This window comes from Hyperolius riggenbachi, chromosome 6 (assembly GCF_040937935.1).
Source record: "Hyperolius riggenbachi isolate aHypRig1 chromosome 6, aHypRig1.pri, whole genome shotgun sequence".
Lineage (NCBI taxonomy): Eukaryota > Metazoa > Chordata > Amphibia > Anura > Hyperoliidae > Hyperolius > Hyperolius riggenbachi.
In genome coordinates, this window is record NC_090651.1 from 307,218,237 (window position 1) to 307,290,325 (window position 72,089).

The 72,089-nt window shown below is 43.4% G+C and overlaps 1 protein-coding gene across 2 annotated transcripts; it reads right to left on the reverse strand.

Moving 5' to 3' along the window:
- Positions 1 to 22,214: 22,214 nt before the first annotated feature.
- On the reverse strand, positions 22,215 to 52,047 carry LOC137521676 (branched-chain-amino-acid aminotransferase, cytosolic-like). 2 transcript variants are annotated; one of them, XR_011022176.1, is made up of 10 exons: positions 49,265 to 49,459; positions 44,595 to 44,705; positions 42,247 to 42,366; positions 41,991 to 42,154; positions 38,113 to 38,255; positions 33,943 to 34,028; positions 32,167 to 32,307; positions 29,797 to 29,871; positions 24,631 to 25,233; positions 22,215 to 23,011 (listed from the first exon to the last, which is right to left on the reverse strand). XR_011022176.1 is itself a non-coding variant. In XM_068241278.1 (10 exons), exons 2-10 carry the CDS (start codon positions 49,373 to 49,375, stop codon positions 25,195 to 25,197), a joined length of 990 nt encoding a protein of 329 aa, XP_068097379.1. In that variant the 5' UTR covers positions 49,376 to 49,465; positions 51,970 to 52,047; the 3' UTR covers positions 25,100 to 25,194. The 2 variants fall into 2 exon arrangements, 1 of the variants encoding a protein (XP_068097379.1); XM_068241278.1 differs by lacking the exon at positions 22,215 to 23,011 and adding an exon at positions 51,970 to 52,047 and having other exon boundaries at positions 25,100 to 25,233; positions 49,265 to 49,465.
- Between the last annotated feature and the right edge of the window lie 20,042 nt (positions 52,048 to 72,089).

Here is a 72,089-nt window from a genome sequence, read left to right on the forward strand (position 1 = left end):
CAACCTGATTGCATTTTGTGGGGGTATCTGCCGCCGACCTGATTGCATTTTGTGGGGGTATCTGCAGCCAACCTGATTGCATTTTGTGGGGTTGAGACTACCAAACTAAGACCGGTTAGTTGAGTTTCAGATAACCGGGACTCTCTTGTATGACACTTCTAAAAAAATAAAGGGAACACAAAAATAAGACATCCTAGACATTAATGAAATATTCTTATTAAATATTTTATTCTTTACATAGTTGAATGTGCTGACAACAAAATCACTCAAAAATTATCAATGGAAATCAAATGTATCTATCCATGAAGGTCTGGATTTGTAACACTCAAAATTAAAAAGTGGAAAAAAACACTACAAGCTGATCCAACTTTGATGTAATGACCTAAAAACAAGACAAAATGAGGCTTGTGCATGCATTTTGTGTGCGATTTTCCCACGCATAACAGTTAATTTACAAAAGACGGAGTCAAACTTTGAAAAAGAAAAAAGGAGGATGAAATGCAATGCCATTACATAGGCAAACTCGGGGGGGGGGGGGGGGGGGGGGGGGGGGGTAGGGGTGAATACAGCTGCCCAGAATCCCCCCCCTCAGACCAGGGCCGGTGCAGTGTCTGGGGACAGGCACAAGATGAGACACCAGGATATCCTGCAGCTATCCTGCAGCTCACAGCACTGTCCCTTTCTTCCCCTGCTACAGTTGGCTTTGGATGGAGAAGCAGTGTGTGTACAGAGCATGGAGCAGCAGTGTGTGTACAGAGCATGGAGCAGCTCTGGGGAACTTAACAGATTCAGGTATGAGCACAGCCCTGAGCCCTGTTGTGTGAATGCTTCACTTTCCCTTTCATTACCAATGTCGGCTGTCCTCATTATTATCTGTATCCAAACTGCTCCTGATCGAAACCGTTATCAAACAGGACCATATTATTATACTGTATTGTGCGTGGCTGAGGCAGACCTTTCAGGAATCCCATTGGAAGTATTGTCTCGCACTCACTAATGGATCAAACCCATAGTCTTTAAGGGGAGTGCAACAGCTAAAAAGAGGGATGACGCCCTCTATGCAGTATTCAACAAGGAGGAAAGCTGGCACATCCAAAATCAATCTTTATTAGTTTCATGTAAAAATATGGCCAACGTTTTGGAGCCGCGTAGGGCCCCTTTGTTAAGGCAATATTTGCTCTGAGGCAAATATCTGTTTGTTGCTGCAAAAAATTCTACATAGGAATTCGGGAGTCTGGCTCCTCTAAAACACTCCCTATCAGCGTATCTGTCTGCGGGTAGCAGCTGCTACACATCGCTGACAGCGAGTGTTTTAGAGGAGCCAGACTCCCGAATTCCTATGTAGAATTTTTTTGCAGCAACAAACAGATCTTTGCCTCAGAGCAAATATTGCCTTTCAGGAATCCCCCCTTGAAAATCCTGGATTTGCCCCTGCATTAAAACACAGTAGTATGTGGCCCCTTAGAACAGTGTTTCTCAACATTTTATTGGTATGTACCCCTTTTAAAACCCTGTACTCTCTAAGTACTCCCTAGCATAGTAAACATTTTTACACAAGTACCCCTTGACAAATATACCATAGATTTAATCGTAGTACATGATAATTGGTTCTAAACAATTTCCAAGCACTACTTACTATTGCTGCTAAAACACTAATTTGTTGTTGGTTAATATTTATAATTTTCTAAAACTCTACAGGCTCAGCCACACTATAAGCGCTTTTCCGAGCGCTTTGTGATTGATTAGCGCTTTCCGAGCACTTTTTAAAAATCGCTCCCATTCACTTTCATTAAAATCGTGGTAAAAATCGCAGCAATCACATACTCGAAAAATTGCAGCAATTTTTACAGTGATTTTAATGAAAGTGAATGGGAGCGATCACAAGTGCTCAGAAAAGCGCTTATAGTGTGGCTGAGCCCTAACGTCTCATACACACTACATGAGCTTTTCTAAGCGCTTTGTGATTTAATAAGCTTTTGTTAATGTTAGCTTATGTGTGTGTTCACACTGGAGCGATGTGATTTTGTAAAAATCCCCCATAGGATTGCATTGTCAAGAGCTTTTAAAATCTCTAACGCTTGTAGTGTAAACTAGCCTTAAGGGCTGATTTACACTACAAGAGCTGTTTAAACGCTAGAGATTTTAAATGCCCTTGCTAATGCAATGCTATGGGGGATTTTTACAAAATCACATCGCTCTAGTGTGAACACACCCATAGAATATTAGCAAGAACTTTTAAAAATCACAAAGCGCTTAGAAAAGCTCTTGCAGTGTGTACGAGCCCTAAATGTGCTGTTATTTGTTAAAGGGACACTTAAAGAGGAACTCCAGTGAAAATAATGTAGTAAAAAAAAGTGCTTCATTTTTACCATAATCATGTATAAATGATTTAGTCAGTGTTCGCTCATTGTAAAATCTTTCCTCTCCCCGATTTACATTCTAACATTTATTACATGGTGACATTTTTACTGTGGGCAGGTTATGTAGCTGCTCCTAGCTGTTTTGGCTGTTAGAGACAGCTGTAAACAGCTATTTCCTGTCTGTGAACCTTGTTACATTGTAACAAACTGCCAAAAGTACAGCGGTCCCAGAGCTTCTTGTGGGAGGGGTTTCAGCACAAAATCAGTGATACAGCGCCCCCTGATGGTCTGTTTGTGAAAAGCATTATATTTCTCATGTAAAAGGGGATATCAGCTACTGATTGGGATAAAGTTCAATTCTAGGTTGGAGTTTCTTTAAGTCAGGAATAAAAAATCAGTTTTACTTGGTTAGGGCTTCTACCAGCCCCCTCCAGCCGTCCCGTGCCCTCGCAGTCACTCACGGAGCCTCCAGTCCCCCGCTGCCAGTTAGTTTAGTTTTCGCTGACAGGAACTGACAGGGAGTCTGTGGGCTTTCTGCGCCTGAACAGGCATGGCCACGCGTATCTTTCTTCATGTTCCCGTCCTCAATAGCATCCTGCACAGGCGCAGGATGCTATTGCAGACGGGAACGCAAAGAAAAATACGCATATCTAGGCCTGTCCTGGCTTAAGTGTCCCTTTAAGTATATCAGGCCCGAGTACCCCCTGGAACCATCAGAAGTGCCCCCTGGGGTACGGATACTACATGTTGAGAACCTAGGCCTTAGGAAACTGTCTGCTTACCCTTAAAGGTACTTCAAGCACCTCTCATGGGAATGCCTGCAAGACTCCGACCAGTACTGCAAAGTACTTAAAGATGCATACCTTTCTGTAGCTTGTGCTCTCCTCTTTCATTTGATGCCTGAATCGCCACTCTACACCAAATAGTTTTTGTTCGATTTCAATGTAAAAATCACGACTGCCATCTTCGCTATGTTATAACTTCCGGGTCACCCCTGTCTTCTCTGTTAGAGAAGTGCATCGCTGAATGAAGAAGGAAGAGGAATTGACACGCATGGCCATTGCAGCAAGAGGCTCCTCCAGAGGGGTCACAGCACGACTTTGTTGGAAGTCGTCTGTCTTAAAGGCATGCCCACGAGAGGTACTCGGAGTCCCTTTAACATACCTCCTGTCCAGTGCTGTGCTTAACCCAAACTACCTCCCTCATCTTGTACTTAACATCCCTAGCAGTATGATTATTTCCAGATTTTAGTGTCTGAAAGGGTGCAATTTTTTCACATGCTATTAGACCCTAAAAATCATAACGCTAAACAGATCTGCGGCAGCCTTGCATATCTCCAATGGATCCAGCTTAGGGTTACCATTCTGAGCTGCGGATTTATGGGCCGAGCCTGACTCGGGGTTACCACTGAGGAGGTTAACCTCATCTTGTTCACTCACCATCCTAAGCTTAGCTCTAACCCCAATACCTACTCTCTCTCCACCTAATGACCCTGTCAGGAATATAGCAGCTAGTTATGAGGCTGATAATGTTAAGGATAATAACAGAACATATTTCTGTCCTTTTTCTGCCTACTGGGTAAAACCTCAGATGTGTATTGTGCTTGGGAGTAATTGGTCACCTGGCCAGAGTAAACTGAAGGATAATGTGAGTCTGCATGTAAATGTACATTACCTCTGCCCTCATTGTCCAGCAGGGGGAAACTGTGTCTACTGCTAATTAGCTGCCAATTGAGGAAGAATAGGCTGGTCGGCATGGCTTTTGAACTCGGAAGTCAGCCATTGTCCCATTATACAAAGCAAGCCTACCAGAGTCTTGGGGGCAGGGGAAGCTGACACCTGAAGGTTTGAAATTTACATGACACCCGGCTGGAAGGGTTTGTGAAATCTCTGCAGACTTTAAAAACTGAAACAGGAAAGCTTTGATGCTAGGAAATAATGTTGAGGAAGCCTTAATCAAGTTTTCACCTGGAATTGAAAAGCCTCACTTCACAATCTTTTGATGTATAGACTTTTACCTGGGGAAATTGGATGTTAAGGAAGTCTTTTGTCGGGTGTGTGCAAAAATGCACTCTTACATGGAAGTTAGATCTCTGGAAATTGAATTATGTCTGAGATTTAATTAAATCTAGTTCCTCCCCTCCCCAAGGAAGTTGCAGCCTCCAGGCGTATCTCACAGTATAAACCAGGAGCTAGGATAGCCACAACTCGTAGCTCTCTGGAGATAGCAAGGAGGCTAAGGGCTGCCCCACTACTGGTCGAAGCGGCGTTCTCCAGCCAATGACGTTCAAACAACACGGTAACGTTTATTTTTCCCTTTTATTTCGGCAACCTGACTTGTGTGTATTTTTGTAACTTTAATTTTGTAAACTCTTAATTTTGTAACTTTTTATTTTGTTTTTTTGTAGTTTTTTTGTAATCTTTTGTATATACTCTGTTCTGCATTGTTCCACTTTTTTCCTGGAATATTAAATTATTATTTAATTAGCTTGACTTCTGCTGTACTAAACTAACACTCATAGCCTAGAGGAGACTGCAGTGTAGCTGTGTATAAGTCCATGCCTAATTGTATGCTTGACACTACCATATGAAATTGTAATTGCATTGTGTGTATGGGGCACTTCTGCGCTCGACAGCAGAGTGGGAGTGGCTAACAGTATCATTCGGAACGACTGTTAGTGGTCTTGCTGTACGACAGTGTAACTTGCATTACAAGTCAGTGCCTGATTGTGCTGTGTTACTGTACAACTGTACTGCGTGTGTGGGTGCGTGGCATTCAAGTATTCGGCCTAAGCGCAAAGCTGACCCAAATACGAAAACGCAGATTGCGTGTTGAGCACTCAACAGCTGAGTTGACGTGTCTAGAATTCGCTAGTGGTGGCAGTAAGAAGCTTTTTAGGGGTCACAGCCTTGTTTGTAGCTCTAATAAGGCTGCTCCCCGCTTGATCTGGTCAAACCCGCAGTCAGGAACCGTATACGCAGGCGTGCCGCGGGCCGGTTCTTGACAGACCCTGTGCTTGAGCCTAGTCTGCTCATCCTTTGCCCAATCCCAACACCTTGTGCTAAGTGCCTTGTCATTTGCCCATCCTCCTGGCTACACACCAATACCTAACTCTACCTCACTACACATGTTCCCAACAGGCACATATTTTGCTGGTTGTCTAATCAGCCAGCTGAGACTTAGGCCACATACACACATCAGACTATAGTCTTTGGAAAATGAAAGATCACAGACCAATCTTACCACCCTTCATGTAGTATGAGAGCCATACCTTCACAGTCTTTTCTATGGAGCTGAACTCCCCATCAGATAGAAATCTTTGCAAGATGCTGGACACACAGATGCTGTACAGACACAAAAGATCTGTAGCTGCAAAAGATCTGTTCCTGCCAAAAATCCATTCCTGCAAATTGCAATGATAGTCTATGAGATCTGCAGATCATCATACACACATGATTTAACTGACATTCATCTGCAGATCAAGCAATCATCTGCAGATCTGAAAATCCATCCTGGTAGATCTGATCTGCAGATGAATGTCAGTTAAATCATGTGTGTATGATGATCTGCAGATCTCATAGACTATCATTGCAATTTGCAGGAATGGATTTTTGGCAGGAACAGATCTTTTGCAGATACTGATCTTTTGTGTCTGTACAGCACCTGTGTGTGCAGCATCTTGCAAAGATTTTATTCTGATGTGGAGTTCAGCTCCATAGAAAAGACTGTGTAGAGTATAGCTCTCATACTACATGAAGGGTGGTAAGATTGGTCTGTGATCTTTCATTTTCCAAAGACTATAGTCTGATGTGTGTATGCACCTTTAGCTACCACATCAGATCAAAAGACAAATTATTCTGTAGTGGGGTTATTGAAAACAAAATTTCAGTTTTGAAAAAAAATTTCCCCCAAAGTGCCAGTGCCCTAGAGTCTGGACCTTAACATGTATGTATATTGTGATCAATGCACAAAATGTTACATTTAAAGCGGTATAAAACCCTGATATAATATTCAATAAAAACATGTTTCCCTACTTTTTATATGCCATACGGTTATCATATTTGCATTTGCGCATAAGTATTATTCATTTAGAAATTACAAGTTCCCAAAAGTAAAGTTTTTTTGCTTTGAGAGCTGCCTTTGCATTTTATTAATAACTGGTTTTATTCATGTTGTATTGAAGGCAGAAATGCTTTTAGTGTCTCTCTGTGTCCAGGAGCTTCTGCACAGTGAGAGAATGTGTCACATTCCTCACTTGATACAATTAAGTAAACACAAGATAACATTATCTGCACTTCGGATGCATCCAGATTTCTTTGCACTGAACTTTCAAGCTCTGTGTTTAACTAATTGAATGCTGTTCTAGGAAAAAAAAATGGTGGTAGTATATAATATGCTGTAAATAATTTTTTAGAGCAAAGAAGAAATGCAGGGTTATATTCCGCTTTAAAAGAGGAACTGTGACCAAGGATTGAACTTCATCCCAATCAGTAGCCGATACCCCCTTTCCCATTAGAAATCTTTACCAACAAACGGATCATTAGGGAGCTCTATATGGGTGATACTGAAGTAAATTCACAAAACTTCTTATAAATGACTTATTTTTCACCTAATTAATAAAAATAACATTTCAGCACATTTACAAGCTAAATAATTATTTAATGTAAGTTTTTCCAGATGAACTTATTTCAATATTACTTTTTTATCTTAAATTATATATTTTTTGCTCTTTGGGAGCATAAAATGTAACGTACATAGGGTGTAAACAGGTGAAAAAGTTTTGTGAATCATCTCCATTGTGGTAAAACCTCTCCCAGTGTGATGTCATGACCTAGGTCGTGACAGTTTCCTGTCTGTGAACCTTGTTGCATTGTGGGAAATAACAGCTGTTTCCAACTGCCAAGCAACCAGTATCTCCCTCTGTGCATATGTATATCTAGGAAAAAAAACAACCTTTAGCCTATCGCATCGTTAGTGGGTGTGGTCATAGATAACGGCAGTTGGTTCTGTCTAGTTTTTTTCATGTCTGCAAGTAGCAAAGATGATTATGTGCAGGCTGATTGTGGATCAAATAAAATGTACAAATTACGTGGCAAATACTAATAATTTCTTGGTCTCTTATTTTTTACCTTCTCACTTTGCAATGTATCGATTTATTTTTTCCCCCTTTTCGTTCCTCTTGATGAGGCATTAAGGTCAGTGAAAATGCTGCAGTAAATCATAATGTACTGTTAGGGAAAGCAGGCTGTCTGATAAAGTCACTGAACGGTCATTCAGCAGCAGCTGCCAGTGTCACGGGCTCGCTGTCCGTCAGGATTTCCATTAATCAGCAGAGCAGTACTTGGTTCTGGTGATATAATAACTGGTTTCAACATGTCCTAACTTGATTTTCAGTTCACATAGTCTAAAGAGCTCAGTGTACTGATCTGCTGTCCCCTCAGCTTTGGCTGTTATAATTTCAAGGGAAATGACATAATCAAGGTTAGTTAAGAAGATGAGTTCAAAGCGCAGGGATATGCCATTAAAGAGGACCTGTACTATAAACCCTGCCATTGTTGCTTTTTCTAACAAAAATAAAATAAAATGCTACTTACCTGTTTGTAATAGTTTGCTTCAGGCCCTGTTCACAGTGCTCAGTTGCTTTGCAGAATAGTTCTGCATGTCACCTCACTGCTCATACAATGGTATGGGCCTGTTCACAGTACTGTGTTGTAACAGGTCATGTCATTCTAACTCACAGCATGCAGGCTTTGTATTGATTTCCATGGCCAGTCTCCATTGCAGTTCACAGTCGTCACTGCACATTATAACGCGTGCATTATGAAACTGACCACTGTGAATCCAGCAAACTGGCATAAATTAAATGTAATGCTTTCTGCACCTACAGATTTTCACTGTTCCTCATATCTATTTTCTGCTGTTTTGCTTGCATGGGGGCTGCCATTTTGCCAGTGATGTCGGCACTATGCACAGAGCAGGGAGAATTCACATTTTAGGCCTGCTTTGCAGTCACTTTAGTATGTCAATTGAAACAGCCCCACTCCAGGCAATCAGTGGAAGGGATTGTTCTTACCTGGGTGTAACATCCTGGATTATGTGATGTCAAATCACTTTTAGACCTCGTTCACATTGCGTACCCGGTGCTTGGGTGGGCGTTGTGCTTTTGTGAGCATTTTTTTTAATTCACTCCCTGGTGCAAGTCAGGAAGTGAACTCTTTGGCCCGGAAAATAATAAATACAATGTATTTATTCTCAAAATGTGAAGGAAATCGCTGCACTAAGCTATTTTGTGAGTGTTTGGTGTCGTTTTTCCTGTACCTTCCATTGAGGCAAAATCACCTCCAAAATGGTACATGCAGCGCTTTTCTGAGTGGATCGAAAACGAACCGCTCAGATGTGAACTCTCAGAGAATCATTGCACAAGCGTTTTCAGGGCGATTTTAAAAATCGACAGCGCTTAAAAAAAAAAAAATTCACAAAGCGCTTCTAGTGTGAACTAGCCGTGAGGCCTGGAACCCACCACAAATCACAAATCGCTAGAGTTTTTAATAAGCAATTTCATAAGCGTTTTCCGACGCTTTTGGGAGCGATTTTAAAAAGTGTAAGCTTTTTGCCAGCGATTTGCGATTTTAATTCTGATTGGTCCTTTTAATGTATCATAATTTTAGTTAGTTTGCAATCGCACTCAAATCGCTATGTGTAGCGATTCATGAGCGATTTGCCAGCGCTTCAGTACGTTACATTGAAGCGCAAACGCTTTCAAAATGCTGCATGTCCTGCGATTGCGATTTTGCTAATCGCAATCGCTACTATGGAATTTGTTACATTTATTTACATTGGCAGAGCGTTTAGGGAAAGCGCTAGAGATTCAAGGCACTCCCTAAACGCTCAGAAAAAAAAAATTGCTCTAGTGGGTTCCAGCCCTGAAGGTATTTGTCTAGAGTCCAGACAATTTCCACTTTTCCACTGCTATATGCTGTAGTCTTCTCATGTTTACATCAAAACATTTGTAAGGGCCTGTACACACTGCTGCGCTTGCGTTGCGTTTTTAAAAACGCATGCGTTTTTAAAAATGCAAGGTCTTTTGAAAAAGAATGAAAATCGTGATGACTTGTACACACTGGTGCGATGCGTTTTTAAAAAAACGCAAACGCAGTGCCTGCTGCGCTTTTTTAAGCGCAGCGCATGAAAAACGCATTAAAAACGCTTGCGTTTTTGCCTGCGTTTTTCAGAAGTCAGTATCCCAGAAGACTCTGCAATGTCCTGATTCCTGTTGAAATGTAAACTAGAAAAAAAACAAAGGATTCTTTAGCAATTACAAGAAAAACGCAAACGCACAAAAAACGCAGGCAAAAGCGCATGCGTTTTTAAAACTACAGGCACTTTAAAAACGCATGCGCTTGCGTTTTTGCCTGCGTTTTTCAGTGTGTACAGGCCCTAAAGCGATTTTCTCCCATGGGAGCCAAAGTGCATAAGCTCGTCTCAGATCAATCCATGGTGAAGGGTACAGGGGAAAGTGTCATGTGATCATAAATGCAGACTTTTTCTTTTTTTATATTGGCAGATTTTTATTTCCTTTGCAAAGTTTTGAAAATAAAACTACAAAATACAATGCCTTATATTTGTTATGATCATAAGGGTCCTCGAAGGCACATTACATTTTCAAAATAAAACAATTAAAAGTGTAACAAGTATAAAATCAAATTGTGAAACAGTCTCCCGATCTGACCCCCTTAGACTTTTATCTTTGGGGTCATCTGAAGGCAATTGTCTATCCTGTGAAGATACAAGATGTGCAGCATCTGAAACTACAGATACTGGAAGCCTTCGCTAGCATTTCTGCTGCGGTGTTGCGATCAGTGTGAAGAGTGGGAGAAGAGGGTTGCATTGACAATCCAACACAATGGGCAGCACATTGAACACATTTTATAAGTGGTCAGAAACTTGTAAATAACTCATGAAAGAATAAAGCTACGTTAAAACCAAACACCATTATTTTTCTTGTGAAATTCCCAATAAGTTTGATGTGTCACATGACCCTCTTCCTATTGAAAAAACAAAAGTTGTATTCAAAATGGCCTACTTTAATATGGCCAACATGGTCACCATCTATCTTGAAAAGTCCCCCCCCCCCCCCCCCTCACATATACTAATGTTCCACAAACAGGAAGTTAATATCACCAACCATTCCCATTTTATTAAGGTGTATCCATATAAATGGTGAACCCTGTAGTTTACTATAGCAGAAGTTTACTATATCAAAAATTGTCATACTCAATCACATTAAGTATACTATAGTACAGTATCTTAATTCAGTGAATAATTGGAAGTCATTTTATTTTTTTTTTAAAGAAAAATATAACCTCCATTGGAGATATACACACACATAATATGCAAGCGTGCACATAACTACACCCGTGTACTGACAGTATATTTAACTGGGACTTTTATTTATATATATATATATATATATATATATATATATATATATATATATATATATATATATATATATTTTTTTTTTTTTATTGATTTAGCATGATAAACATTCGAAGTTCACATAATATAACTTCAGGAATATCAATAATAGATAATCACACTGAACCTTGCGTAGATTACATCAAAGATTCATTGGTTACAGGAGCAGAATTATAGACATCATATATTATGATTTAATCCTAGTAAATACGATGATGATGTCATTCCTATTGTTCAGGTATATTTTACTAGAATCAAGTTTGCCCCTCTCATAGCTCCTTTTTAAAGGGTTCAGATGTATCTTTCTGCACATTTCTTTATTTGAATACAAAATCCTATACAACTCTTATAAAACATAACTAATGCTGGTTGCTACCCCACCCTCTTTTCTCTTTCCTTCATTCTTAATACATTGCTATAGAGCCCCCTTTTTTGCAGTAAGTGATGATTACATTTCAACAGGGCCGGGCCGAGGCATAGGCTGGAGAGGCTCCAGCCTCAGGGCGCATTGTAGGAGGGGGCGCACAATTCATTCAGCTGTCATTCCTAATTGTGTATGAAGCAAAAAGAAATAAGAAAAGGGGATACATAGCAGTGACTGCAAGCCAGATAACTAGAGATTAAGGTGTTGGGGAGGTTGTGGGCCCTGTGGCCCTCTTAGTCTAATAGCAATCAGTGTGTGACAGCTGGGGTGGGAGGGATAGGGGGGCGCACTTTGCTGTCTCAGCCTTGGGTGCTGGAGGACCTTGTCCCTGCTCAGCATTTCAAGCAACCCCCGATAACCTATTTTGCCTTTTAAGTACCACGTAGTATCTTTGAAATATGGTACCTAGTGAAAGTTTTCTCAATATACCTTTGCCATGGGTTGAAAAATGTTGGTATAGTTTAGAGTTTCATCCTCTCTAAAGAAAGATGTTCTAGTTGAAGTATATGATTTAGTAACTATTACATCCTGTATCAATGGTGGTGAAGAGTCTAAGCATTTTTTCATAACCGCCTTTTTGGCTGCCAAAAGTAGCAGGTGTTCCCAATTTGTGATTATTGGGGTCTCCCCACCCTCTAATTGACCATGACTATGAAACAGAAAAAATACTGGGTTGACAAATCTCTGAACATCAGTAATTTTTTTTTTTGCAAAGTCTAGCGTTTCCAGCCAGAAATTTTGAATGGCTTCACAGTACCATAACAGCTGATTCAAATTCGGATCAAGGCTTGCACATTTGGGACATTTCATTCCTCCTTCCAAGTCTTGACGGTTATATGGTCTCTTGATGGGGATATAAGCTCTAAGTAGTGATTTAAAAGGGAACTGAAGTAAGAGGTATACGGAGGCTGCCATATTTATTTCCTTTTAATCGATACCATTTGCCTGGCAGCCCTGCTGGTCTATTTCTCTGCAGTAGTATCTGAATAACACCAGATACAAGCATGCAGCTAGTCTTGTCAGATCTGACTTTAAAGTCTGAAACACCTGATCTGCTGCATGCTTGTTCAGGGGCTAGGGCTAATAGTATTAGAGGCAGATGATCAGCAGGGCTGCCAGGCAACTGGTATTGATTAAAAGGAAATAAATATGGCAGCCTCCGTATACCTCTTACTTCAGTTCCCCTTTAAGTAATAATTTCCTCCATTCTTCACTTATTGCCTTTCTGACATCTCCCCAACCTTTCTTAATAAACTCTATGAAGTCATCTATAGGAATTTCTAATAGAACTGCCCATTTGTATATTTGGGAAAAATATTCTTTTCGTTTAGGTTGTGTGTCTCTCAAGGACATGTAAATCCCGGATAAAGATGGTTTAAATGTTATTCCAGACAGCAGACCGTCAAAACCTGGGTGAGATTATGCCTTACCCGACCCCCCGTCATTCTCATCACCAAACTTTTTACTTGACCATAATAAAAACTCATGGTTGGGGAGAACCTCTTTAGTATTTAAGACAACATCCCATGGTAGTAAATTCCCTTCCACATCCAGAAAGTCACCCAATTTGTTTATCCCCATTTCCTCCCACTGTCCGTAGGCTCCATGCATGTCCCCTGGTCCGTAAGTGGGGTTCCCAATAAAAGGCCAAAGAGGAGAAATGCAGGCCGAAAGACCATATCGTTTTCTAACCTCCCTCCATGGTGTCTCTTATAAGGGTATTGTTTTATATTTATTGGTAGTTGTCTCCAGGGCGTGTTGAGACCTCCCTGAAGAGTATAGGGGGCCACACTTTCTCTGTCCAACTTTGTGGAGGTATAAAAATGTGTGCTCCCCATCCAATCTCTGATATGTCGAAATAGAGCAGAGAGGTTGTAACTTGTAATATCTGGGCAGTTTAGACCCAGTTGAGGAATGGTAGCCTTTATTTTTGTAAGGGCAATTCTGGGCTTCTTGGATTTCCAAATAAATTTAGTGAATGCTGATTCCAATGACTTTAAATCTTTATGCTTCAGCAGCAAGGGGAGTGTTTTAGTGAATAGAGAAGTCTTGCTACACTAAACATTTTAATGAGTTGTACTCCTGCTAAGTTGCTCCCATTTCATTAGTTCTTTAAGGATCTTCAAATTATAGAGTTGTTCGATTTGTCTAGGCAGTTTTATGCCCAAGTAGGTGATAAAGGAATTCTTATAGTTTATTTGAATTGTCGTTAAGTTTGGGAAGGGTCTACTAGCCATTCTCTGTGAGAGAAATAAAAGCTTACTCTTGTGAATTCATAACAAATCCTAAGGATTCTCCAAACAGTTTAATATGTTCTATTATTTTACATATGCCCCTTTCTGGTTCTGCTACAAAAAGCAGAATATCAACTGCAAATAATGCTGAAGTCGGTACTGCCCTATTGCCATCCCTTCAAATATCTTGTTCTGTATAAGGGAGCGCGACAGGGGCTCCAGAGCCAAATTACATAAAAGTGGTGATAATGGACACCCGTGTCGCACTCCTCTCTCCAACTTAATTGGGAGACTGTTCACTCCTGCTAAGGAGATACATGTCTGAGGGTGAACATGCATGAGGCCCACAAAAGACAGGAAGCTTCCCGCAAATCCAAACTTCTCCATGACCCTCTCCATCCATGACCATTCAATGCTGTCAAAGGCCTTCTCAGCGTCAAGCGCCAGAAAGGCCCCCCGACAGATCTCTTGTTTTCAACCTACTGCTCTCCAACACCGCCAAGGCCTTTCTTAGGGCTGGTTCACACTACAAGAGCTTTTCTAAGAGCTTTGTGATTTTAAAAGCACATGCTAATGTTATCCTATGTGAGTGTTCACACTTGAGCGATGTGATTTTTAAAAAAAAAAACACTATAGCAATGCATTAGCAAGAGCTTTTAAAATCTCTAGCGTTTAAAAACCTCTTGTAGTGTGAATCAGCCCTAATATTTATCACTGCACTTCTTTCTCTGATAAACCCTACTTGAGAATCACTCACCAGTTTTGGGAGGAAATTTGAGTCTGTCGGACAATATCTTTGAAAATAACTTAAAGTCTAGATTTAATAATGAGATTGGCCTATATAAGGCTGGGTCTAGCAGATTATCTCCTGGTTTCGGTAATAATTTGATAAACGCCTCATTTGTCATAGGTTGGAATTCTTTTTTGTTAAACACGATGTTGAATAAGGTAGACCGCGAGTCCTTCACCTCGGTTATTAAAATTTTATAAAATTCTGAGGTCAGGCCATCTGGAGCTTTTCCCAAAGTAAGAGCCTTAATGGCACCCATAACCTCAGCTGATGTAATATCAGAATTTAACCGTTCCAAATCTTCTTCCGATATTTTAGGGAGATTTACCCTGCTAAGGAAGGACTTTTGGGTCTCAGTGTCAGGGGCTTTAGACATATATAACTTTTTGTAGTAATTGTAAAGGATATTGGCAATTTTTTCCCTCTCTTGTACTATGGTTCCTTCAGGAGTTTTCAGTTGTGGGATGAGGATTGGAAAATTTTTAGCTCTGGTCAGATTTGCTAATAATTTTCCTGATTTATTTCCCCTAAAAACATTAGCCGCAACAAACGCCCTATAGGTTTTATCATATCTTTCTAGACAAATGTCACAACCTTTTTTTTCCCACGGAGGCATTTTTCTTTGTTTGCTCTAGAGGGGTCTGCCTTAAATAAGACATATGAATTTCTGGCTTTAATACTCGCTGCCATATAATTCTCTAATGTTTTCTTTTTATAGGAAGAGGAGTATGCTATTATCTGGCCTCTTAATACTGCTTTCGCAGTTTCCCAATAGAGTATTGGTTGTTTCAGGTGTTGTTGATTATTAGTGATAATCCCTCCACCAGCATACCAGGTCTGCATGAAATCGTTCATTTGCATAGAGGTAAGATGGGAATTGCCATGTTCTAGAAGAGTTTTTCAGGTTAAAATTTAGTTTGACTGTTACAGGGGCATGGTCAGATAGTACCATTGCCTTGATGGATGCTTCCTGTATGGCTGTAATAGCATTATGAGAGAGTAACACTAAGTCTATGCGTGAGTGGGAATTATGGATTTGGGAAAAGTGGGTGAAATCTCTTTCTAATGGATGTAGATGACGCCAACCATCTATTAACGATGTCCTTGTTAGAAAAGAATGTAAGGTCTGGTCTTGAGGGCTGGTTCGGGATGACGCCTGACGGGGAGACTGTTTGTCCTCATTTGGAGCCGGTATGGCATTAAAGTCACCCACTACTATGCATTTTATATGTTCTGTTGTTCTGGAAATATCTAATGCTAATTTGTCATAAAATTCTCCATTATTGGCATTTGGTGCGTAGATGCCCCCTAAAAAGATAATATTTGTCTCTATTTGTATTTCTGCTATTATCCATCTACCTTCGTTTTTATCACACTCATATGATATAAGTTTCCCTTGAAAAGATCTGCTAATTAACAGTTTAACGCCTGCTTTTCGGCCTTGAGATGGTGCTCCCACCACTTCACTAACTCACATTTTAGATAACAGATTGTTCATGTGCTTTCAGGTGTGTTTCCTGTATTATTGCTAAATCTGTTTTCATCTTTCCCAGATGTCTTAAATGTTTGAGAACCCCACAAAAAAGGTCTCCAATCTTAACATTCCATGTTGTAATTTTCACTTTATAAACATACTTAAATTGCTTTATATCAGTTTGATAATAACTGTAGAATAATGGCCATCTGCTGTCCCAGCTGCAAGCAGAGTGGCCTGATTTTAAGGGAGGAGCTAGATGTGGTATCTTTATAGGGATCCCATTTTCTGGGGGACAACTGACACTGCAGTGAGGGTCCCATGGCTTCTGGGGGCCCTGGGCCCTCCCAAAGTGCTGGAAGGGCCGCATGTGCTGGCTGCGGGCCTGTGGCTCACTAACCAGCACATTGCATTCCAGCAGTGAGAGAAGAGCGACATCAGCGCTTGAACGTGGGAAGCAGATGAATGAGCCCGCTACAGCTGACTTTCTATACTGGGGCATCACCTATATCTGGCTACAGGCTACCTATACTGGGCCACCACCTTTACCTGGCTACCTATACTGAGGGCATCATCTGTACCTGGCTACCTATACTGAGGGCATCATCTGTACCTGGCTATCTATACTGGGGCACCACCTATACTTGGCTACTTATACTGGGGCGCCTATAGCTTGCTCCCTATACTGTGGGCACCTGTACATGTCTAACCTATACTGGTGCACCACCTATACCAGGCTATACTGAGGGCAACTATACCAGGCTACCTATACTGGGGTTGGAACCACCTATACCTAGCTACCTATACTGGGGCCAGAGCAGGGACAAGGTCCTCCAGCACCCAAGGCTGAGACAGAAAAGTGCGCCCCTCCATCCCTGCCACCCCAGCCGTCACACACCGATTGCTATTAGACTAAGAGGGCCACAGGGCCCACAACCTCCCCAACACCTTAATATCTAGTTATCTGGCTTGCAGTCACTGCTATGTATCCCCTTTTCTTATTTCTTTCTGCTTCATACACAATTAGGAATAACAGCTGAATGAATTGTGAGCCCCCTCCTACACTGCGCCCTGAGGCTGGAGCCTCTCCAGCCTATGCCTCGGCCCTGACTGGGGCACCACCTATATCTGGCTACCTATACTGGGGCACCACCTATACCTGGCTACTTATACTGAGGCACCATCTTTACTTGGCTACTTATACTGGGGCGCCTATAGCTTGCTACCTATACTGGTGCACCACCCATACCAGGCTACCTATACTGGGGGCAACTATACCAGGCTACCTATACTGGGGCACCACCTATAGTTGAATACCTATACTGGAGCACCTGCATCTTGCTGGCCTATACTGGGACACCAGCTGTACCAGGCTACCTATACTGGGGGCATCTACACCAGGCTACCTATAGCTGGCTACTTATACTGGGGGAACCTATATACCTGGCTACCTATACTGCGGGCACCTATGCCTGGATACCTATTACTGGGGGCACCTATACCTGGCTAGGGCAGGGGTACGAGCTGAGACAGAAGGGTACAAGAGGTAACACAGGGGGATAAAAGAGGCACAGAGGAAACAGGGACGGACAAAAGATGCACAAGGAGAAAAGAGATGAGACGGGAACATGAAGTCACACAGAGGGACACAAAAGAGGCACAAACTGAGGTGAGACAGAGGGAGACAAAAGAGGCACAGGAAGAAAAAAGGGGGGAAAAAGAGAACGGATAAAGGATAAGAACGGACCTACAAGTCCCCATCTCATTTGTTAACCCAGGACTACCTGTATTTTGCTAGTATTTGGTTCCACGCATGACATGGTCACGCCCACTTTTTTGCCGCATCACGCTGTGCATGCCGCTTTCTTCAGTGTCAGAGCTATGTACATTTTACGCCGTAGCGCACTTCGCGCATGGACATGGGGTGGATAGTGGGCAGGCACAGCAACCAGTGGGTGGGCCCAGGGAGGGGGGGTGCCAGGCCTGATGTGTGAGGGGCCCCAAAATTTCTGATGGCGGCCCTGTTTGTGAATCCTGAACGGCGTTCATAATAGTTTGTGTCTCTGCCACTGTGCTCTGGGCGTCTATCTCCAACTCCGTGTTTGCGCCAGCCATCATGGCTGCATTGCCGCGTGGTCCTGGACAGGGAAGTTTCAGGGCCTGTCGATTGCGCGGTGTGCGGAGGACATATCTGTCCATTGTACCTGGGTGTGTGGCTTCCGCCATCACTTCTGGGCCAGGTTGTAGCGGAGTCTGCTTTCAGATCGGGTGAGACAGAGCTCTTGGTTTAGGCTTCCATCTCCCTCGGCGCCGGAAGTGGATTTTCAGTTTTGATTTAAACATGTCGATTTAAACATGTCCAGGGTTGGAACGGTCTTGATTAAGTTTAGCAATCTTTATTTTTTCTCGAACAGATCACCAGGGACATCTGTATGGCTGATAGTGTGGTGAAACCCCACCCACTGTCTGATGTCATGACCATGGTCCTGACAGTTTGCTGTCTGTGAACCTTGTTGCACTGTATGAAATGGCAGTTTTCAACTGCCAAGCAATATCTCCCTCTGTGCATAGAACTCTCAGTAACAAACATTCCACAGAGGTCACCTGGCAGAACTAAAGAGGCCACCACCAATGTTAAATTTCATAATGTAAATCAGGGAGAGGAAATATTTTACAAAGGGGAAACACAGACTACTAAATTACGGTAGTATTGAAAAAATAAGCAATTTTATTATTTTCACTACAGTTCATCTGTTCTTAGCAACACAGAGTTCTAAACCATTTCCTCAATGTTTTCGCAAAATCTTACCTGTTACCTGGTCTATACCTCCAGACTTCCCACACTCTGACACCCATATATAAATGGCTGCTGAATTTAGGACAATGGTGTCATGTGTCTGAATTTGTAACGTAAAGCATGAAAGGAGTGGAGTAGCTAGAGATTAGTTGGTGGTTCCTAATGAACCAGAGGTCAGCAATCTCCACAACGCAGTTGTGACTAATAGTACTGCAGTCATCTAAACCCCAGCTCCAATCCCAGCCTGAAGCAGATGCATGGATTGCATATTATCTACACACAAAGTCCCTCCTCCTAGATGGCATGGTTTGACTTCAGAAAAGAACTAATAATGTGATCAGATTTATAATAATTAAAGTTACATAGCTGATGTATGACAACTTACAGGGCAACTGAAGAGAGAGGGATATTGAGGCTGCTGTATTTATTTCCTTTTAATCAATGCACATTACCTGGCTACCCTGCTGCTACTCTGCCTCTAATACTTTTAGTCATAGACCCTGAATAAGCATCTGCAGATCAGGTGTTTCTGACATTATTATCAGATCTGACAAGATTAGATGCATGCTTGGTTCTGGTGTTATTCAGGCACTACTGCAGCCGAATAGATCATTAGGACAGCCAGGCAACTAGTATTGCTTAAAGGGTAATAAATATGGCAGCCTGCATATTCCTCTCACTTCAGTTGCCCTGTAATTGTGTAGTAATAAATCGGGAACTGGTGTAGGTAAATAAAGACTTCTTTTTCTTATTTGGACTTTTTTCATTTTTACCTTTCAAGCATGTGTCACACCATCTGCCGTTTCCCCGACAACTGTTACAGCTTTGTACTGCAACATCTGGATAGCATCATCCTCAGCTTCTGCTAAAATGGGAGTGATTATTCCAACTGTCACATCATTAGCAGGATCCGCCCCAATTCCTTCCTCCCGGGGAATGAATGTGTCATTGTGGGTTACAGCATATAAACGGTGTGAATACACAATGAGGTGGTTTTTTTTTTTGGCAGATTTACTGGCTGATTGATTTTCCGATCGATTTCCATTCACTTCCATGAGAAAATCAATCAGAAAAATTATCTAAATCAGATCGGACTTGTTGGAAATTATCGAATCGAGCCATCTAACTGCCCCCCTCCCCCCCATAAAAAAAAAAAAAACAAACATGGTGTATTCCCAGCATAAGATATTGATTGGTTTGTGCGCACCTACAGACCAACAGAGAACACACAGACAGGAGAATTCCCAGAATATTTTGCCAAACCATATACTTTTGTCATGGTCACCAGCAAGATGGGGGGGATAAAAAACAAAAACACAGCAGCAGCAGACTGAAGTTGAAAGATAAAATTCAATGGCAGTTACATAATGTTTTGTATAGGGATGACAAGGCTTAGATTATTCTAATATAATTAGCATTTTTCTTCAGTTGTGCTTAACCTCCCTGGCGTCATGATTTTCTCCAGATTTAGGGTTGATGCAATTTTTTCACAAGCTTTTATGCCTAGTACACACCATACAATTTGCTGTAAGATTTTCTGTAAGATTTACCTGCCAGATAGATAATTTCCAGCATGTTGGAAATTAGCTATCTAACCATCTATCTGCCGAGCAATTAGGCATTGTTCTACTCAGCAGGAGATAACCAGAAGACAATGCACCAGAGATAATGACCAGTCTCTACCAGAACTTTACAGAAAATAATGTAATTACAGAAAATCTAAAGCTGGCCATACACTGGCCCGATTTGCCGCCATTTCGACAGCAGATTCGATCACTGGGATCGAATCTGCTGCCAATCGTTCGCGCTACACGCCGAATTTTGATCCATTTCGTCCGATCCCGTCAATCGCTCCGTGCGGAAAATTACCGTCGATCGCCCGCGGGTAGGGAGCGCGTCGCTAGCGGCGTTCGAATGCCCGGCGACCGACGCAATAGAGCGGCAATACATTACCTGCTCCGCCGGCGCGACTACCCCGGTCACCGCTGCTCCGTGTCCGCGCTGGTCTCTGGCATGCTTTAGTTCCTCCTGCCCGGCAGGAAGTTTAAACAGTAGAGGGCGCTCTACTGTTTAAACTTCCTGCCGGGCAGGAAGAAGTAAAGCATGCCGGACCTGGAGACCAGAGCGGAGAAGACAGCGGAGACCTGGGGACTGGAGTTGTGCCGGCGTAGCAGGTAATGTATGCGGGCATGCGGGCGGGGGGAGCGGCGGCAGCACCACCACCACCACCACAACAGATTGTGAACGGTTTAGGCTGAAATCGGTTCACAATCTGTTTGCAGTAAAGGTAGCCATACGATCCCTCTCTGATCAGATTCGATCAGAGAGGGATCTGTTGGTCGAATCTGATGGCAAATCGACCAGTGTATGGCTACCTTTACAGAAAAATCTTACAGAAAATTGTATGGTGTGTACTAGGCATTAGACCCTAAAAACCGTCCGGGATTACCGCTAAGAAGGTTAAAGGAGTTCCAAGGTGAACTAAGTCTATGCTTTTTTTTTTTTTTTTTTTTTTTACTTACATGGGGCTTCTTCCAGCACCTAGCAGTGTCTGTCCCATGCCAAAGCTCTGGTCACCTGCTGCATCCCGCTGTCAGGGGGTAATGGGGTCAGTGGCTTCTGCACATAACACTCCTGGCTACTTGATTGTGATCACGGTTGGCACACACACACCTCCCCCGCTGACCCGATCCATTACAGCCTGACAGATGCTGGAGCAGACCGGAGCTACAGCGAGGGACACATAACTTCTAGGAGGCAGAAGAAGCCCCAGGGAAGTAGAAAAGAATATACTTCATTCTCCTCGGAACTCCTTTCAAATAAAACTTTAAATAAAGCTTTAATCAATAACGCAATACACCCGTGTTACTGAGAACTTAGAAAGCAGCGCAAGTAACATCAATCAACACTAAGGGCCAGTGCACACCAAAAAGCAAACGCTTAGCGCTTTCTGAAGTGATTTTAAGTCATTTTTTAAGATGATTCTAGGCACGTGCCTATTGATTTTCTACGCTTGCCTAGCGAATTTTGGAGTGTTTTGGTGTAGCGTTTTTTTATATTTTGTTACAGTAGAGCTGTAACTGAACAGCTTCTGTAACAAAACAAAAAAATGCTTGGAAAATCGCTCTTATCTAGCGCTTTTTTACTTTCCTATACTTAACATTGAGGCAGAATCGCCTCAGAAATGCTGCAGGACCCGCGTTTGCGTTTGGGAAAAAAAGCACATTGCTCTGGTGTGCACCATCCCATTGAAATACATTAGCCAAGCGCTTTTCAAAGCGGTAGCGTTTTTCAAAACGCTCAGAAAAGCTCTTGGTGTGCACCAGCCCTGAGTGTAGTTTTACCTTCAGCTTTATCGCAGAGTAACATATTTTACTGTGCAAACTGGGGTTGATATGCCACCATCTTAAACTAGAACCAAAACAGTAATACAAGGATACTGCATTGTGGATCAGGGATACATTTTCAGGCTTGCATGGACCCAAGTACACCAACACCAAAATCACATTCATAGCTGTACAGAGTATTGCAAAGTATAACCAACAGCTTTACAAGTGCCCCCTCTAGCGCTTACGTAAGAGATTGCACTTATCCATTAATCAGTGCAAAGGCATTGCAGCAAATGGAATTGAGGACAACAGTCACACTACACACAGATGGAAGTGACAGGTACAATTTAATAACAGGGCAAATGAGAATAATCAAAGTTTGTTTCATATTGCTGAGAGGAGAGAGAGGGAGCCTTGTGCATAGCAACGAAGGCCAGGAAGACCTTCTGCAGACTGTTTCTATAGCACCCTTCATGCACACAAATTCATCTACATAATGTACAAAAATACAAGGACAACACCACCACCACAATCACTGCTAGTCTACAGCGGCACTGAATGCCAGCAATCACTGCTAACCTACAGCTGCACTGTATGCCGGCAATCACTGCTAACCTACAGCTGCACTGAATGCTGGCAATCACCGCTAACCTACAGCTGTGCTAAATGCCAGCAATTACTGCTATTCTACAGCTGCACTAAATGCCAGCAATTACTGCTATTCTACAGCTGCACTAAATGCCAGCAATTACTGCTATTCTACAGCTGCACTAAATGCCAGCAATTACTGTTATTCTACAGCTGCACTGAATGCCAGCAATCACTGCTAATCTTCAGCTGCACTGAATGTCAGCAATCACTGCTAACCTACAGCTGCACTGAATGCCAGCAATCACTGCTAATCTTCAGCTGCACTGAATGTCGGCAATCACTGCTAACCTACAGCTGCACTGAATGCCAGCAATCACTGCTAATCTTTAGCTGCACTAAATGTCGGCAATCACTGCTAACCTACAGCGGCACTGAATGCCAGCAATCACTGTTAACCTACAGCTGCACTGAATGTCGGCAATCACTGCTAACCTACAGCTGCACTGAATGTCGGCAATCACTGCTAACCTACAGCTGCAGTGAATGTCGGCAATCACTGCTAACCTTAGTTTGCAAATAAGAAGAAAGTGGCCCTTTAAATAAGCACCAACCAGCTAAGGTAAGTATAACGTCACAAAATATCTTTATTTATACACACAATTTCAAGACACAACATATAGTTCATATGGAATGTATTGAAAAATTCATAATTGTGATATAATATACCCATATGCTTATGCCAATGCAAAGATAAAATCAATTAAAAACAACACATAATCGCACAACCAAGCCATTTAATCATTAAATTGATATATATATATATATATATATTTATTGAGATATATATATATATATATATATATATATATATATATATATATATATATATATATATATATAGAGATATATATATATATATATATATATATATATATATATATATATATATATATACATACATACATACATACATACATACATACATACATACATACATACATACATACATACATACATACATACATACATATATATATATATATATATGCATATATGCATATAAATATACACACTTATATCTAACTCCACTCAGGGTTTATAATAAAACCCATGCAGTGAATGAACCCGGGTTCAGTCTAAAGTGCAGTGCAAACAACAAAATATCAAACCACATATCATATAATAAAGTGCTAGTTGCAAAAATACATGTGAGAAAACCTGATGCTAATGAGAGCAGCCTATAGATAAAGTGCAAAGTGTATATATAGGAAGTGCTAAGAGATAATACTTAGCCCGGGTAGTGATGCATAAATGGGAGTGCAGGGTGGCGAGGCAGGCAGAGGTACCCCTCAGGATAGATCCCACCAGTTCCGCAGACTCCCGTCCGCTTTCTCAAGGAGAGGTCCGCGGACTCCCGTCCGCTTTCTCAAGGAGAGGTCACGCTCTCCTCTCCTTGAGAAAGCGGACGGGAGTCCGCGGAACTAGTGGGATCTATCCTGAGAGGAGCCTCTGCCTGCCTCGCCACCCTGCACTCCCATTTATGCATCACTACCCGGGCTAAGTATTATCTCTTAGCACTTCCTATATATACACTATGCACTTTGTGCACTTTATCTATAGGCTGCTCTCATTAGCATCAGGTTTTCTCACATGTATTTTTGCAACTAGCACTTTATTATATGATATGTGGTTTGATATTTTGTTGTTTGCACTGCAGTTTAGACTGAACCCGGGTTCATTCACTGCATGGGTTTTATTATAAACCCTGAGTGGAGTTAGATATACGTGTGTATATTTATATATCTATCAATTGATTGGCTTTATTGTGGGGATGTGCAATAATGATTAAATGGCTTGGTTGTGCGATTATGTGTTTTTAATTGATTTTATCTTTGCATTGGCATAAGCATATGGGTATATTATATCACAATTATGAATTTTTCTATATATTCCATATGAACTATATGTTGTGTCTTGAAATTGTGTGTATAAATAAAGATATTTTGTGACGTTATACTTACCTTAGCTGGTTGGTGCTTATTTAAAGGGCCGCTTTCTTCTCATTTGCAAACTATTCTTAATTGACCCTAGCACATCCAGCATTTAAACATAGGAGTGCGGATATTCCTTTATCCTAATCACTGCTAACCTACAGCTGCACTAAATACCAGCAATCACTGCTAACCTACAGCTGCACTAAATACCAGCAATCACTGCTAACCTACAGCTGCGCTGAATGCCAGCAATCACTGCTAACCTACAACTGCACTAAATGCCAGCAATCACTGCTAACCTGCAGCTGCACTGAATGTCGGCAATCACTGCTAACCTACAACTGCACTAAATGCCAGCCACCACTGCTAATCTACAGGTGCACTGAATGCCAGCAATCACTGCTAATCTACAGCTGCACCAAATGCCAGCAATCACTGCTAATCTACAGCTGCACCGAATGCCAGTCCCACCTAAAATCAGAATCTCATTATTCCTTTAAATACAATAAAATTACAAGAGTCCACTTGTCTATCCAAGTTTGAGAACTATAAAAAAAATCATAGGTGAAGGAAAGCGCAGTGTTGGAGGTAGACGCTCTTGCCGTTTATGCGGAGCCCAAAAACCAAGTTTTATGTTATGTAAAAACGCTTTAAATAAAAATACAAGAGACTGTTGATTCCGATGCTTTTGGAATGGAAATCAGGAGTGAGGTCTGTGCCGTTTTACACAAGGTACGCCCAATCTGAGGAAGTCCGACCATACTGGAAAGAGAGATATTGTAATATTAGATTGGCAAGGGTAACATGAGCATTCAAATGAGAAGAGTGCCCACTAGCCTAAAACTGGCCACTAACAGTCCCAATTTTTAGTGAAGAATCATTTAAGCAATCAGATAAGTGCGACTGAAAACAAAATGCCATAATACATTGATTGACACCATCATAGTTCCTATCCTTTACAAATCGATTAGAAAACATTTTTTCCGATCGACAAAAATTGCAATACGAACATTTTTACAATTGTTCACAGTTGATTGGGGACACCAATTTACTGCCAATCTGATCACCCGAACAATTTTTTGTTAAAAATTTACCGTTAGTGGCCACCTTTAAACCTGGTAAACACATCCAATTTTGGACTGGCCAATCACTGCCCAATTTCACCACCTTCATGTAGTTTGAAAGCCTACTGATTGTGAAAACTATTAACATATTGTGCAGGTAAGCATTCCTATTACATGGAAGTGGTAGAATTTGCCAATCAAAATTGGAAGTGTGTACCAGGCTTTATGTGCATCATGGCAGGGATATCAAAGGGGTGGACAAATAAATATTTGCACTATGCAGCAACAAGGTTTTTTTTTTTTTTTTTTTTTTTTTTTTTTAATTTTGAATAAAAATAAGATCATAAGTGGCAGCTTTCAAAATGTCTCATCATAGGTCCAATTAAGGCCGGCTTCACAACTGCAGATCTGGCCAAGCAGGAAGTGACGCTCACTTCCTGTTCAGCAACCGATGACGTACGTGGAAGCGTATTTCCAAGATACGCTTACGTGCATGGTAATAGCAGTAAGGTATTGTACCGGGTGTTAGCCATCAGCAAAAGCAAGAATTTTAAATCAGGATGATACCATTTATTGGCTAACTTAAAAGAATAAACATAAGCAAGCTTTCGGCTTTGCAGCCTTCGTCGGGCGATTGTAAGCCCGATTTAAAATTCTTGCTTACGTGCATGCGTGACACTGATAACCGAGGCGGGTTTTTAAACTGTACGTGCGTTACCATAAACCACGGGTGTCAAACTCCAGTCCTGGCTTCATGGTGTCCAGATGTTACTTAAAGTGAACCTCCGGACTAAAAATCGACTCAGCAGCACTGAAAAGGCCTGGCGTTTAACAGTTTCTCAGCATCAGAACTTTGTTTCTCTTATACAAGCCTCATTTTTATCTACACAGAAGAAAACTGCCCGTGCTTTTTTCCCCTGATGCTGTGCAAAGCATGATGGGATTTCTGATGTTGCTCTCGTTCTGCTGTTTTGGTGCAATTTTTTTTTTTTTTTTTACGTTTTGAATTTGACATTTGAAGCCTAGTGTGTGCAGCTGGGAGGGGTGATCAGGACATAGGACAGTTGGAACTGTGTCTCCTGCTCCTTGTCACCTCCTTTCAACCAAAAAGATGGCTGCCCCATGACAAAGATGGCAGCCCCCATGAATTACAAACATTTGCCTGTTCTTTTAAAACAGGGTGAGTAAAAAATGATATTACCTATCCTAATTAACATAACTAATGTAACTTAATGACAGTATGTTTGTTTAGGCTGAAGTTCCCCTTTAAGATCATGCAGTAATTATCCAGGTACCCAGTTGCCCTCCTGTTTAGCTTATAGTCTGCTATGCTGGGTGGTGGCAATTGTTGTTTACCACATTTTCCCGGCTCCTGCGCAGGCGCTGTGGTGGCTCTCTGCTCCGAAATAGGCAGAAATACCCCATCGCCGTTGGGTCTGCTCTACTGCGGAGGCGCAAGTCTCCGGCGCCTGCGCAGTAGAGCGGACCCGACTGAGATCGGGTACTTCCGTCTACTTCGGAGGCGAAAGCCGCAACAGCGCCCCCGCTGCACCCTGGAAAGGTAAATGTTGAACAAGCTGTCGAATCTGCCGGGCCACTGTTCGGAGGGCTTCAGCGAGACCCCCGTAGGACAGAGGACGGCGTGGGAAGCCTCATTGGGACCATGAGGCTTTTCCCCCTCCCGAGGTGAGTACCCCCCAGGGGAACTTTTTGATGTTACAGTGTCTCTTTAATACAGCTAGGTGTGGTTCATCAGGTAGAACATTTTTTTTGTTATTGCTCAGTCCATCCCAAACACTGGCATAGATTTGGCCCTGGAAGGCTGAGTTTGACACCTATGCCATAGACTTACATGATTTCTGGTGCGAAGCAGATCACAGCAGGAGCCGGGCGGCAACCTAGGTATTGAAGCGCATTAGATAGGGCACTTCCGGCGCAGTGTACTGCAGCGTGGGGAGTGTGACCTCCCCCATAGACTAACATTAGGTTGTGGTAGAGTGCGGTAACTTTACCACATCGCCTCAGTGTGAAAGGGCCCTTAAAGTGGCCCTGCAGTGAAAGTGAACGTGGAAACTGCCCATCTTTCCTGCTGATCATGCTAGCTTCAGTAGTATCTAAATCGCACACCGGAAACAAGCACATGTTAAAGCCTGGTACACACTCAATTATTATTGGCCAATCACTGGTTTTTATCACCAATTTTACTCCCCGCCCCCAATGTAGTATGAGGGTTGACAGATATTGAATTCTATGAGCAGATTGGGTAGGTAAACCCTCATACTACCTGGAGGAGGTCAAATTGGTCAGTGATTGACCAATCATCATTGAAAGTGTGTACCAGGCTTTATTGTGGTCACACTTTAGTCAGAGCACCTGATCGGTATTCTGGTTCTAGGTCAGTGGGTTAGTGACAGAATTAGAAGCAGAGCAAGCACAAATGCATGGTTTATAATTAACAGTTCAGGGTAACCTCCATATTCCAGTCACTATAGGGTTACTTTAATGCCTGGTACACACTCAATTATGATTGGCTAATCACTGACCAATTTAACCACTTCCATGTAGTGTGAGGGTTAAGGCTGGATACACAGTGGTCAGTTGCAGAACACATGCCCTATAGAACGAGTGTGAACTGCAATAGAGACAGCCATAGACTTTAACCTCTTGAGGACCATGGTGTTAAACCCCCCTAGTGACCAGGACATTTTTAGATAAATTGGCCACTGCAGCTTTAAGGCCAAGCTGCAGGGCCACACAACAGCACACTAGTGACCCCCCCCCCCCTTTCTCCCCACCAACAAAGCTCTCTGTTGGTGGGGTCTGATCGCCCCCCCCAGATGTTTGTTTCGCCGTCTAACAGTCTCCTGAGCGGCGATTGCCGCTCAGAGACTGAAGGCATAGCTCCGCTCCACCCACTAAGCAGGAGATGCGCGCGCAGCCTGTGCGCCATCTCCTGCAAACCAGAGCCCCAGGACTTTACGCCGATCGGCGTTAGGCAGTCCTGGGGCTGCCGCCGCGGCCACGCCCATCGGCGTGGCGCATCGGCTACTGATTAATACAAAGCCTGCATGCAGCGAGTTACAATAACACAGTCTGTTACAACACAGCACTGTGAATAGGCCCATTATTTATTTTAGCATTTATACAGCGCCGACATATTAGGCAGTGATGTACAGAGTACATTGTCTCATCACTAACTGTCCCTCAGAGGGGCTCAAAATCTAATCCCTACCCTAGTCCCCAAACTAGTCTAGGCCCATGGGATTGTATAGGCAGTAAGATGACATGCAGAATTATTCTGCAATACAACCGAGCACTGTGAACTAGGCCTTACACATATTGAATACTGTGAGCAGAGGCAAAACCCTCGTACTCCATAGAGGTGGTAAAATTGGTCAGCGATTGGCCAGCGATCTTTCTGGTCATTAGTGTCTGAATCACACACCTGGTAGCCATTTTGGAATAAGGAACGATAGAGATAGAGAGAGAGAGAGAGAGAGAGAGAGGGTGGGGGAGAGAGAGAGAGAGAGAGGGTGGGGGAGAGAGAGAGAGGGTGGGGGAGAGAGAGAGGGAGAGGGTGGGGGAGAGAGAGAGGGGGAGAGGGAGAGAGGGGGAGAGGGAGAGAGAGAGGGTGGGGGAGAGAGAGAGGGTGGGGGAGAGAGAGAGAGGGAGAGGGTGGGGGGGGGGGGGGGAGAGAGAGAGAGGGAGAGGGTGGGGGGGGGGGGGGAGAGAGAGAGAGAGAGAGAGAGAGAGAGAGAGAGAGAGAGAGAGAGAGAGAGAGAGAGAGAGAAAGAGAAAGAGAAAGAGAAAGAGAAAGAGAAAAGAAAGATATTAATTATGAGCAGGGATGCTCTTAACTTCCAATTCGGATGAAATTCGAATAGGATTATTCAAATTTCATCCTCCTAATTACAGCAGCTGTGCGGGTGGCCGTGCGGGGGTTAATCTTACCCATCAGGCGTCTTCTTCGCTCGTCCCTCGGCGCCTCCCACGCTGCGTTCCAATCCGGCGTCACGTGACTATACACTTCCTCCTTCAACCCGGAAGGAGGAAGTGTATGTAATCATGTGAAGCTGGATTGGAACGCAGCGCGGGAGGCGCCGAGGGACGATTAATGAAGACGCCATATGGGTAAGATTAACCCCCCGCACGGCCACCCGCACAGCTGATGTAATTAGGAGGATGAAATTCGAATAATCCTATTCGAATTTCATCCGAATTTGAAGTTAAGAGCATCCCTGATTATGAGCATCGGATGTACCTGGATGTCTGTGAGCTCTTTCAGGAAACGTTTTGCAATGTCAGGTCCGTTTTCCATGGTGGGTATGTGATAACTCTGTATAGAACAAACAATAGTCACACATTATGCCAAACAACTCCATTATAATATATTAGCTACAAAAACTAGGATTCCACAATACAGTAACCAGCCAATCACATTGTGCACTCCCATCCTTAGTGACCAGTAAACTAGTTTCATGAAAAACCAAATGTCTGCCTGTTGGTGGGGTGCTCCACCCAGAAGCTCAGCATGGAGCGTCGCAGCAAGAGGCGGATATCCAGATAAATTAAACTCTCTCCCTGCCCAGATACCCTTCTTGGACATGAGCGGGTAAGGTTTCACTTCTTGTGAAACTGTGCTCACTCATCAATACTGGTCACACACAAATACAGAGGGATGCGAAAGTTTGGGCAACCTTGTTAATCGTCATGATTTTCTTGTATAAATCGTTGGTTGTTACAATGAAAAAAATGTCAGTTAAATATATCATATAGGAGACACACACAGTGATATTTGAGAAGTGAAATAAAGTTTACTGGATTTACAGACAGTGCACAATAATTGTGTAAACAAAATTAGGCTTTCGCATCCCACTGTAACTATTAGATATTGGGCCAAGCACCGAAAGGACCAAGCATCTCATAAAACATTCTTTCCCTTTTGGGAGATGTAATCACATTAATGGGCTAAATCTCCCGGCATGCATTGCTGCATCCGGAGACATGCTACAACACCAGGCTGCTACGAACTGCTTTATATTGATTAGCACTAATCGGCGGATTGTGATTTTGTATATATATTTATTGGTACTTTTTGTAAGGTGGGAAGGGGGCCTTTGTCTCTGTGCAGTTTAGAGAGATTGTGCACTAGCGCCACCTACTGATAAGATTGTAAAATAACAATTAAACAGGTGGAAGAAGACTGTCGATTTGTGCCCTTGACTGGCCTCTTCAAAAGAACCCGGTGAACCAAATTAGCATAAAAATCCATATTAGGTCCATTTTTATTCTGCACCTACACATATCCCCAGTTGATCCAGCGGAAGGCAAAGAACCCTTACAAGGCTTAGTCCAATTAGCAAGTTGTTTCTCTAGATAACACCGCGCACTCTGCAATTACAGTCCACAATCCAGTTATTAGCAGGCAGTGCGCTCTATTATTTCAAAATCACAAAATATTATCAGTATAATTTTAGCGCTACACAGTCCTTATTCTTCCAAACAGTATTCACAAGCCTGGATAATATCACTGCCACCCACCCTAGTGGGAAACGACTCACCCTCTGTATAGACCACTATAATGGTCACTTGCGCATTGGGGTCATTCCCTGGTCACCCCCGACCAATATCGATGTGGCTGTATCTTTGCTGTGTTTAGGACTACCACTGTATCCCCCGACACTTCCTTCCTTTATATGCTTAGATGGGTACCTCCAAAGAGAGGCTAGACATAGCGTAATACTGTTGCTAAAAAATATTGCACTTACAATTGTAGATGTTTAAAACAGCGTGAGTTTGTTAAACGGGCTCTCCGCCGTTTGTGTTGGCCGCTGGAGGGCTTTCACTGGTCTGCTTGAGGCTGGTCAGGCTGCCACGCGCACAGCCGCCCACTCCTCCGCTACGAACGCCAGATTCCCCGCGCTCCGCTTCCGGAAGTGGCAGCGGAGTGCGGGGAATCTGGCGTTCGTAGAGGAGGAGTGAGCGGCTGTGCGCGCGGCAGTGGGTACTGTTTGGAAGAATAAGGACTGTGTAGCGCTAAAATTATACTGATAATACAATTAGCAAGTTGGCTGTACACCTCTCAGCACAACTGTACAAAGCACTGTTAGGCCTGGAACCCACTAGGAGCACTTTTCTGAGCGCTTTGTGATGTGAATAGCTCTCGCTTGCTATGGGAGTGATCCCACTAGAGCGATGTAATTTTAGAATAATCCCCCATAGCATTGCATTTGCAAGAGATTTTTCAAATCACTAGAGCTTAGAAAAAGGCTGCTAGTGGGTTTGAGCCCTAAAGGCCCATACACACGTCGGATTTTCGTGGACGGGTTGTTTGAACGACCCGTCGTTCAGTCGTTCGCCCGCTAAATCAGGCGTGTGTACAGACTGTCGTTCGCGTGATAAGAGTGAGTTTGAGCGATGGCGGATCGCTCAAACTCACTCTTATCACGCGAACGACAGTCTGTACACACGCCCGATTTAGCGGGCGAACGACTGAACGACGGGTCGTTCGCAAAAAACGGACGTGTGTATGGGCCTTTAGCCTGATCTCCTACAACCATCTACAGGTAATGCCACGCAATGCCAGCATGAGTACATGTATACTCACTGTTAGCTGTGGCAGAGCACTTACTTGTCCATTGTAGAGTATTCGTTTTACTGGGCACACAACACAGGCCGTTCCTGCTCCGAAGACTTCCTTGACTCTATTGTCCTTTAGCCCTTTCAATACCTGAGCCATGGTTACTGATTCTTCTGACACCTTAAATTCACCCTGAAAACACAAAACACAGCAACAGTTCAGAAAAGAGAATGCTGCCAAGAGATTTGATCTTGAACAATCTGCTTTTTCAGAGCATCAAAACTTTTACTACTCTATTAAGCACTTTGAGTCCAACAGGAGAAAAGTGCTATATAAATGTTCGGATTATTATTATTATTACTACTGAGGTGAACCTCCATCCAACTGTTTTTCGAGGGAGGTTCAGGCTCAAGTCATGAGTTGTGTCTGCTCTTCCTGCCTCACTAAGTTGTTCTCATTCGTTCACGGTTACTACAGCAGTGTCCACTAATCTGGTTTACCATTTTCAAGTGCAGTGTATTGTCAGCTATGGGAGCAGATTAGTGAGGGAGAAAGGACAGAATTTACAATGGCTGCCAATTATTCCTTTAAAGCGGGATTGTCACCATAAAATTCAAATTTCAACAGCAACTGGTCTGAGTGTATTAAGTGGTACAAAATGCTAATCCTGCATTCAAAACTTGCTAAACTTTTTCTGCGGCTATGGTTTGGAGTTATCACATACTCTAGGAGCACTGGCCCTTTAGTAGTCAGTGCCAAACAGCTGAATGCTGGGGGTTCTTTTTATCTATAATATATTCCTCCTCTTCCATTTATTTCCCTGCCTAGCCTATCTGAAACATGGTCCTATGCTCACTTATGTTTACAAGCAAGACAGAGGTGACTCAGCGATTGAAGGAGAAAAAAAAAAAATAAAAAAAAATTAAGAGACAGTGCAGTTCCTAGTATACACCTCAGTGGGAGTGTCTGAAGACTGGGAGGAGGGCAGCTAATGAATACACAATGAGCAAGAGAAGTGAGGGGGGAAACAAGAGTTAGGGAGGATATGATGTCCGTGTTAGCTTAGCAAGTTGCCCACTGCCTAGAATAGGATTTTCTGCTTTTCCTTTATAAAATTCACAGGAATCATTACGTGGATAGCACAATACATCTGTTATGTAGAACTAGTATTACTACTACATAGTAGAACTATGTAAGTAGAACTAGTATTTATCTACTTATATATGTGTTTTTTTTATTTCTAGGTTAGTGGGTGTCGCTTGTTCTTTAAAGATATAGCATGCTGATCATGAGTTTTTCACAGATCAGTATATTGGTTGAACACTGATTGTAAAGGCTAATCTTTCTTCAAATCGATGTTTGTAGGGACTGAAATCTAACTGAATAATTAGTAGCACATGGCAGTTATTTTGTTAGAGAAGAAAATCGCCTACAAATGTACAAATGTAGTAAAAGGCAAAACGTGTGAGATCCAACTACCAATTTGGGGGACCCCACACAGAAGGGGAACATATAAACTATGTAGATATAATTCCATGGCCTGTATTTGACCCACAGCACTATGGCGAGAGTGCCAGCCACAATACAACCATGCTACCCATGCTCATAACACATCCAAACATTTATCAATGTACAGTTCAGGAGAAAGGAAAGACGGAAGGTGTATGCAACAATAATCCACCACACCAAATACATTTATAACTATACAAACAGCAAAATTTATTAAATTATCGAAATATATCAAAACCATTAAAAACATTAGGACCCAAATTGGAACAGCTGTCCCATCTCAACCGAACTAAAGCTTACACACTGTGTATGACTCACCCACTGCCGTGCCAGGTCCAGTAAGCTCTGTCTTGTTACTCCGGGGAGGATTAAACCACTTAATGGTGGGGTGAGGAGTTCTTTATCTGCATAAACAGACAGTCAGGAGGTATAAGCAATTACTGTAGTTACATTTAACCGCAAAAAACAAAACACACCCTTTAAAAATTGATTCAATGAAATAATCAGCACTCTAGGAAAAATTATCAATCAGTTTAGCACCCCTTAGCGGTCCACACAGAGATAATCTTTCACGTTTTGTGACTTAAAATATGCTTTAGAATTTGATTTTAAAGTTAATTTTATTATACACAGCTTGCAATCAGTTAAGACGCATGCAAAGAATTTTGGGCCTCTTTTCCACAAAATGTTGAGCTGTGTGCTCAGCAAGCAGTTGTCAGGCAGCAGTGAGCAGTTACCAGGCAGCGACAAGCAATTACCAGGCAGTAGTGAGCAGTTGTGAGAGTTTGAGAGGCATTCCACTGCCTAGAAACAGTTTGTGGAAAAGAGGCCTTGAATCGATGCAGAATTATGCAAATATATGCAGCTTGAAACAGACCAATCAAATCCCACCTCAACTTCTTTTGAACAGTTGATTTTCAAGCGGTGTACATTTGCATAATTATGCATAACTTGCAATGGCTTGCACCTCATTGATCACTAGTGTAAAGCTATGGCAGCAACTCCCAGAAGCTTCAGCTGTGAGTGTTATGTGCTTCGAATGTAAGAGTTTTAAAGCCTGTGGAGACTAGGCCTTAAAATAAAAAGATAAATAAAAATATGACTGTCCACAAAACTGGGAAAGATAATCTGATAATGTCTCTAGGAGTGCTGAGATCCTTCTGGATCGTGGAAAAACGCATGCAAAGAAAAAAAAAAATTTCACACACAATACAAGTCCCTATAGCTGCACGAAAATCCTATTTCGTTTTCCCCGCATACAATGCTCTCTTATGGAGCCACAAAGTATGAAAAACACAAATCCAAAACGCATGCTTTTTTGCAAGTGAGCCTCCAACCTGAAGGAGGGTCACAGGGTCATGTGACCCTCACGTAGTGGCTGTGTACTGGTTAAGGGCTCTGCCTTTGACATGGGAGACCAGGGTTCGAATCCTGGCTAGGTCAAGTACCTATTCAGTAGGGAGTTCAAGGCAAGACTCCTTAACACTGCAGGGTGGCCTCTTGAGCGTGTCCCAGTGGCTGCAGCTCTTGAGCACTTTGAGTCCAACAGGAGAAAAGCGCTATACAAATGTTCGGATTATTATTATTATTATTATTGCCAAAAAAATGTACTTGGGCCACATTTCTGCAGACATGAGCTTTCCAACTGGTGTGGGTGATGGTATGCAAAATAGGCTGGAAACACTATATATTTTAACAAACAGCCTTGGCATCAAGCAGTAAACACAATGCAAACAGCCATCAATCCCTGGCAATCTTCCATGTCACACCACTGCCCTTTTTTGTTAATAAAGCACTATAAAACGATGATGGAAATATGAGCACACTTTGAATGAATTGATTAAATCTAACAAAAGTAAATCTGAATTATGTGTACAGTGCTGCACAGTCTTATGCTGGGATTACACCATACAATTTTCTGTTAGATTTTTCTGTTAGATTCTCAAAGTTCAACATGTTGGAAATGTATCTATCTTACCATCTATCTGCCGAGCAATTAGGCATTGTTCTACTCAGCAGGAGATGACCAGAAGACAATGCAGATAATGACCAGTCTCTACAGAAAATAATCTAATGGTATGCATTATGCATTCTAACAGAAAATCTAACTCAAAAATCTAAGGAGAATCTAACAGAAAATTGTATGGTGTAATCCCACCATTAAGGCAGTTATGAAAAAAATGCTGTTGATCAGGAAATATTTACTAAAGGCTATTCATGACTTCTTGACTCAAACGTCCAAGAAAAAAAAAAAAAAATGTGATGGTCTGAAAACCTCAATATGCATAAATTAGCTTTAAAAGGGACCCTGAGCACCTCTCATGGGCATGCCTTTAAGCCAGACAACTTCCAACAAAGTCGTGCTTTGACCCCTCTGGAGGAGCCACTTTCAATGGCCATGCGTGTCACTTCCTCTTCCTGCTTCATTCAGTGATGCACTTCTCCAACAGAGAAGACAGGGGTGACCCGGAAGTTATAACATAGCCAAGATGGCAGTTGCGATTTTTAAACTGAACGAAAACTATTTGGTGTAGAACAGCGATCGGTCTGAGTCTTAAAGGCATACCCATGAGAGGAGCTCAGAGTCCCTTTCAAAAAGGCATCATTCCTAAAAGCATTCCCATATGCACAGTGCTCTATGTAGTTTCCTTAACGGCTTGTTACCAATAGGTGCGAATGTGTGTTTTTCCAGCAAGTTTGCACAGCAATAAATACCACTAAATGTAAAATTCGCATCCTGAAAAAAAAAAAAAAAAAAAAAAAACTGACAGCAAGGTTAATATTTTTTCGACATTGCATGCTGTACAATGCGTGCGTTGTCGCGTGAATCAATGCCAGCCCCCTCTATTCATCTCCAGGGGAGGGAGCTTGAGAGTCTTGATTAGAAGGAATGGCTAGTGGCAGCTAGGCCACACCTCTTCCTTCTAGACCCCAACGCATCTTAAACACAGTAGGAGGAGGGGGAAAAAAACAGCTGTGTGGGTCATGCGCTGCAGTGATGAGGGATTTTTAGGTAAAGGAAAGAAGAAGGGATTGCTAAATCACAGTAGGTTTGTGAGCATTTCTGACTTAAAGAGAACCTGTACTGAGTAAAATTATTTAAAATAAACACATGAGGTAACTTCAAATGAACATTACATAGTTACCTTGCCATCAGTTCCTCTCAGAAGTACACCATTTTCTTCGGACAATGATACCTTCCAGTTCTGACAATATTTTGTGAGAACTGAAATATATCAGTTGCTGTCAGTTACATCTGAGAGGAGAACTGATGTGTCCATGTTTCCGTATGGCTCAAGTGGGTGATATTACAGTTTAACAGTGTGCTGACCAGAAAGCTGTTATGGGGTAACGGCCATTTTCAAAATGGAGGACGGAGAATTCCATTGATCACAGTGGACAAACAGGACGCAGGAGAGAAAAAAGAGACTAAGGAGTAAACTACACATGAGGTAAGTATGACTTGTGTATGCTTATTTTGACTTTTAAATTTCAGTTCAGGTTTTCTTTAAATATACCTGAAGTGAGAGGGACATGGAGGCTGACATGCATTTCCCTTTAAACAATGCAGACTGCCTGTCTATCCTGTTGAACCTCTGCCTTTGATACTTTTAGCCATAGACCCTGAACAAGCATGCAGATCAAAGGTTTAACTGGATTTGCCACATGCCTGTTTCAAGGTGCGATTCAGACTCAACTGAAGCCAGACCAGCAGGATAGCCAGTAAACTTGTATTGTTTAAAAAGGAATAAATATCACAGCCTCCATACCCCTCTCACTTCAGTTGTCCTTTAACATATAAGCAGCCACCGCTTCAGGTGGGAATACTACCTAACCAATCCAGTCTTTCCTAGAAGGGAAAAAAGATTTTTATTTTTGCAAGGAACATCTTCTAACTTATCCTCACTATTACATGCTCACGCTGTCTGCAGCCAAGCAAGCATATTTGTATATTCATCATTGATAAATTGCCATGAAAAAGGAACACGAAAGAGATCATTTTGGGTGACCAACTAATAACGTGTATGTAGTTGTAACCCATACAGGAGAAACTCGAAAAATGTGACTATTGTACAAGTCCATTTATCTCAGTAGTTCAACTTAAAAGGTGAAACTAATATATGAAATAGGAATTCTGCAGGTATTTTGGATTAATTAGCTGATTAGAATCCGACACTGAGCCTAGAATATTAAACATTTCACCCAATATTCTAATGGTCTCAGATTTTGATTTTGGAGTTCTTATAAGCTGTAAGGCATAATCATCAAAATTATACCAAAGGCTTGAAATATCTCGCTTTGCATATAATGAGTCTATTTCATATATTAGTTTCCCCTATTAAGTTGAATTACTGAAACAAATGGACTTTTGCATGATATTCTAATTTTCCAAGTTTCATTGTAGTTCATCTGTTTTCTACATCATATGGTCACCAGTATGGACTCCGGAGATCAGAGAAGAATTGTACAAACACCCCGAGGACTTACCTCCACGTTCATTAATCCAGAACATGAAGAAATTCATTGTCCCAGCTTCAGTCACCTCATGGTTGTCACCGCACAGCCACAACACCTGCTGACAGCCTAAAGTGCTTGCTTCATGCTGCACAGCTATGGTTGGACCGTAGTTCCTGTGTAGATATTAAACATAATTATAATAATAATAATAATAATAATAATAATAAGAAGAAGAAGAAGAAGAAGCCTTCAGAAGTGCTCAAATAAAAAAAAAAAAAAAAGTACATTTACATTACTATTAGTCTGAAAGTGAATCCCAGCTTTACCAGGTTTTTCATGGGGATTCTTTATAGTCCTGCGGCCCTGATCAATAATGGACTATAATGTACTTTATGTATATCGGCACATTTAAAAAGACACAGGCAAAATATAGGCATTACTCAGTGCACATGCTGTCAGCAAAGAAGCATATTTGTATGGGAAACTGTCAACCATAACAGTCTTAAGCCTTGTAAACACGAAGAATGTCCCCTCAGAGATATCGGGACTTGAACACCAGCTTCTTAGATGCTAGGCAAGGGGGAAGAGTGGTTGGAAAGAGTGGGGAGAACAAGGAGCCTACCAGTTCTTGGTCATGATTCGATCCGCCAGGCAGATCAATGGTCGGGGCACTGAGGGAGGTTAGGGACCACTGGACACGCTAGCCTCCACCGGTTCGAGGCACTGAGGGAGAGTAGGGATTACTGGACACACACTATTTTCTCAGCAGAGGTGGCCAAGTCCTGCCATCTCAGCCAAGAACAGTCTAAGGTGGTGTTAACTCACTCTTGTCACCTCTGTGCACCACATTTCATTCTGTGTCTCTGATACTTGTTCTTTCACAGCCAGAAGAAGGGAATACAGGAAAGATCCTGCTGCTGCACAAGTTCCCAGCCGTGTAAAATACTATTCCCCCTCCAGGCCACCATGGATGTTTTAAAAGTAACTTCAGCTCCGTCTTCTGATGGCGCCGAAGTTACTCCCTGTGAGCTGCTATAGCTGTCATTCCTATTACGGCCTATGGTGGCACTGGCTGCGCTCAAATCTCCAGCGCTGGAATCACCGTGTTCGGTTGTGAGAGGTGTAGCTGCCAAGGCCTAGCGCCCGTTATTGTAATGGGCCTAAGGTCCCCTTTTGTATCTTACAAAATCCTAGTGGTTTTGGTTCACAAATTCATTAGGTACTCTGTACAATTCATTCTCACCAAGGCAGTCAACAACATGAAGGCCTGTTCAGCCTGAAACAGCTGTCTGCAAGTAGGGTTAGTACATAAAGGAATTATTTGCATATTCACCAACTAAGCAGAAGCAATGCATCATGGGAGTTCCTCCTTACTCTCATAAAGCTGAATATTATTGAGACTCTACTGGATTCTAGTAAAATGAGAAAAATACCTATTCTCACCACAGTCCAGCTTAAAAATCCAGTGGTCACACGACTGTTGAGTGAGCAGACTGGCAGTTTGACCCAACTCCCCGGAGAGTGTCCAGCACCCATTAGGGCTGGTTCAGACGGACGCTTGTGGAGAGTTTACCACAAGCGTTCGGAACGTCGCGGTAAACGCTCCCATTCAAGTGAATGGGAGAGTTTACACCGAGCTTTTGCGTGCGTTTACACAATCGCGGCGTTCGGGTCCCGATTTTCGCTAGCGTTCAAGCTGCCCCCCGGAAGCGACATGTTGCTTCCAGGGGGCGGCCAACCGCGACGGCTAATGTCCCCCTAGGGAAAGAAAAAACACGACTGCATCGTAACGTGACGCGAAGGCTACTGAAAGCCTGACCGCGCAGCCGGTGCAATGCCCCAAACGCGACGCCACGCAGAAGTCCGTTTGAACCAGTCCTTAGGGGCAAGGACCAAAGTGAATGTGGTTTATTACACTCTGTAACAGCATGGTGCAATATGTTGGAACTATATACAGTGGTGTGAATAATTATTTGCCCCCTTCCTGATTTCTTATTCTTTTGCATGTTTGTCACACTTAAATGTTTCTGCTCATCAAAAACCGTTAACTATTAGTCAAAGATATCATAATTGAACACAAAATGCAGTTTTAAATGATGGTTTTTATTATTTAGTGAGAAAAAAAACCTCAAAACCTACATGGCCCTGTGTGAAAAAGAAATTGCCCCCTGAACCTAATAACTGGTTGGGCCACCCTTAGCAGCAATAACTGCAATCAAGCGTTTGTGATAACTTGCAACAAGTCTTTTACAGTGCTCTGGAGGAATTTTGACCCACTCATCTTTGCAGAATTGTTGTAATTCAGCTTTATTTGAGGGTTTTCTGAACCACCTTTTCAAGGTCATGCCACAACATCTCAATAGGATTCAGGTCAGAACTTTGACTAGGCCACTCCAAAGTCTTCATTTTGTTTTTCTTCAGCCATTCAGAGGTAGATTTGCTGGTGTGTTTTGGGTCATTGTCCTGCTGCAGCACCCAAGATCGCTTCAGCTTGAGTTGACGAACAGATGGCCAGACATTCTCCTTCAGGATTTTTTGGTAGACAGTAAAATTCATGGTTCCATCTATCACAGCAAGCCACCCAGGTCCTGAAGCAGCAAAACAACCCCAGACCATCACACTACCACCACCATATTTTACTGTTGGTATGATGTTCTTTTGCTGAAATGCTGTGTTACTTCTACGCCAGATGTAACGGGACACACACCTTCCAAAGAGTTCAACTTTTGTATCGTCGGTCCACAAGGTATTTTCCCAAAAGTCTTGGCAATCATGGAGATGTTTTTTAGCAAAATTGAGATGAGCCTTAATGTTCTTTTTGCTTAAAAGTGGTTTGCGCCTTGGATATCTGCCATGCAGGCTGTTTTTGCCCAGTCTCTTTCTTATGGTGGAGTCGTGAACACTGACCTTAATTGAGGCAAGTGAGGCCTGCAGTTCTTTAGATGTTGTCCTGGGATCTTTTGTGGCCTCTCGGATGAGTTTTCTCTGCGCTCTTGGGGTAATTTTGGTCGGCTGGTCACTCCCAGGAAGGTTCATCACTGTTCCATGTTTTTACCATTTGTAGATAATGGCTCTCACTGTGGTTCGCTAAAGTCCCAAAGCTTTAGAAATGGCTTTATAACCTTTACCAGACTCATAGATCTCAATTACAGTACTTTTGTTCTCATTTGTTCCTGAATTTCTTTGGATCTTGGCATGATGTCCAGCTTTTGAGGTGCTTTTGGTCTACTTCTCTTTGTCAGATAGCTCCTATTTAAGTGATTTCCTAAATTGAAACAGGTGTGGCAGTAATCAGGCCTGGGGGTGACTACAGAAATTAAACACAGGTGTGATAAACCACAGTTAAGTTATTTTTTAACAAGGGGGGCAATCACTTTTTCACACAGGGCCATGTAGATTTTGAGTTTTTTTTCTCACTAAATAATAAAAACCATCATTTAAAACTGCATTTTGTGTTCAATTATGTTATCTTTGACTAATAGTTAACGGTTTTTGATGAGCAGAAACATTTCAGTGTGACAAACATGCAAAAGAATAAGAAATCAGGAAGGGGGCAAATAGTTTTTCACGTGTGTGTGTGTGTGTGTGTGTGTGTGTGTGTGTGTGTGTGTGTGTGTGTGTGTGTGTGTGTGTGTGTGTGTGTGTGTGTGTGTGTGTATACATACATACATATACATACATACACATATACATATAAAAACACATCACTGTTTACTAATGAGCGCACTGTGTCCACATTAAGGCAGTTTGCCTTCAGGATTCAGGTAGTCAGGGTAGCGGGATGTCATTTGGGAGATTGCTACCATTTTGCTTTGTTGGTCCCCATATTCTCCATGGTATAAATAGGTTATCTAGCTAAGCGCTTTTTAAGTTATTTATGTCGTGTAGTATAAGATGTAAGAACTTACCCGCCGAGCTTGTAGTTCCCTACACCTCCAACCCAGGCACGCACGTATTTTGGGTCAGCTAGTAGAGAGACTGGATTAAATCCTCCACTGGGAAAGTATGGCCCCACTGGCCCAATAATGATGTATAATAAAGCATGATTGGATTTCGTGACTCCCAGAGACGGCTGCAGAGAGACAGGATGGAAATTGTCATTAGAAAGTTTACTCCAGGGAATGGCATCAAAGCTGAACCTGACCCAGATCTGCTCACACGTACCTCTGTGCCAATGAATGTTGGTCGAATGTACAGGCTGGCAGTGTTAGATTGAGGAACCCATTCTCTGTCAACATCAATGAGTCTTCTCATGCACTCTAGAAGCTCTGCCTTGTCAAAGGACTAAAAACAAAGATGGGTGTGGGAATAAGTGATTTGCAATACACAAGTTATGCATTGAACATCTGTACATTCTGCAATATACAGGTAGTCCCCGAACAAGATAGGGACATAGGTTTGTTCTAAACCTGAATCTGTTAAAGCGGAACCAAACCAAACATTTTTTTTAATTCAAAATATTTAGTTGCACCACTGACACATACAAAGATAAATAAACATTCCTTTAAGCCTATGAGCATTTCAGTGCGTGCTTTTCACCCTTTTCTTTTCATAACTAGAGTTATATAGGGGGCAGCCATTAGCAATTCCTCCTTTGCTGGACACCACCTAATCTACCAGTTTGCCGGATTCTGTCCCGGCAACATGAAAGGAGGGGAGGGGTTCCTTCAATAAATGTAAAATATTTTATATTTGTCATCATGCAGCTGAAAAAAGGATGCTATTTGTAATTATAATTTAGAAAATAGATTTTATTTCTGAAATCTTGTATTTTTAATTTGGGTCCACTTTAAGTCACAACACTGTGCCATCTCTGTCCTCTGTACCACCTCTGTGCCTCCAGTGTCCCCCTCTGTGTCACCTCTGTCCCTTGTACAAGACCAATTTCCGGGGGAGCTGAAGACCGGCAAAAAAATGGGTGGGGATACAACCTGCGGCGCGCAAAGCCTGAAGTCAGTTCACACCAGGGGGCTCTTTGGGGGTGCTTGGACAAATTTAGGGGGTGCTTGAGCACCCCAAAGCACCCCCCTGGCGCCGCCACTGGATCCAGCCCACCTCCCCCCACTGCAGTACTGCAATGCCTCACTGTTCAGTGTGTAACAAAGCATTTGAGGTAGAAATATAACTCTCAATCCCCCCCGATCAACCACTATAGACAGTAGGCCTCTCTCTGATTAAACCTGATCAGAGGGATCTATTACCTGTCCACAGGATGCAGATAATAGATTTCAGCATTAAGTCGTCCTAGAGCCACAGCTTCCCTACCAACCGGCATCCTTTTGCCATCCTGACCGCCTGTTGCATGCGACACCACGGCATATATAGTGACGTCAGTACATGCGGTGGTGTCAAGTGCTACAGGCATATATGTATATAAATGTGTGTGTGTGTGTGTGTGTGTGTGTGTGTGTGTGTGTGTGTGTGTGTGTGTGTGGTACTTGGGAGGAGACTGGCCAAGGGTGTGTGTGTGTGTGTGTGTGTGTGTGTGTGTGTGTGTGTGTGTGTGTGTGTGTCGTACTTGGGAGGAGACTGGCCAAGGGTGTGTGTGTGTGTCATACTTGGGAGGAGACTGGCTAAGGGTTTTTGTGTGTGTGTGTGTGTCGTACTTGGGAGGAGACTGGCCAAGGGTGTGTGTGTGTGTGTGTGTGTGTGTGTGTGTGTGTGTGTGTGTGTGTGTCATACTTGGGAGGAGACTGGCCAAGGGTTTTTGTGTGTGTGTGTGTGTGTGTGTGTGTCATACTTGGGAGGAGACTGGCCAAGGGTTTTTGTGTGTGTGTGTGTGCGTGCATGCGTGTGTCGTACTTGGGAGGAGACTGGCCAAGGGTGTGTGTGTGTGTGTCATACTTGGGAGGAGACTGGCCAGGGGTTTTTGTGTGTGTGTGTGTTGTACTTGGGAGGAGACTGGCCAAGGGTTTGTGTGTGTGTGTGTGTGTGTGTGTGTGTGTCGTACTTGGGAGGAGACTGGCCAAGAGTGTGTGTGTGTGTGTCATACTTGGGAGGAGACTGGCCAAGTGTGTGTGTGTGTGTGTGTGTGTGCGTGCGTGTGCGTGTGTGTGCGTGTGTGTGTGTGTGCGTGTGTGTGTGTGTGGTACTTAGGAGGAGACTGGCCAGGGGTCAGCCGAACATCATGAAGTCAAGCACCGTTACCGCTGTGCACCTGATAAGAGCCCTTGTGACAGAGATTTCCCAGCATGCCCGATCAATACATTCAACCAATTTTGAATGGAGATCAATCCAGATGATTGACTGATTGTCCATGTTGATGCATGGATATCTGTAAGATTCAATCATTAGGATTGAAATCGGCCAGGTATCGATGGGAAAAAAAAAGATCTAGTAAATGTATGGGCACCCTGAAGCCATCTCACAACCTGCCTGCGGTTTTAATAAAAGACGCATGCACTTATTTCCCTCCCCTGCTTGTAATAAGAAACCATTTCTAACAACTTTCAATCATTTACAGGAATCTGTTCAGAAGGTAAGAGGCTGTTGTCAATGAAGCTATAACTTACAGGCAAGCTCGCCCTTAGGGCTGTCCGATGCATTCGCTCCATGTTCATTGTTGGTCGGAAAAGACGGACCTTATTGTCTTCTCCTCTGTAAGCTTTCATGCCTTCAAACAGCTGCAAGACCAGCACAGAAATCTATCAGAATTTCCATCATCACATTGGTCGGTGTAGACATCTGATGCTCTAATGAGGAGCAAAACATTGTTCTAACATGCAAATCTCAGTGTGAAAATTAAATTTGGCCTTCCAGAGTGTCTAGGGCAGGGGCCTCAAACTCAATTTACCTGGGGGGCCGCAGGAGGCAAAGTCAGGATGAGGCTGGGCCGCATAAGGAATTTCACAATCGCGGCGCATCGCCGCCTCTGCCCGCCCCTCTCACTCTTCCTTCACAGAGAGGGGCGGGAAGAGGCGGCAGAGAGGGGCGGGAAGAGGCGGCAATTGACGTCAGGAGGGGCAGAGCTGAAAGCTCTGCCCCTTCCAGGAAATGCCGGCGGATTGCCCCCCGGGCGATTTGGGGGCTCTGCAGCCCTCGTTTAGTGGCAAGGATGCGGCGGATTACTTGGGAGCACTGAAATGAACTATAAGGAAGCTTTTGCCGGCGAGGGCCACAAAATATTGTACCGAGGGCCGTGAGTTTTAGGCCCCTGCTCTAGGGCCTGGTGCACACCAGAGGAGTTTTTCTGAGCGTTTAGAGTTTTTAAATCTGCTGCTAATGTTATCCTATGTGTCTGTGCACACTGGAGCAATGAGGTTTTGTAAAAAAAAAAAAAAAAACATAGCATTACATTGGGAAGAGCTTTTGAAACCTCTAGCGCCCAAACGCTAGAGGTTTCAAAAGCTCTTCCCAAAGTAATGCTATGGTTTTTTTTTTTACAAAACCTCATTGCTCCAGTGTGCACAGACACATAGGATAACATTAGCAGCAGATTTAAAAACTCTAAACGCTCAGAAAAACTCCTCTGGTGTGCACCAGGCCTAAGGTGCATACACACATCAGACTATAGTCTTTGGAAACTGAAAGATCACAGACCAATCTTACCACCCTTCATGTAGTATGAGAGCCATACCTTCACAGTCTTTTCTATGGAGCTGAACTCCCCATCAGAAAAAAATCTTTGCAAGATGCTGCACACACAGATGCTGTACAGACACAAAAGATCAGTATCTGCAAAAGATCTGTTCCTGCCAAAAATCCATTCCTGCAAATTGCAATGATAGTCTATGTCTGCAGATCATCATACACACATGATTTAACTGACATTAATCTGCAGATCAAGCAATCATCAGCAGATCTGAAAATCCATCCTGGTGGATCTGATCTGCAGATGAATGTCAGTTAAATCATGTGTGTATGATGATCTGCAGATCTCATAGACTATCATTGCAATTTGCAGGAATGGATTTTTGGCAGGAACAGATCTTTTGCAGCTACTGATCTTTTGAGTGTGTACGGCATGTTTGTGTGCAGCATCTTGCAAAGATTTTTTTCTGATGTGGAGTTCAGCTCCATAGAAAAGACTGTGTAGGTATGGCTCTCATACTACATGAAGGGTGGTAAGATTGGTCTGTGATCTTTCATTTTCCAAAGACTATAGTCTGATGTGTGTATGGGCCTTTAGCTGCTGATTTTTCAACAAGACGCATCTATTTGATTGGCAGTTACTGGCTCTTATTGGCTCAATGCCTTTTCCTGAAATTAGTGTGTTAGAGGTTTTGGAACTTTAACTCAGAACTTTCTCTCTGCTCTAAAAGATTAGTCACTGCATGATAACCTTAATGAAAAAAAAAATTCTATTACACTTTATGGAAATCCTAACTGGTTTCACTTTTGCAGGGAGCACTGAAGGGGTTAAGCCTCAGTATTTACTACATAGAAAGCTGCATAGGCAGAGCTCTCCTGCAGAACACAGAGAAGTGAATTTCTTCAGCAACTATATGTGAAATAAAGACTTTTCATTGTGTACCGTGCAAGAGTTCAAGTCTGCTTCACACTACTGTATTCCACACAGGCATGAACAGAATACAAGACAGTAGTAAAACAAAAAGCAGTTCATACATGTACCTTTAGAACGGGGGGTCCAGGCATGTATGGGACACTGTCCTGATGCCCACCACTCCCCCAGTTCTCCTCCGTCCCCCTCCTTTGCTACCTAAATGCCCCTCTGGCAGCCTCTTCCAGGCCGGGCATTAGTGCGCTGGCATGGCTGTGCGTACTACATTGCGCGCCTGTGGCCGGGAACGCACTGCGCATAACATCACAACTAGGTCATGCAAAGTGCACTCCAGGCCAAACTATGTAGGACGGGCACAGCCATGCCAGTGCACCAATGCCAGATCACAAAGAGGTTGCCAGGGGACCAGTTAAGTAGCAAAAAATAAAAAATAAAAAAAAAATATGGAGGAAAACGAAGGAAGTGATGGGCATCAGGACAGCTTACCTTACATGCCTGTTCCCCCTTCCCCCCATTTCTCCAACTGTGTTCAGCTCTGGTATCCTTTAACAAGGATCTGGGAAGCCTCAGGACCATCCAGAGGATTCATACTACTGAGGCAAGACTAACCAGCAAGCTCATGGTGAACCAGAAGTCATTGGTGTGTGTGAGGGGCTACAATGGTCCTAAAAGCCCCTTTACTAAAATGCTATGAATACAAAAGTTTGCTTTCTTAAAACAGAAAGAATTTGCTATAATTCAGGTTGGAGTGAGCTCCGAGATGTCTCCCAGTGCATCACTGCTGAATATATGCAAATTAACCAGCGGTTCTGGAGGTGTGTGTTTAGCTTCTAAGGCCAACAATGGTTAATTTGCATATATTCAGCAGTGTTGCACTGGGAGACATCTCAAGCTCACTCCAACCTGAATTATAGCAAATTCTGTTTTAAGAAAGCAAACTTTTGTATTCATAGCATTTTAGTAAGGGGGCTTTTAGGACCATTGTAGCCCCTCACACACTCCAATGAGTTCTGGGTTACCATGAGCTTGCTGGTTAGTCTGTACCTCTCGGTGTTACAAACCCTACTCCATAGAGCCAAATTAATCCATGCCATACACTGATGAGGATCAAACAATCCGAAACAGTCTGTATGCATGTTGGATTAGTATGGCTCTGTACAAATTAACAAGCTGACACATCATTGCATTCCAGCGGTTCTGGAGATGTGTTTAGCTTCTAAGGGCAACAATGGTTAATTTGCATATATTCAGCAGTGATGCCCTGGGAGACATCCCAAGCTCACTCCAACCTGAATTATCGCAAATTCTTTCTGTTTTAAGAAAGCAAACTTTTGTATTCTACTGAGGCAAGCATCTTTTATTCACCCTCCCCACAACAGGTTTGCTTTAATGACTAGGAATACATGTAGATACTTCATGGATGCATTTATACTTTAGTAAGGAATTGTAGGCTCAGGAATTATCGGTACAGGCCTGTGTTGCGTAGTTACACTCACTAGTGATGGGAAGTCCGGCTCTTTTCAATGCATCCTTTCATTCGACTCAATTCATTAAAAAGAACCGGATCATGAACCAACTCATTTGATTCATGTCACTGGGGAGTGTGTGGCTAGCAGTAACTAGCTGCTAGTCACTCCCCTCCCCTGTTAATTGGCCCAGACATCTATTATTCCTCCACCTGGCTCCTTCTTCAGGTGTGTGTGTGTGTGTGTGTGTGTGTGTGTGTGTGTGTGTGTGTGTGTGTGTGTGTGTGTGTGTGTGTGTGTGTGTGTGTGTGTGTGTGTGTGTGTGTGTGTGTGTGTGTGTGTGTGTGTGTGTGTGTGTGTGTGTGTGTGTGCCCTTTTCCACTAGCTGCGTTTTTGCCATCAAATGCATAACGCATGCGTTTGCTGATTCTTAGCCACGTTGACATCATCAAACAGGGATGGCCGTGCATTCTGAGCGCAAAGTGTACAAACGCACGCCATCTGCGTTTCTATGCGTTGCGTGGCTGATCCCATTCACTGAAAGTGAATGGGTCAGCATGCGTTTGCGGACCGCACTGGTCTGGAACGCATGCAGTGTGAACATCATTGCAGTCTATGCACTTTCTGATGTCGTGCGTATCTGCCTCCTGCACACGTTGCCGATATCCAGACGGCAAAGCGTGCGGTGTGAACGGTGCCTTAAGTGCAGCCGGTTTAAAATAATAATCCTGGGTGGCCTTTTCCACTGCTGCATTACGATTAAAAAAAACGCAAACACGTGTCTGTGCGATTATGATGCATTTTGCGTTTCAATGTAAAGTATAGGAACGCATGAAAAACGCTTAGCTTTTTGTATGGATTTAACCACTAGTATTTATTTTCAAAAATCAAAACACTTGCCAATCAGAAAAATGCAAACGCACAAAAAACGCACATCAAAATTGGAAAAGGACCCAGTGCAGCTGCAGTTCCGGAATCATCCACTGAACTGATTCGGTTCAGTGTGATGAGTCGGATCATTCGACTCACAGGAAAGAACCGGCTTAATTGAACCAATCACTCATCAACCGGACATCACTAAGGCTCAACACACATCATACAATCTTGGTTGTTCAATCTTACCACTTTCATGTAGTATAAGAGCTTATCCAATCAATCATACTAGGTATTTCCAATCTGTTGGCCCTTATACTACATAGATTTGGTAAATCTGTACAACCAAGATTGTATGGTGTGTGTTGAGCTTAACACTCACCTCTACAGAGTAGTGCAGTGCAGATGAGGCTGGGTGCAAGGAAAGGTTCTGGAATGGCTTAATGTGCGGCTTCCCCCAGCCCTTCTCATTAGTCCATTCTATTGTCAGCATGTGGTCTGTGAAGGTCTTCCCAAATACCAAGTTGGATACATCAGGCTTCTTCTTGGGGCTCTTGTTCAGCTCTACCTGCAGGTCAGACGCCTGAAAGGAAGCACAATAAGAATGAGCAAGCAGGCCGGATTACCAGCAAGATAAACACTACTGCCTTACAGGCCCTTACAGTGGCTGAGAGTATGGTGTGGAGCCAAAGTTTGCGTATTTTCATGTTTCCGTAATTACGGACGCAAATTTTGCAGCTACCACACAATTGTATTATTTCATAATTGTCATTCATACCGCAATTCAGAATTCCGTAAGCGTAAATTCTGTCACGCAATTTAGCGTTTTCTATAGAAACAAAGTTATTTTAATTACGAAAATGGACGTAATTTTGTTTTTTAATAGCACTTATGCAAATTTAAGTAATTACTAAACTCAGGAAAGTCACTCATTGATTGCAATTACTGATTGCAATTAGTGATAATGCAAAGGCCCCTGCACGTACTGTCACTTTAAATGTATCAGAAGGCTCTACCTGCAGCCACTTCTAGGACATGTGCGCTTTGTCAAGGTGAGCTTAGCGGTCATGCATGCTGAGACAATTGGTTTTGGGTCTTGCAATATCTGATAATGCAAAGGTCCCTGCACGTGCTGTCACTTTAAATGTATCAGGAGGCTCTGGACTGGAACACAATATCGGAAACGGCCAAATGTATGCGTTAAAAACAAAATTCAGTTTTGTTACGAAAATGATCGTAATTACCAAATTCCGCATAAACGTGAAATTTCACATAATTACGTCAATCGTAATTTCGTATAAATGCTTGTGGCATGGTAACGCACAAAATGCAAGCATTAACAGTTGTAGTGCACCATAATTTTCATTGACTATGTTTCACAAGCAGTGCAGCTTTCCTGATTCATTGTGTTGCATTCCTGCTGTTACAGGGAATACAAGAATACATTAATGTAGCCCAATTACCTGGGTGGGGCGAAGTCATAGCAGGGTCATTAGAAAGTAGGTGTGGCCAATAGTGGGTGGCGTCACATGCACTTTATTTAATAAACATCTTCCAGCGCACCCGATTTGTGAAAATTGCTACAGTTTTCTAGTGACCTTCAAAAGTATGTCCTGACTTTTGAGCCCCCATATTGTAAACCCCATGTCTGCACGACAAAATCTCTCGCCCCCTCAGAAAAAAAAAATAGGGACTAGGGGAAAACAAAACACAGATACAGCAGTGATAGTCTTCCAACACACTGTACTAGTATGCAAATTTCCACCGATTCGGAAAATCGGGTCTGTCAAAGTTACTAGTTTGCTTGTAGCCAGAACTTATTCAGTAAGAGACCTTGAGCAAGACTCCCCAACACTGCTACTGCCTATAGAGCATGTCCTTGTGGCTGCAGCTCTGGCACTTTGAGTCCACCAGGATAAAAGCGCGATATACCGTAAATGTTATTTGTCTTGTCTACAGGCTTTGATTGGCTGAGTAATTCCCTCCTTGGGTCAGTGGACATTTGTATGTTGTTGGGATGTTTTTTGCTCAGCTTTATGAACTTTGGGGGAAGAGTTCATACGTGTGAGCAGAGCACGCGCTTGTCACTTTGCGCTCACATTTTTTCAGGGACGTTTTTAGGCATAGGCATTACAGGCCACTGTCTGGACTGCAATTTGTCCTGAGGGGCACCATGCCCCTGATTAAGCTCCGCACACTGAACTAAGCCCTGCCCCTAAGATGAAGCCCCGCCCCTACAGTTTGTTTGTACCTCCTGTCTGCTTGTGCCACCTTCAGTCCTTCTGTGCCACCCTTGCCCCCCCCACGTGTGTCCCTCCCGGCCCCTTCTGTCTCCCTTTGTGCCTCTTTCTATCTCCCTGTGCCACCTCTGCCCCCTGTGCGTTCAGAGATGAATTCAACTTAAATGGAGCCCTAGGCAAGCAACAAATTTGAGCTCACTCTTGATGGCTACCTAGCTTTTTTTTGGCAAGATTTGTTGGGGGTTTGCATAAAGTGGGCCCCTAGATCCTCTCCATGCCCTAGGCACATGCTTAAGTTGCCTTGTGGATGATCCGGCACTGCGTGCATCCCTCTGTCCCACTCTGCCTCCTTCTGCTCCCTTTTTGCTTCTCTCCGTCTCCTTGTCTCTCTATCTGTTCCCGCACCCCCTTCTGCTCTCCCCCAGTCCAGTGTGTAAAGGCAGAGTATAGCACAGCAGAAGCTGTGCTCTAACCTCTCCTCTGGAGTCCAGTGCTGTGCACCCATCCTGTCTGTCTCCTGCTCTCTCTAGTGCTCGCTCTCCTCATGTAGCATGTAATCACATTACATGTAGTAAGAGATTCTGGGCACTAGGGCGAGTGGTGAGCAGACAGACGGAAGCACAGCACTGGACTCACTCAGAGTGAGAGCACAGCTTTTGCTGCGCTATACTCTGCATTTACACACTAAGCTCGGATAGTGCAGGAAGGTGGTGTGCAACAAAGTGTGACAGGATCGGCGGGTTGTTTGCATCTCAGGGACTCCCTGTATTATGCTCCCACCTTAGCCCAGCCTGTGTCATTGTATTTGCCGTGCAGAGCTGCATTTTAGCATGGGAAAGTTCCTCACCTTAAAAGTTGTGCTTGCCGCTCTCCATGTGATGATGGACCAGCTGCGCTGTGCAGATACAAGCTTCCTGCCGAAATTCTAGAAGAAAAACATTGGAAAATGAAAGTGCTTATCAGAATCATACAAGCAGGTGTTTTTTGCAGAGCTGGCTCATACTAAAGGCTTGGTGCACGAGTTACAAGCTTTGTAACAAACTTTTTTGTAGATTTTAGTACACAAGATAATTCCTGATCTACACACAGCCATTTTTCAGAGCACGTCATTTGCAAGGACACTGAAGCAAGTGATCAGCAGCACCACGTAAATTGTACTTCAAGTGCTTTAATGCACAAAAGCCAGGAGGTAGCCATAACCAGCGACAGACGCGGTTTCAGAAGTGGATTCCTTTATCAAGCTGTATAGGCTCTCTCAGATCAGCTACGCAAAAAGCTTATAAGGAACCCGGAGGTGTGAGACTTCTAGAAGCTGCCATATTTCCTTTTCTTTTAGGCTGCTTTCACAGTGGGACGTTACAGGCACACGTTAGTGAAAACTAAATGGGATGTTCTGAGAAAGTGCAGCATGCTGTGCGTTCGCCGCGTTAGACTGGTTGCCCATGCGCAGTAATTAGCCACATGGCTAATTAATATTTACTGCATTGCTGACGTGCAGCCGCTTTGTGCGCTGATTGGCTGGCGGGACCACGTGATGCGGAGTGGAACACTCCGCATCACGTTGTCCCGCCAGCCAATCAGCGCCAAGGAGACACACAGAGACACACGGAGCGCACAAAGAGCTGCATAATGCGGCTCACTGACGTAATGCTTCAACACCACCAGGCGTTGCGTTAGGGGCACGTTATGCGACCATAACGTCCCTTAAAACGCAATGTCTTGGTGTGAAAGTAGCCTTAAAATAATGCACTTGTCTGGCAGTGTTGCTGATCCTTCTGGTCAGTAGTGTCTGAAACAAGCATGCAGCTAATCTCATCTGGTTTGTCAGACGTCTGATCTGCTTGCTTGTTTGGGGTCAATGGCTTAAAATATTATGCTGGGAACACAAAACGGTTTTTTTTTCCAGTCGATTCTCCGCTCGATTGTTTTTCCACTCGATTCTCTTATCTTTCACTGTTTTTTTTTAAAATCTTTTTTCCATTTACTTCTATGAGAAATCTAGCGGTAAAATGATCGGAGTGGAATATCGGACATGACAGAATTTATCAATCGAATGCATCTATCGAACGTGTGTTCCCAGCATTAGAGACACAGGATCAGCAGAATAGCCAGGCAATATGCATTATTTAAAAAGGAAAAAATATTTCAGCCTCCATATCCCTCTCAACTCGGGTTACCTTTATGCCAGGTACACACTACCACATTGTCTGGCAGATGCACTGTCAGATCGTTTATTTCCAACATGCCCAATCTGATTTCTGATCAATTTCCAACCGTTTTCTGTTCACTTCAATCGGAAATCGATCAGAAATCAGATCAGATCAGACATGTTGGAAATAATCGATCTGACAGTAAATCTGCCAGAAAATCTCAAAGGGCTTGATTCACTAATCGGCGCTAAGTGTTAGGCCCAGTGCACACTGGGCGGATCCGCTTGAAAATCTGCGTGGCTAATGTATCTCTATGGGCTGGTGCACACCGGCGGTTTGAGGTTTTTAGCAAGCCGCAAACGTGCATCAGCGCATCCATCTCGGAGGAGATCGGGCAGAAAAGGCGGAATTCTGGCGCGGGAGGCGGTGCCGATGAAGGAGGCACACGTAAATATAAAGACCCGGCATGGAGGAGGGGGCGGCGGCGCATATTTCAAAAGTAAACACAGACTCTCTGGCCGCTCTGTCACACCTCTTTTAGCGAGCCAGAGAGCCATATGCGGGCATGAAAAGAGCCATATATGGCTCGCGAGCCATAGGTTCCCGACCTCTGGCTTAGAGGGACGTAGGGAGACGTAAGTGTCAGAAAAAGCGAAGCTTCCGAGAGAAGCTGTCACTTTTTCTGTGGGGGAGAGGAATCAGTGATCGGGCACCCTAGCCCGATTCACTGATTGCCTGGTTAACGTGGCCGGGAGCTCGCAAGCACGCGCGCGATCGGCCACGGGAGCGCGCGCACATGGCCTCCTGGACGTAGCTATTACGTCCAGGAGGCAAAAGTAGTTAAGCCTAGGAAAAAAACAAACAAACAAACAACACAGTTTTACTCACCTGGGGCTTCTACCAACTCCCTGCAGCCGTCCCATGCCCTCGCAGTCACAATCGGAACCCTACTGTCCCCCGTCCGCCAGCTACTTTCATTTTCGGTCGACAGGCTTACTGCCCCTGCGCAGGCCTGGCCACACGTCTCCTTCTAGGCGTTCCCATCCGCAATAGTGCCCTGCGCAGGATGCTATTGCGGACGGGAACGCATAGAAGGCTACACGTGGCTGGGCCTGTTGGCGGAAGGAAAGTAGCTTGCCGCGGGGGATAGGAGGATCCAGGAGTGACTGCGAGGGCACGAGACAGCTGCAGGGGGCTGGTAGAAGCACCAGGTGAGTAAAACTGATTTTCTTTTTTTAGGCTTAAAGGAAAGGTTCAGGGTTACCTGGAATAAAATAAAAATCCATATCCACGTCCGATGACGTCAGCGCGCCCGCGTGGGACGCAGAAGAGCCCGTCCGTGGAGCGCAGAAGAGCCCGACCTGGCAGCCGGCCTGGCCAGGTCGGGTCGGCCACCGAAAACGACCGGAAGCCTCTGGAGCGGCGGCGAGGGCACCTCCTGCCTGCCACGGGCTGGAGGAAGCCCCGGGTAAGTGGATATGGATTTTTATTTTTTTCCACGTTACCCTGAACCTTTCCTTTAAGTGTCTCTTTAAAATCTTAAAATGTAAAATATATGTAAACATATACAATTAAGAAGTATGTTTCTTCCAGAGTAAAATGAGCCATAAATTACTTCTCCTATGTTGCTGTCATAGTAGGTAGTACAAATCTGACAGAACCGACAGGTTTTGGACTAGCCCATCTCTTCATGGGGGTTTCTCAAGGTTTTCTTTATTTTCAAAAGTACTTAGTGAATTGCAGTTGCTCCGTCAAACTGCCAAAAAAGTGTACAGCAAGCAGGGAGGCTGGCCAGCATATTTGTATAAATCTTTTTCAGGGAGTGCCTTTATAAAGAATAAAGGCCATGCTGAGAATCCCCTATGGAGAGATGGACTAGCCCAAAACCTGCCGGTAATGTCAGATTTCTACTACTTACTGTAAATGCCAGCAACATAGGAGAGAATTTATGGCTCATTTTACTCAGGAAGAAAGGTACTTTTTTTGTATGGGTTTTAAATGTTAAGATTTTCGTGACAGTTCCTCTTTAAAGGGAACCTAAACTGAGAAGGATATGGATTTTTTTCCTTTTAAAATGCCAGTTGCCTGACTCTCCTGCTGATCCTGTGCCTCTAATACTTTTAGCCACAGCCCCTGAACAAGCATGCAGATCAGGTGCTCTGACTGAAGTCAGACTGGATTAGCTGCATGCTTGTTTCAGGTGTGTGATTCAGCCACTACTGCTGTCAAAGAGATCAGCAGGACTGTCAAGCAACTGGTATTGTTTAAAAGGAAACCTCCATATCCTTGTCAGTTAAGGTTCCCTTTAAGCAACATCAGCTGCCTTGCAGCCCTGTTGATCTATTTGGCTGCAGCAGTAGCCGAATTACACCAGAAACAAGCATGAAGCTAATATTGTCAGTTCTGACATTGTCAGAAACACCCGATCTGCTGTATGCTTGTTCAGGGTCTATGGCTAAAAGTATTAGAAGCAGAGGATCAGCAGGCAACTGGTATTGCTTATAAGTAAATACATATGGCAGCCTTCATATCAATCTCAATTCAGGTTTACTTTAAGAAAAAAAAAAGGTTCCACACTTAGAAATATACATAAGAAGAAACTCTAATACACCAAATGATTTATATAGTTTAGCCTGCACAGCTTAGAAAAAGTGGGCCTAACAAAAATTTCCTTTCACTGCTGCTGCCAATTTAAATGCTAGCGGAGGGGATTTGTCCTGGTTTTCCACAAAAGGATTAACAGCAATGCATTAATTATCATTCTGGCAGCGCTCTGAGGTAATGTCCCACTGCCAGGCTGGGTACAAAAGGCAAGTAGCTGATTTGCATTTATGCACTGCTCAGCAAAATTAGTGGCGTGAGAAGCAAGCCCTGACACCCAGTCCCCTCCTTCAAGGTGGGCGATTGGGGGAGCGTCCCAGTACTTAGCCAATCAGCTGGCAACCTGTTGTGGTAGTCGAGTCAGGACGGTGGACTCTGGACCCTAATAGTTGACAGATAAACATTCTTGTCTAGATACAGGAGTCATACCCACCAAATAGACCTGAGCCACGTCACATGGAATTTTAAGATGACAGTGTGAATGCAGAACCACAGTGAACAATAACCCCAACAGACACAGCAAATAAAAGAGGGCAAATCCAATAAACATCTCACAGGCAGCAAGTGAATGTAAAGGGTGAGTACCAATTACATAACTGTGTATAGAACTTTGTTACTTATGCCATAAGGCAGGCATTGTAAACTGGATCCCCGAAGAGAGGGCAAGGCATGCTGGGAATTACAGTTCCTTAGGTGATACAGATGGTACTAATGGATTTAAAAATATCCACAATTAGATATTGCCTAATAAGAAGTATTGCCTAATAAGAAGTAATGCAGTTGAGATATCATTGAACTTTTGCCAAAACAACAAACAAAACACCTTCAATGTTGTATAAATTAGGGAACAGTTAAATCTTTTATCAGTTTATTATTGTCATCTGACACAGTTGGTGATATTGGCAGGAAATGGAGGGAAATATTTACCTGGTAAGCTGGTGTAGGGAAGGGTTTGAACAGCTGACAGGTTTTTATTGTGGTCTGTGATCACAGGGATGATTTCTGTTCAGTTCCTGTCCCAATGCCTAGGCATCAGTCATGCAATTGGTCTGGCCTACAACCGCAGCACAGAAATCCGACCTGCACGATTTATCCTTTTACCAAACAGCAGATACATTTCTCACAGAAGGCTGTGGTGGAAACACATCTGCCATGAACTCGAACTAGAGCCAAAATACAAAATAGGAACACACTAGGCAGTGCAGGAAAGGTAGCGTTTTGCTGCGCATGCGTTTGGTGAGTTTTCTCTGCATTTTTGTTCCGCAGATGCGTTTTTCTGGCGTTTTGCGTGCATTTTAATGAGTTTGTGGTTTGCATATATAGATCGCATAAGAGTTTTGTATGTTTTTTTCCATGCACTTTATGTAACCACTAGGAAGTCAACAGGAAGTGGAAATACATCATCACACTTAAACGCATAAAAAACACACACTAAAAACGCAATACCTCTGCGTCCCCATTGACTTTCATTATGTGCGTTTTGGAAAACATACAGTAAGACCAGCGTTTGCAGAATGCAAACATATGCGTTTTTTCATGCAGGCTATTGACTTGCACTATGAGTTTTCCGCAATGCTATTGTTTCTGCCCAGTGTGTTCCTACCCTGAGAGTGGTCACTGCTGTCTGCTCCAAATGAGCCATTTGTGATCTGGCTCAATGTAAACTGAGCCTAAGTGGAACAATCTCAATATTAAAAACTGTGTATGATAGCTAGAGGACACCTTTAGTGAGAGGCATATTGAGGCTGCCATATTTATTTCCACTTAAACAATACTAGTTGCATGGCAGCCCTGCTGCTCACTCAGGCTGCAGTGGTTCTGAATCAAACACCTGAAACAAGCATGCCGCTAATCCAGTCAGACACGTGATCTGCATGCTTGTTCAGGGTCCATAAAAGTATTAGAGGCAGAGGATTAGCAGGACAGCCAGGCAACTGGTATCGTGATAAAGGGAATAAATATGTCAGTCTCAGTTCAGGTGTCCTTTGAATAGTAACACTGGCACCTACTGGTAAATGTTGGAATGATGTGACTACAATAGGTAGACAGAAATGTTTAATGAGGTCCAAAGCCCAACAACGCAAAACAATAAGCTTGTGCTGCAGCCTACAGTGCAAAAAACAAACTCTTCAATGTATAGTCCATAGGTAGTCATGAGCTCTACAGATCTCCGATTCGGTTTTCCAAATTCAGGATAAAAGTTGCAGGCCGCAATAGGTAACTTACCCTTGTCGCCACCTACAGCCGATGTGCTTCACAACATGTTCCATCTCTCCAATGCCTCCATCAAACTCGGAAGGTGGTAGAATTGGAGAGACATGGAATGCGATGTGGAGCACATGTGCTATAAGCAGTGACAAGAGTTAGGGCTCGTTTCCACTGTTGCGGTGCGGAATCGCCTGGATTCCACTGCAGAAGAAATCGCATGCGGCTGCGTTTCCACATGCGGATTTAGCCGTGATTTCGCATGCGATTTCGCATGGCAAGGAGCTAGGCGAATTTAACCATGTCACTGCCTGAGTAAAGCTCCATAGCAAACTATGTGAAATCGCACGCGAAATTGCGGGGAAATCCGCATGACAAAGCGGCATGCGATTTCCCTATTAAATGCATTAGCGGCGATTCGCGCGCATTCCTCCCGCACGAGAAATCTGACGGCTCTGCCGTGCAGATTTCTGCCGCACAAGTGGAAACAGCCCCATCCACTTACATTGACTATGCGAATCCGCATGCAGTGCCCGCATGCGGATTCGCTATAGTGGAAACGAGCTCTAAGTTACTTGCCCCCCATCAGCCCCATGCCATCGCTTACAACTTTCATTTGAGATCCGAAGGCCAGAGCTCATGCCTATTCATAGGATCTCAACACATTGGCCTTCTGGAAAATATGGGAGGTAAATATTTTTTTTGTAGGTAAAATACCTCATCAGGTATTTTTCTCTTTTTTTATAGCAATTCTGAAAAATGTTTCTGCAATTCCGAACATGCGGTAAAACGTGTGGTAAATGCATAACGTGCGATAAAGCGGTGAGCATGTGGTAAAATAATAATAATAGTAGTCTTTAATGGTCTTCCATAACTTAGGATAGTCTTTGGAAGATGTTTGAGGGAGGGAGGGGGGGGGGGGAAAGGTGTATTTGATTATGTAACAACCTACAGAACCCCCTCCCCCCCCCCCCCCCCCCCAAAAAAAAATAGTAAATATTTGGAGTTTTATGTCTACTATTCTCTATTACACAGCCTGAATAAGAACTCCACTAAGAACTGCAAAATGCATACAAATTGACTTTGACAGGCAGGTCTTAGGTCTGGAAACCACTACAAAACGCTGTCACTAATCGCAATCGCTAGTGCTTTGTATGAGCGGTTTACAAGTGATTTCATGAGAGCTTTCAGTAGCGATTTTAAAAAGTGTATTTCATTTGCCAGCGGTTGTGTAGCGATTAGCGGTTTTAATTCTGATTGGTCCTTTCAATCAATTTTCATTTTGTTACAGTGTGCAGTAACTTGAAAACGCTAGCAAAATTGCTCTGTGCAGGTTTTGATGAGCGATTATGCCAGCGTTTATATACTTTGCATTGCAGAAACGCTAATGCTAAACACGACAAATGCTGCATGTCCTGCGTTTTGCGATTTGGCAATCACAATCGCTCCAGTGGCACTTGGCCCATCCATTATCAGCTGAGAGTTTAGGGAAATCGCTAGCGGTTTGAATCGCTCCCCAAATGCTCAGAAAATCACTGTAGTGGGTTTAAGACCTTAAACTGATCGGTAAATTATGTGCTAACATGCCCCCCAATTTCCATGAGATTAGCGATTTTCGGTAAAATTAATGCAAATTACCTCACGAATGACCTCATCATTTACAGCATTAGTTAGAACATGACTGAGGCTGCTTTCACAGTGGGACGTTACAGGCGCACGTTACAGCAGCCTCTAACGCAGCCCAACTCACAGTAATGAAAAATCAATGGGCTGTTCACAGTGCCCACGTTGCGTTACAGTGTAACGCTGGACGTTCAAAGGAAGTGCAGCATGCTGTGCGTTATAGGTGGTTTTAGCTGCGTTAGACTGTTTGCACATGCTCAGTAAGGGGAGAGTCCACTATTGTTCCTAGTCACATGGCTAAGTAATATTCACTGCACTCTAGTGTTGTCCAGATCATGAACAATTTGGATCTTTGATCCGGATCTTTTTTGTGAGTCGAATCATCCGGATCACAATGAAGGATTCGGTTCACAGTGGATGTCTGGAAGAAACAGGAACTGCAGCTTCTGTGCACAAGCACAATCTTCCTGCTGCATCTCTCCCTTCCCCATTAGCACCCTCAATGTGCCCTCATTCTCCTGCACCGCTCACTCTGCTGCACCCCTGCTTCCTGCTTCCCTAGTAAAATGATTCAAAGATTCGGTTCAAAAATCCGGATCTTTTCAATGATCCAATTCAAATCATCCAAATCATTGAAAAGATCCGGACTTCCCAGGATAGCAACAAGAGCCTCAGAAAGCGGCTCAATCCGACGTCCAACTTCAACACCACCATGCGTTACGTTAGCGGCACGTTATGCGCCCTTAACGTCCCCTACAACGCAACACCTTAGTGTGAAAGAGGCCTAAAACCTACCAGAATTGCTAAATGTCATTACCATGTATGGTAATTTACCTCATAAGGTAATTTGTTTGAAAACCCTACCAGAATTGAGGCCAATACATACACTCCTATTGGTGCTTGGGATGGATTCAATGGGTACAAGAACTTTATTTCTTAGATTACAAATTATTATATTCTTCCCCTGTCTGTGTGGGTTTCCTCCAGGCACTCCAGTTTCTTCCCACATCCCAAAAACATACAGATACGTTAACTGGCTATCCCCTAAATTGGCCCTAGACTATGATACATGCACTACACGATACATACATAGACATATGACTATGGTAGAGACTAGATTGTGAGCCCCTCTGAGGGACAGTTAGTGACAAGACAATATACTCTGTATGGCTCTATGGAAGATGTTGGAGCTATATAAATAATAAATAAACTTGAATAAGTATTGTAACTGCAAATATGCTGATACCTAAAGGAAAACCTGATGGGAGAGGAATAGGGGGATTGCCCTTAATTTCTTTTTAAACATATGTTTAGCCATAGACCCTGAACAAGCATGCAGATCAGATGTTTGACAAGACTGGTTCTGCAAACAAGCATATTTCAGGTGGGTGATTCAGACACTACTAATGCATGAAAGATCAGGACTGCTAGGCAACTGGTATGGTTTAAAAGGGAATAATGTGCTTGCGTCAAGCAGTTCCTGATGATGCTGTGTGCAGTAGGGGGCGTTTGGTCTCTCATAAAGAACACACTGTAATGTTAAACACTGGTATACTATTAGAAAAGTGCTAGTATATTGATTTACCTAGAATACTATTTTGGGTATCGAACACGGATATAGGAGTAATTCAAGACAACATCCTGAATAGCCATTAGGTGGCAGTATACTACATGAGGAACTCCAACTCACCCAGGCTTTGCATGATTGAATACAGTTCAACCAAACTGAATACAGTTTTTTTTGTTTTGTCCCATTTACTCACTGACATTAAGTGTCTCAGAGTGAAAATACATAAACTATTGACCCTGTCCTACCCCTCCCTGCCCTAGGAAGTTATATTCTGCTCCAAAAACTTTTATGGCTGTAATTTGCTTAGCAGTGATATTTACTATATTCCAAGCTACCACAGAAGCGGTCACTTCCATGCCTGAAAATTAACTCTTTCATGCAACAAAATAGAACAAGTAAAGCAGCCTGGTTATTAATAGGTTTTGTACTTTACATAGACATCTTAATCTCAGCATGTCACATGTCGCCTCTGGTACACTTTAAAGCCCAGATCTAAAAATGCTAATAGCTTATAAGTGCAATGCTAAAATCTGACCATTTTGCATAAAAATGCTCCTGAGGTTAAATATCCTTTCTAGTAAATGTGATCACACAACTAGAAGCAGCCAGGTTCAGCAGTTGCAGGCAGTGGGGGTAGGGATGATGAAGATGATTATTGTATTAAAAGCTTGAGATACATTTTGGAAAAAAACATACACAAAAAAAAAAAAAAAAAATTATGGAGGGCTCCTAAAATATATATGTGCCTAGGGGTATTGGAGAAAATGTTACCCACAAGAGGGATCATTGATGGGAGCCATCAATAAGTGGTCGATACTTTAACAATGTTGAGAAACAGCAACCTGGGCAGGGAAAAAAAAACAATATTAAGGCTGCTTTCACATCACAGTGGGACGTTAAAGTCCCACGTTACAGCAGCCAGTAACGCAGCCCAACTCACAGCACTGAAAAATCAATGTGCTGTTCACAGTGCACACGTTGCATTAGAGTATAACGCTGCACGTTTAATGAAAGTGCAGCATGCTGTGCGTTATACTCGTACTTTGCTGCGTTACACTGCTTGCACATGCTCAGTAATGTCTGTTTTTTATTTGGGTTTTTTTTTTTAACGCATGCGCCGTTTTCGTTGTATTTGCTATTGAGATTGTGATTATATATAGCTGACATGGCTCTGTGTCCTCCGCCGGCCCTATGCTGTGATATTCAGTGCAGGAGAGGAGGAGGGGAGAGTCCGCTATTGTGACTAGCCACATGGCTAATTAATATTCACTGCACTGTGCTGACGTAACGTGTTTACTTCCTGGAGCGGCCGCTTTGTGCGACGAATGGCTCGTGGGACCACTTGATGCGGAGTGTTCAGATCACGTGGTCTCCACAGTCTTTTGACGCATGCGCTGTTTTCGTTCTATCAGTATAGAACGAAAACGGCGCACCAAGAGCTGCATAACGCGGCTCAATCTGATGTCCAACTTCAACACCACCATGCGTAGGGGCACGTTATGCGACCTTAACGTCCCCTAAAACTTGGTGTGAAAGAGCCCTTAAAGGACAACTGTAGTGAGAGGGATATTGAGGCTGACATATTTCTTTCCTTTTAGGCTACTTTCCCACCAAGACGTTGCGTTTTAGGGGACGTTATGGTCGCATAACGTGCCCCTAACGCAACGCATGGTGGTGTTGAAGTTGGACGTCAGATTGAGCTGCGTTATGCAGCCCTCAAAGCAGCCGCTCCAGGTTAGTGATAGGAAGGCCGGATCTTTTTAAGGATTCGGATCATTTGAATCGGATCATTGAAAAGATCCGGATCTTTGAACCAAATCATTTAAATCATTTTACTAGGGAAGCAGACTGGGTGAAATGACTAGCAGGACAGGACTTTCCCTGCACTGTACATTCTGTATGTTCCTGTTTCTTCCAGACAGACATCCACTCTAAACCAAATCTTTCATTGTGATGATACGACTCACAAAAAAAGATCCGGCTCAAATGAACGATTCGTTCATGATCCGGACAACACTACAGTCCCACCACGAGTCACCACAGTGCGGTGAATATTAATTAGCCATGTGGCTGGCCTCGGAGGAGGAGGTCTCCCCAACATTACTGAGAATGTGCAAACAGTCTAACGTAGCTTAGCCCAGTATAACGTACAGCATGCAGCACTTTGTTTAAACGTGCTGTGTTACTATGTAACGTCACTTATGAACTGTGAACAGCACATTGATTTTACAGTGCTGTGAGTTAGGCTGCGTTACTGGCTGCTGTAACGTGGATCTTTAACCAGCCTTAACCAATACCAGTTGCATCCCTGCTGATCTATTTGGCTGCAGTAGTGTCTGAATAACACCAGAAAAAAAAGCATGTGGCTAATCTTGTCAGATCTGACAATAATGTCAGAATACCTGATACATATCCATGTTCAGGGTCTATGGCTAAGGCTGCTTCCACACAGGGACGTTACAGGCGCACGTTAGTGCAGCCTGTAACGCTCCCCCAACGCACAGCAATGTAACACAAGTGGGCTGCTCACACTGCTCACGTTGCGTTACACTGTAACGCAGCAAAGTGCTGCATGCTGTGCGTTCTACTCGGCTAAGCCGCGTTAGACTGTTTGCACATGCTCAGTCATGCTGGGGAGGAGGGGCGAGCGGCCGGGCACATGGCTAATTAATATTCACTGCACTCAGTGACGTGCAGTGTTTACTTCCTGGAGCGGCCGCTCTGTGCGGCGATTGGCCGGGCGGGACCACGTGATGCCGCATGCGTCCAAGAGTACGCATCACGGACGCCAGAGTGAGCTGCACAACGCGGCTGATTCCGAGGTCCACACCAGAGAGCACCTGGCGTTGCGTTAGGGGCACGTTATGTGCCCTATAACGTCCCCTAAACGCAACGTCCTGGTGTGTAACTAGCCTAAAAGTAGTGGAGGCAGAAGATCAGCAGCCTAGCCAGGAAACTGCTACTGCTTAAAAAGAAATAAATATGGCAGCCTCCATATCCCTCTCATTTCAGGTGTCCTTTAAGGCTACGCTCAGAGAGGTGCGCTGTGTCGGTCAATGTAAAATTGCATTGCTAACAAAATGGAATGATATGGTACTGGTACGTTCACATCGGCATGTTAGGAGTGCGGCACAACTGATCAGGTAAAGTGGACCTGAACTCAGAACCTCCTCCCTGCTCTAAAAGATTTGCAACAACATAATAATCTTTAAAGTAAAACATTTCTTTTGTTACAGCCGATACAAATCCTGCAAACAATCTGAAGTGTGTCTACTTCCTGATTTCATGGAAGCAGACATAACAGTTTACAAATTAGCAGCTCTGCAAATTACACTTGTGATTAGTCACAGATGAGGGGGAATTAGACAGGTTAAAGGGAACCAGAGAGGATCAAGAAAAGCTTTTATACATACCTGGGGCTTCCTCCAGCCCCGTACGCACGGATCGCTCCCACGCCGCCGTCCTCCGCTGCCTGGATCCGCCGATACTGGGTCCTGTCATTACCGTCAGTCTGCCGGCGGTCGCCGCCAATTCTCTGCATCACAGGGGGCTCCCTCCATACAGCTACGCGTGTGGCTGCCTACTGCACAGCCGCATGCGTATGGGTATGGTGGGAGCCCCTGTGATGCGGACAATTGGCCGCGTCCGCCAGAAGTGACTGGGCCCGGTACCGGCGGATCCAGGAAGCAGAGGATGGCGGCGTGGGAGCGATCCAGGCTTATGGGGCTGGAAGAAGCCCCAGGTATGTATAAAATCTTTTTCTATTTTAACAAAGCATTCCTCTCTGGTTCCCTTTAAACTCTCTGAATCTATAAAGAGTGCATTTCTCTTAGCTTTCCTTCTGTCTTGTGCAAGAGGTCAGGTCCACTAAGCATAAGGGCCCGTTTCCACTGTAGCGTTACGAAATCGCCGGCTAATCACCGCAGGCAAATCGCATGCGGGTGCGATTCCGCATGCGTTTTTTGCCGCGATTTCGCATGCGATTTCGCATAGGTAAGGCTGTATGCGATTTTAACCATGTCACTGCCTGTGTGAATTAACATGGGTACCTATGCGAAATCGCATGCGAAATCGCGGCAAAAAACGCATGGGGAAAACGCATGCGATTTCCCTATTAAATACATTGTGTGCGATTCGCCTGCATTCCACACGCAGGCGAATTCTGAGGCCCCTACCCTGCAGATTTTTTCTGCACAGAAAAACGTGCGGGGAAACGCACAAGTGGAAACAGTCCCATCCACTTCTACTGACTGTGCGGATCCGCATGCGTTGCCCGCATGCGGATTCGCGATAGTGGAAACGGGCCCTAACACAATGCATGCGGCACGTTACCGCATAATGCAAGCGTTACCCCTGGCAGTGAAGCTATTCCCTTCTATATACGACGCCCACGTATACTGGGTAGAAGCTTTAGGTTTGGCTTTTAAACCAACTGAAGCATATGGTATTCCAGGAAAATCCCATTTAGGATTAGGACAATAGATACTATGGTTTATATCGGTTTATTTTCACTTCAGGTTTGCTTTAACCCTCTGGGGGATAATCCCGAGCTGAGCTCGGGGTAAGCCGCCACAGAGGATTTCTCAGGCCCTGGTGGGCCGATTTGCATAATTTTTTTTTTGTTGCACGCAGCTAGCACTTTGCTAGCTGCGTGTATATACCGATCGCCGCCGCTCCGCGCTGATTCGCCGCTACCCGCCGCTCCCCCCCCCCCCTCAAGACCCCGTGCGCAGCCTGGCCAATCAGTGCCAGGCAGCGCTGAGGGGTGAATCGGGACTCCCTCTGACGTCACGACGTCGTTGACGTCGATGACGTCATCCCGATCGTCGCCATGGCGACGGGGGAAGCCAAACAGGAAATCCCGTTCTGAATGGGATTTCCTGTTTGCTTTGATTGCCGGAGGCGATCGGAGGGGGTGGGGGGATGCCGCTGCACAGCGGCTATCATGTAGCGAGCCCTGGGCTCGCTACATGATTTAAAAAATTACAAATTTTAAAAAATAGTGCTGCGCCACCTCCTGGGCGATATAATTGTATCCCCCAGGAGGTTAAAGGACAACTGAAGAGAGAGGTATATGGAGGCTGCCATGTTTATTTCCTTTTAAGCAATACCAGTTGCCTGGCTGTCCTGCTGATCCTCTGCCTCTAATACTTTTAGCTATAGACCCTGAACAAGCATGCAGCAGATCAGGTGTTTCTGACATTATTGTCAGATCTGAAAGATTAGCTGCATGCTTGATTCTGGTGTTATTCAGACACTTCTGCAGCCAAACAACTGGTATTGTTTAAAAGGAAATAAACATGGCAGCCTCCATGTTTTTCTCACTTCAGTTGCCCTTTAAGCATCCTGCAGCCACTTTGCTAGTTTGTGGCGCTTTTGTTTATTTAGACACTCTGTTAAGGCACTAACTAGTACTAACACTCTGTGAGGCCTTATTCACACCTGAAAACACAAAAGTTTTGTGTTTGTGCGCTTTTATTTACCCCTCCCGGCACTCCACTGCGCTTTTTTTTTTTAAGCACATTTCTAAGCGCTTTGCCAGAGCAGTTTTGAGATTCACTCACTGATGCTAGTCAGGAAGTGAACTCTTTGATCGGGAAAATAATACAATGTATTTATTCTAAAAATAACGCAATCGCAGCATAAAGCGGTTTTGTGAGCGTTTAGTGCTCTTCCTATGCCTTCCATTATAGCAAAAACGCCCCCAAAATTGGTACAGGCACCACTTTGCTGAACGAACATTGCACCAACCGCGCTGATATGAACCTTCTCCTAGAGATTCATTACACTAGCGCTTTGTGGGCAATTTTAAAAATCATCTAGGCTTGAAAAAAGTCAGAAAACGCCCATAGTGTGAACGAGTCCTCAAGGCTCGTTCACTCAGCATTTTGATATTTTTTTTTTTTTTAAATTCACTAGCGTTTTTAAAAGCAGGTGTAATGAAATCCTCTGTGAGTGTTCTCACGAGTGATGAGCTTTCTTTCCAATCGCACACAGGGCTGTGGAGTTGGTAAAAAATCATCCCGACTCCTCAGTTTAGGATACCACTGACTCCAATTCCAGGTACCCAAAATTGCTCCGACTCCTCGACTCCGACTCCACAGCCCTGATCGCAAATGTGGGTTCTGCACGAGTGTTTACGCTTCAATGCAAGGTACAGGAAAGGCGATTTTGTGAGCGCTTTGAGAAAAATTGCTTTAAAGACATTCAGTTCCAGGTCAAAGAGTGCACTTTCTGTTTGTCTGCACACAGAAAATCGCAAAACAAAATCACTTACAAAAGATGCAAATCGCACAGAGACACCGATAAAAGGCAAAAAATAAATAATTCATTCGCTCTTAACAGCACTCAGTGCTTGCGATTTATAGTGTGAACTAGGCCTAATTGTTCCCTTTTAAAATTGGTGGCCATTCGCATGTAGCAGAAGATCACTGGGGATGGTGAATTGGATGCTATTAATTTCAGGTGCAAGCATGTTTAATGTATATTGTATACAGCGCCATGGAATAAGTTGGCGGTTTAAAAAATCATTATTAATAGGGCTGAACCGAATTACCGGTGGTAGGAAATGCATTGGATTAGCTGAATTCCGAGCTGTATATAGTTTTCATGGAAACACATGATCGCACGTGGATTTTGTGAGCATGCAGGGAAAAGGGACACCGCGATCTCCATTATACTGATGATATCCTTGCAAAAGGTATATCATAGTGCAATCCGAGAATCAAATCTAAATCACGAACAGAGGAAATGAGCCTTAACCCTTTAGTAGCCAATTTATTTTGAGACGTGCTAGAGCTATAGGGCAATTTATTTTAGCACTTTTTTTTTTATTTCTTCTTTGTTCGATTTCCTAGCTTCTAATTAGTACTGCTGTAATGTTTATTTATGGCCACTTATCACCAGGGGACAGTGTGAGACAATAGAAGAGGACTTCTGCTTTCAGTTTCTATTTTCTCTGCTTGGAGAGAGAGAGAGATCAAAGGCCACCAAAAATTTACAGCACAAGTTCTGCCTGCTGAAGACAAAAGCAGTGTATTATCTTAAAGTGAGAGGACTGGTTTGTGGCTGTTAACAGGTTAAATCTACATGCACACTGGAATATCTGTTTGAGGTTTTTTTATGGAGCCAATCACACAGTATAGTCAGTAACAGTATTACTCTTTATCCTTGAATGTTCCGTGCTTTGGATACAAATTGTAGGATTTACATCAGGTGCACAAGGCTGAAATCCAATTTACAAACAAACCACCAACAGCCTGACACGTTTCACGGCCAAGAGCCGCTTCTTCAGAGGCATACAGTATGCATAAAATCACAAGCACATCCAGATACGACCAACATGTCTGTTATACCAAATACCAAGGAAGATTCAAGAATGAGTGATACTGACTATACTGTATGATTGGCTCCATAAAAAGCCCCAAACAAACTGACTTTTTTGATCGAATATATTGAATGGTGGGGAGGCTACATTGTGCATTATATCGGAGAATTACCTAAACTTGAATATTTGCATTTAATTCACATCTTAAGTCGAGACCACATCTCCTCCTCCCTCTCCATAGTGCAATACATGCGGCTTAGCAGAGAGGTGCATGTCTGTACAGAGATCATTGTGCACACAATACATCGCACCTGAGTGTTATGTGTGTCTGCTACACAATTTAATCCCAGCTCACCCTGTATGGCCAGTACCTACTTCCAGCACAGAGTGCTATCCAGCAGGTGTCAAGTGTCAAGACGCCAGCTCACATCTTCCACACAAAGGATGCTTTGTGAGTCTTATGGAAACTGGAGTGGTCTTCTGGGATGCAGAATGTGTGCAGGATCTGTGCTGCAAGTAGGCCTATCACCTTACTGTGAGCTGCCCTGTGGATTAACGCCAATTAAAAACAGGTAGGACAGGCCTTACAGAACACAAAACAAATAGCACTGGCGGAATGTGTACCGCTGGAGTGTGACTTGATGGCACCTGATAAAACTCAACCGGTTCATACACACAGAAACAGTTAATTAAGAATACTTCTAGTTTAAGCCTTCAAGGGAAAGTAAGATGAGCCAAACCTTAGAGGACTACTGTCACAAAAATGAAAAAAAAAATTATATATGTACACACACACACACACACAAACAAACAAATAAGCAGTATGTTTCTTCTAGAGTAAAATGAGCGATAAATTACTTTTCTCCTATATTGCTGTCACTTACAGTAAGTAGTAGAAATCTGACATTACCGACAGGTTTTGGGCTAGTCCATCTCTCCATAGGGGATTCTCAGCATGGCCTTTACTCTTCATAAAGACACTCCGTGAAAAAGATTTATACAGAGAAGCTGGTCAGCCTCCCTGCTCGCTGTACTCTTCTTTGGCAGCTGGACGGAGCAACTGCCATTCACTAAGTGCTTTTGAAAATAAAGAAATCCCTGAGAATTCCCCATGAGGAGATTGGCTGGTCCAAAACCTGTCAGTTTTTCTAATTACTGTAAGTGACAGCAACACAGGAGAAACGTAATGTATAGCTCATTTTACCATGGGAGAAAAACCACTTATCTGTATAGGTTTACATATATTTTAAATTTTAATATTTTCACAACAGTGGTTGTTTAAGAAACGGTGTACTTATACTGAAAGGACACCTGAAGGAAAAGCAATATGGAGGCAGTAGCAATATGGTTTGCGGAGGTCTCAACCACACCTGGGCCCTTGGGCCAGAGGGCCCCCTCCTCAACTGCAGTATTAGGTCTTTATTGGTCCTGTGCTGGGAATAATCACTTTCTATAGATGCTTTGAATAATAGTAATCATTAAATTGTTCCTAAACCCCTTCTAGCATCTCTGACACTGTGTAGTCGTCCTTGGCAGGCTTTGGTGCGCTGTATAAATTATGTATAGAGTGCTGGGGGAGGGGGGGGGGGGTCATGTAAAACTCTCACTGGGGCCAATAGCTCCTTAGCTACGCCACTGTATGGAGGCTGTCATATTTATTTCCTTTTAACCCCCATAAGGGAATGATTACTTCTGGATTTTAGGGTCTCTTGTACACAAGCAAGAAAAAGAAATCGTACCGCTACATAGATCTGTGGCAGCCCTGCACAGACTCACCTCCCCTGGATATAGTGCTGCAATTCTCCCTCTATCCACTGCACTCTAGGGGCCTGATTCACAAAGCGGTGCTAACAGTTAGCACGCTGGTGAAAAGCCCTTTATCATGCCTAAACTCAGTTTAGGCATGATAAGTTTAGGTGTGATAAGTTTAGGTGTGATAAGTTTAGGTGTGATAAGTTTAGGCGTGATAAGTTTAGGCGTGATAAGTTTAGGCGTGATAAGTTTAGGCGTGATAAGTTTAGGCGTGATAAGTTTAGGCGTGATAAGTTTAGGCGTGATAAGTTTAGGCGTGATAAGTTTAGGCGTGATAAGTTTAGGCGTGATAAGTTTAGGCGTGATAAGTTTAGGCGTGATAAGTTTAGGCGTGATAAGTTTAGGCGTGATAAGTTTAAGCACCAACTGCGTTAGCACCGCAGTGCACAGCTGATCAAAAGTTTTGCGCTAGCAAAGTCTGGTGCACTTCGCATAGAGTTTAATGGTGCTGCTTTGTGTGCGGGACTTTGCACGCTATCTACACTTATCTAAACTTAGCATGCCTAAACTTATCACACCTAAACTTATCACACCTAAACTGGCTTTTCACCAGCGTGGTGCAATGGTTATCACGCCTAAAGTCTCTAACTGGGTTAGCACCGCTTTGTGAATCGAGCCCTAGATCTCAAGGAACCCTTTGAGGTTACAGGTGGCTATACTCAGCACTGCAGTCTGGATTCACGGATGTTTTGTTTATTTTGGAAAAGAGGACAGGCTGAAACTTAGTTGTATAGTAGGTAAACGGGTTATATGTGGTGTATGAAGGCACAAATGAGTTTCCTTTACCTTGCCAAGGCTGCCAGCAAGCTTAATGATTACTTGCAGAAAGTGGTCACGCAGATCTCACATGGAAACTCAAGCTGCCAGGATGACGTTCTCAGAACTGACCCAGGAGATCAGCATGACTTCCAGGTAACACTGGTAAGCAGGACAGTCATCTGAGGCAAGGAGTTTGCTTGGCAGTATAGTTTACAAGCTAAGCCTCTAGCCAAGATCCCTTAAAGGGAACCTAAACTGAGAAATATATGGATTTTTCCTTTTAAAATAATACCAGTTGCCTGGCTCTGCAAGCGATCCTGTGTCTCTAATACTTTTAGCCACAGCCCCTGAACAAGCATGCAGATCAGGTGCTCTGACTGAAGTCAGACTGGATTAGCTGCATGCTTGTTTCGGGTGTGTGATTCAGCTACTACTGCAGCAAAAGAGATCAGCAGGAGAGTCAGGCAACTGGTATTGTTTAAAAGGAAACCTCCATATCCCTCTCAGTTTAGGTTCCCTTTAAGGAGTGTGGGAGGCTTGCATCCAATGAGTGCAATACAGGATCATTCTGGACAGATTACTACATCAAAATACAGTATATTCCTGCGTATAAGACTACTTTTTAACCCTTGAAAATCTTCTGAAAAGTTGGGGGTCGTCTTATACGCCGGTTGTGATTGATGCCGGGTGATACGCCCTATCCTGTTACCGCCTCTCAGATCTACCTGCAGAGGGAGCACAATCTATTCTTCCATACCGCTCTGATAAACAGGTAGACAAGGAGAGCTGACCAGTCTACTTAAGGAGAGTTGACCAATGCAACAAGTCAATTGACTATATACTGTTATTTACTGGGTAACACACAGTACAGCACCAGTATCTGTTCATATACAGCACCAGTACATTATTTTTTTTTTATT

What these genes read in the sequence shown, in the direction of transcription:
- LOC137521676 (XM_068241278.1), bottom strand. Translation starts at nt 49,375, where the DNA reads ATGCTGACAATAGAATGGACTAATGAGAAGGGCTGGGGGAAGCCGCAC. An exon ending in CACTGCACTACTCTGTAGAG is followed by an intron (nt 44,706 to 49,264) that starts GTGAGTGTTAAG and finishes CTGGTCTTGCAG; the next exon opens with CTGTTTGAAGGCATGAAAGC. An exon ending in CCCTAAGGGCGAGCTTGCCT is followed by an intron (nt 42,367 to 44,594) that starts GTAAGTTATAGC and finishes CTTTGTTTTTAG; the next exon opens with TCCTTTGACAAGGCAGAGCT.